This window comes from Nuphar pumila, chromosome 9 (genome assembly GCF_984573655.1).
Source record: "Nuphar pumila chromosome 9, dmNupPumi1.hap1.1, whole genome shotgun sequence".
Lineage (NCBI taxonomy): Eukaryota > Viridiplantae > Streptophyta > Magnoliopsida > Nymphaeales > Nymphaeaceae > Nuphar > Nuphar pumila.
Genome location: NC_143257.1, coordinates 96,662,625 through 96,734,713, shown reverse-complemented (window position 1 = coordinate 96,734,713; position 72,089 = coordinate 96,662,625). Strand labels below are relative to the sequence as shown.

Here is a 72,089-nt window from a genome sequence, read left to right as displayed (position 1 = left end):
TTAATTTTACTATTTTGTAGATGGTTTTGTTAGTCTCATTAATATTTATCTAGAGAACTATAGGTTTTGATTTTATACATGAAGTCCAATTATTATTTCATGCTTGAGTTTTTGTCAATAAATTTTGAAAATTTCGTTGTGAATGCCTCTATTTGTCTATCATCTCCTTTCAAAAAATTGGATTGATTTAATCTATGTAACTTTATTTTAAAAATCAAATATCAAATCAAATTTTTAACCCTGTGGAAATTTTGGATCCCTCTGTAGCAGACTTGTTGATCTTGGATCTCCCTCATGGAAGATTCAAATCATGATCTGTAAAATACAGTGGATCCATGGATAAATCTAGTATTTTACTATATTTTATGAGATTTTTCTAATAAGGGTTATTATCTCTCAAAATTCAGGATTTATAGACTACTATATTATGCTTGTTACAAGTTGTTGGAAGCCTAGATCGATCTAAATTGACTATGCCTTTCCAACCCGTAAGTTGGATGCTCTGATTGTTAACATAGGAATTGTTCCTCATAATACCATCTATCATTTCCCAGAATTTCAGGATTTTAGGACTTACATTTCTTTTTTTCTAGATTTTAGAAGTTCACCTGTCAATTTTCTGTTATTAGAATTTCATCAAAATTAGGGGTCTGATAATCCAATGTGTCCTCTGCAACCATAGGTCCAATGCCAAAATTATAAAATGAGAATCTAATTCTCAGTTTGTCTACAATATTTTCCTAAAATTTTAGAGCTTTTGGTTGTTGTTTGTCATTTTTCCTATAATTTTTATGAAAACCTGTCAGTTTGCCTTCAATCTCAAACTCACTGAATTTCGATCTAGATTGTTGGAGTTGTAATTCTCCAACCATAGGTTGAATCCTAAATCTGTAAAAGTCAAAAATTCTTGCCTAACTGTCCTATGTCACCCCATAAAATTTGGTTAATTTATACGGTAGGTTAGTACCCTAAATCATATTGTCATTAGGATAGGTCTAGCCTAAAAGGAAAAATCATGCAGTTTTTAGGATTTTTATTAATTTTCATATTAGAAAAATACCAAAAAATTGATTTTTGTATTCCATTCTGTTCTTAGGGTTAACATAGGTGTCCATGCCGAATTTGGTGTAATTTGGAATTCATTTACCTTGTGTGTTAGTTAAACTGCTAAAAGAAAAGCGAAACTCAAGCGAAATTTAGTGTTTTGTGATATTTTTGCATTTTTAGAGTTTTAGCATGCATATAATCATGTCATATCGTATTATGTTTAATTTTAATGTCATTTTCATGAAAGTGCACTAGGATCGAGGCAATGAGCACTAGAGGGGGGGTGAATAGTGCTTTTAAAAATTTGTCTGCGGAATATTTAATGATTTTACAAATCTCAAAGCAAACACACAAAGAACACAAGATTTTATCCTGGTTCGGTCTAACCCGACCTACATTCAGTCCCCAAGCAAAACCCGCTTGAGATTTTCACTATCAACCTTGTAAACTACAAGATCACACAGACCATAACCGGTCCCACTTTCAGTAACAACCCTACTGAAAGCAAACAACTCCTTTATACCAAGGAGTCCTTCTTTTTACAAAAAATAAGTAACAACTTACAAAACAACCTATGAGCCTTCCTTTTGAATGCAAATGAGATGTTATTGGCTTTTGAGGTTGTTGAAATACTCTACTCACGAATTCACTATCTCTCAAAGTGATTTGAGTGAAAAACTGAAGTGAAAATATCACGTGAGTGAGAAAACAAATACTTGAATGAATAGGAGTGAAAAGCAATAAGTAAATGATTCAAATCTATTGAATTCTTGTTGTTTTTTAGTGTACAATGCACTCATATTTATAGTTAAAGTTTTTCATACGTTGAGGATATGAAAGGGTATCAAAACTGTCCATTTCGAACGATCAAAACGTTTGAAAAATGAAAAGACACGCCTTTTTGAAGTTTCAGGAAAATGGCAAAATTAGTCGACTGAAACATCAGTTAGTCGACTAATAGTTAGTTATTAGTAGACTGGCCGTTATCGTCGGTCGACTGATCTGTTAATCGAGCCGTTTGAAAATCTGAACTTTTGAAACTTAGTCGACTTGAGAAAAGTTAGTCGATTGATAATATCATCAGTAGACTGAAAAACCTTTTAGTCGACTGCTGCTAAAATCTTCTGAAAAACAAACATTCTATTCGGTCGACTGATAAAAAGCATTAGTCGACTGCTGCTAAATTTTCAGAAAACACATGTTTTGTTCAGTCGACTGATAAAACCATTAGTCGACTGCTGCTAATTTTCCAGAAAACAGACATTCTGTCCAGTCGACTGATAAAACCTTCGGTCGACTAATTTGACAAAAATGACTTTTTAGAAAATATTGCGCGAAAGGATTAGTCGACTGGTAAGTCTATTGGTCGACTAATAAACATGAAAATTTAAGAAAAGAGTTTTCTAAAAAGATTTTCATGAGGGTTCTTTTTAGAAAAGTTTTTCTAAAGACTTTTAAGGTGAAATGCAACCTAAATATGCACTCTAAGTAAGGCTCTTACAAGAATCTAAGACTTTTAATGAAATAAACATTTGCACACTAGTCTTCAAAGATTCTTCATCGAATTCTTCAATTTCTTCATAGCCTTAGCTGAAATGCAGTTGATTCCACTTGCTCATCATCAAAACCTTGTACTTGAAGTATCATGTATGGCTTCATTGTTGTAACATTTCATTCATTTGAATTTCAAAAATCTTATTTTTACAAAAATTATTTCTGAAAACCCTAATTTCAAGGCCATAGTCTTGCTATCAAGGGCATTTTGGTCATTTTCACCCTAATTTCAAATTTTCAAACTTTATTTTCTGATTTTCAATTCATTTTCATCATATATTTCTTATGTTTATATCAGGGAGGTATGAATCAGGGTTTATATTTGGGTAAAATCCGATAATTTTCTGATATTGTCAGATAAATCCAGAAAAACTTATATTTCTATGCTAACCACATTTTCTAGTTTTGCATGGATATTCAGGAAGAAGATTTTATTTATTTTTCTTTTATTTCAATTCAATATAAAAAGCAAATGTAAATTTGGAATAAGAGTTGCATTTCTGCATAGAATAGGATTGTGTTGCATATAGTTTGCTTTCATAATTTTAATACATGATGTATGGCAATTCATGCATATTTTTTAAATCCACTATGGTTGACATGAATGAAACGTACACAAGCTTTTATGGAGTTAACAAACTCTGTGAAATTTGTATTTATGGTCATAGTCAGAATATGAACGAGACTCAGATTTGTCATCTTCGTATTAGCCACATTCAGCCTACACTTTTAGGCTAACTTCAAAATGCACTGCATTTCTCAAAAATATTTTTCTCAATTTCCTCAAAAAATATGCTTTGAAATTACATTCATTCATATCTACATCATGAAAGCATTTCAAAGAGCCAAATCCTCTTTATTTCAACAAAGAAATTGATTTTCTCAAAAGAAATATTCAGATTTTCCAAAAATTGATTTTTCTCAAAAAACTTTGAATTACCTCTGAAACTTGTTTTCTCAGAATTCCTAAATCCTCTTTCATGGACTTATTTTAATAAATAAATCAATTTTCTCAGAAGCAATATTCAGATTTTCCAGAAATCGATTTTCTCAAGGTTTTCACTGTCCTGAGAGTCAATTTCCCATTCAAAATGAGATTTTCAAAGAATTTTATGATTTTCCATGGAATATATTTTCCCAATATTTCTCAAATATCCGAAACAAACATCATCTTTTCAAAATGTGCATTTTCCCATAATTTCATGGCACATGCTTGATTCTTTGTGCATTTAGGAAATAGCGCATGATTTAGACAATTGAGCCTAGCTGAACACACTTTTGATCCTTGGTTCAATTACCCCGGATAAAGGCGCCAGGAACGGTTGAACTTCGTACCGATAGGCAAGTCCCATTCTACAGAACTTTCCCGCAAATTGCAAAAATGAAAGCGAGTAATTTTCAAAAACCATTTTCAAAACTTTGGTCGAGTTTGACTCGCAGAATCATTTCTCTCTCTCGCAGAGGGAGGGAAAATTTTTGCGATGATAATAGGACCAAGATTCGAACCGGCCTGGCGATTCAAGAAACATAGGGTTTGATTTTGGGCTAAAGAAAAATAAAAATCGACCTTAGCAATTTATGAAATATTTACAAGATAAACTAGACATGCATACAAGGACTCTGCTTTTTACGGATCGAAAAAGAGATCTTTGGTTGGGGAGATATGCCTCCGACAAGATAACCCTGGATTTACACAACGTTTTCCCGGTTCAGAAACAGACTTCTGTTTGGATTTTTGAAAATAGGTTTATAGATCTTTAAAAAAACTGATTTTTTTATTGGAAACCATAGATAGATGCATGATTCTACCATAAAAGTTTGGGATTTAAATAACAAATATAAATAGGTGAAACAATATCATTATCAGACGGCCAGAATTGAATATCTCAGAAATAAAACCCTAATCATGATATATTCTGATTTATGCATGTAAAAATCATAAAAATATGAGATCAAGGGCTCTTGATCATGTTTGAACATGTATATGATGAAAATAACATAAACACAGCATGATAAAATAAATAAAAGATCACTGGAGCATGGATCGAATTTGATGTAGCCATTAAATGAGGGATTTGACCTATAGAAAGGTCGAATCTCAATATTTTTTTGAGCATTTAACAAAATAAATAAAATCTAAGCATTTTTAATGGATCAAAAATGTGTAAAATACATTAGAGAATCAGTAGATCATATTCTTCAATCAAAAACATGATTCTTGAATGGAAAGAAAGCAAAAGATCAACAAGAGAAGGGCGACAATAGTGGTTTTAGTGGAAAAACTAATAAAAAAGGAAAAAGGAGCTTACCTTGGGGGTACTGCAATGGAAGTTGTTGGACTTGAGAAGGAAGAAGGAGATGAGAGAAGGTGAGAGAGAGATCCCTTGGTCAAAATCTAGGGTGTACTATTTATAGAGTTTCAAGTTGGCTAATTAGAGAGTTTTGATTTTTGGCAGAATTCTAAAAAAAATCAAACTCTAAAAGGGGGGGGGGGCGATTTTGCTTAATTGATCTTGACTTTTTAAAACTTTGATTTAATCAAAACACTAACTAATTAAGCCTAATTAAACCTAATTGACTCCTAAATGCATTGGAAAACTCCAAAATGTGGCATCACCTAATGTGGGCCCACATTTGGTTTTTAAAACTTTAAATAAAGGTTTAAAACAAGGTTAAAATATCAAAATAAAGATGGAGTTTTAAAATTGATTGAACTTCGACTTTTCAAACTTCTAACTTAAGTAAAATACTAACTAAACCTAAACTAACCTAAACACCTTCAAATGTGGCACCACCTATTGTGGGCCCCATTTGATTTTTCAAAAACGATTTTAAAACCTGAAAATAAAAAGGTTAAAAATAATTTTTCTAAAAGCCTTAAAAAGACACCTACATTTATAATTTTTTTTGTATTTTTGAAATAAGTAAGACATGAAATAAAATGAAATTTAATAAAGATGGAAAAAATAGGGTTTGGCACCCCCTGCAGGGTGGGCCCCACTTGAAAAATTTGATAAAAATTGGAAATTGATTTAAAAAGTGAGTTCAAAACGAATCCATATCATTTTTCTAAGGAAAATACTTTGAAATAAAGAAATATAAAGCACTAAGGATTGGCCAAATGGCAAATATCGATTTAAAACCCAGGTTTTTTAAATTAATTTCGAAAGAAAGGCATTAAAATCAAGTATGGATTTGATATTTTGGAAAACGAGAGTGTTGGATCTCGAAAATGACATACTTATTTGATTTTTTCTAATTTTATTTAAGTAAGATAATTTGGTTTGACTATTCAACAATCAACTCTAGCATATTCTAAAGTATGTAAAACTCTTCTAGAGGTGTGGGACTATGATCGTTGCAAAAAAAAATTCTTTTTCCTTTTTTAGGGAGAAAAGAGAAAAACTCTCGCAAGGTCTCACTTGACCTTTTGAAAACAGATTTTGAAATAACTCGCCTCCATTTTTTTAGAAATTGTGGGAAAATGAGGAGACAAGATTCGCTCGTTGGTACAAGGTTCAACCATTTCTGATGCCTTTACTAGGGGTAATCGAACCAAGGATCGAATTTATGCCTTTGTTTTACTCAAATTTATCTAAGAAATTATTCTAAGTCCTAAATGCATATAGAATCATGCTTGTGCTATGATTTTGAACTTAAAAACGTGCATGCGTTTGAGAAAGTTATTTTGATTTGAAAAATACTTAGAAATATTTCAAGAAATGAATTCCCAAGTGATTTTCTGAAACTTAATTTGAAAGATTATTTGAAGATAGGTTTGAAACAGACTTGAAATGAGTTCAGAAATCATTTAGATCTTGAAATCGATTTGATTTTTAAAATGAAATTTTGAACTTTTGAAATTTAAACTTGAAAGAGTTAAAATTACAAATGAAATTGGAAGTTCAAAATTGAATTTTGAAATTGAGAATTCAAAAGATTGAAATTGAGAATAAATTAAAAGTGAAATTGGAAATCGAAAATAGAATTGAAAAAGAATGAGATTGAAAATGAAAATTTGAATTTAAAGTTTGAAATTGAAATTAAGATTTTGAAATTGAGAGTGAGTTTGTAAGTTGAAATCAAATTTGGATTTAAAAGCTGAAATGGAAATTTAATTTGACACAGAAATTTGAAACAGAATTTATGAAATCGAAAAATGGAATTGAGATTTAAAGTTTAGAATGAAGAATTGAGTTTAAAAGTGGAAATCCAAATTGGAATCTTGAAATGAAATTATTTTGAATTTTGAGAATTGAAAATCAAAATTGAATTTGATATTTATTTTGAAACTTGAGTTTATTTCAAAAATTGAAATTGAAATTTAAGATTTAGATTGAAATTTGAATTAAAATTTGAAAATCGAATTTTGGAATTGGAATGGAAAATTGAAATTTAAAGTTAAAGTTATTTTTGAAAAGGAGGATTTTAGAAAGTCCAAAAATTCGGAAATACTTTGAATAAGTTTGAAAATATTTTGAAAATGAATTGGAATAAAGTTGAAATTATCTTGAAAATGTTTTGAACTAAAATTGAAAATGTTTGAAAGTGGTTTGAAATAAACTTGAAAATGTTTTGATAATAACTCGAAAAAGAATTTCGAAAATCACTTGGAAAATATTTGGAAAATGAAAAATACTTTGAAATTTTCAATTTTTTAGAAAAAGAGAAAAGAAATGATGTAATTTTTATCTTAAATGATGAATGCATTAAAAGAATTTGTTGGAATTTAAAAGCAAATTCTATTCTTTAATAGAATTAAAACAAGATTAAATTTTAATATATTCATGACCATGGTTACACACATATTCTAATTTAATCTTTATTTAAATTCTAATAAAGAATGAAATAAATTTTTTTCCTTTATAGAATTAAAATAAAATTATGTTTTCATAGATTTATGACTATGGCCACAAATATACTTCAATTTAATATTTATTTTAGATTCTAATAAAGGAAAAAAATGCATTTTTCTTGAAATATGATGATTTTTGAAAAAGATTTAAGAGTGTAAGTCAATTTTTGTATTTTAATAAAGAATAATAAGTATAAGTATTATTCATATCCTGACTATGGTCGTAAATACGAACTCTACTTAGTTTTATTTACCCTATATTAAATGGTGCATGTTTCATTCATGTTTTTCATCATGAATTTCTTAAAAAGAAAAGAAAAATGAATGAAATCCATCGATTTATAGAATTTAATCTAAATGCCTATTCATTCTAAACTAAGCATAAAATAAAATTCTCATTAATGTATTATTACAACACTTGAATGAATTTACATCAATTGAAAATAAAGAAAAGGAAAATTCTGCAAAATGAGAAAGCATGTTAGAAATAAATGTAGGCATTTATGGATTTTCTTCAATTATTGAAAATTTGAGAAAAATCCATAATTTAGCCTTTTTTATGCCCAAAAAAATCCATAAACATATTAGAAATTAATTAAGTTTTATTTGAAGGTTCCTAATAATTATAAAAGTATCCTAGGATTGAAAAATGCATAACATGTTTGGAGAAAAACCCGAATTTGGGTTTTTTTATCCAAGTAAAACAAGATATTTCAAAATTGAGATATGTAAATTGACCTTGTTAGAGTATTTTAAATAAATGGAAGTTTAAAACAACTTCGATTGAGCTAAAAATTAATTTCATGGATTTCTAACTTTTCAAGGAAGTATATCCATTTTACAAATCTCGAAAATCATTTTTAAAACTTGAGATATAATTAAAACATTGAGAAATAAATTCTGAAATCAGGAAATAGAGTTTTGACACACAAGTTTCAGTAATTTTTGAATTTCAGGGGCTAAACTGATTCAATTTCTCTCAAATTAGTGGAAAACGTTGCTTAGTTCAACCATGAAACAATTTCAATTTACATATTTAGAAAATGTTCTCCCATTGGGGAGATCCCATTTGATCAAGTTGGTCAAAAATCTATAAAAGCCTGTGAAAGAAAAATCAACAGGTTTATAATTTTTTATCCAAATGACAAATAAAAACTTAATGAAAAAATCTAAAAATTAGCATGCATAAACTAGACATTTTAAGGAGAATTTTTTTTTTTACAAATCTAAAAAATGATCTCTCATTAGGGAGATATGAATGCAACAAGTTGATTTTAAGTCTGACTAATGCCTAAATTTTAAAATAGATAGTGTCTTGACTTAAAATGTAAAAGAAATAGAAATACTTCATAGAAATGGATGAAACTTTATATGACAAAACTAGACATGCAGATGAAGAAGATATATTTTACAGATCTCAAAAAAGATCTCCCATTAGGGAGATATGACTGACAAAATGGATATATCTGAACCATTAAAATGACATAGAGTAATAGGGTCATGGTTTTTTATCAAACTTAGATATTAAAGGACCATAGAAATTAATGAAAATTTACATGAAAAAACTAAATTTAATTTTGGAGATTTTGTTTTTTACAGATTTGAAAGATCATCTCTGGTTAGGGAGAAATCACTCCAACAAGTTGATCTAATTTTAGGGAAAATTCGGATGACTCAAAATAGTGGGGTCTGAATTCTAATTTTTTTGAGGGATCAAACCAACTCAGATTGATCTGTTTTTTTGTGTGAATTCCAAAAATATACTAATAAATATGTGGTAAAAAAATTAGACCAAAATAAGACCTAATTATATGTGAAATGATGAAGGCAAAAATGGACCAGAATTGAAAATATCATCTCAACACAATTGAATGTAATAAAATCTCATAAATGAACTGATCCAATGATCAATCTTGAGATCTATCATTCTAGATCATAGATGATAATGAAAATGATATAAAAACATAAATGAAAACATCTAAAATAAAATCAAAAGCATTGGAGCATAAATTGAAATTGGCTTAGCCTCTTGGATATGAGATTTGATCTATTAAAGATCAAATCTCATAATTCTAATGGCTTTTGCAAAATGAAAGAAATGTAAATTAAATTAAACTAAAAAGAAAAAGAGGATTACCTTACACCAAAGAAGAATGAAGAAGATGAGGATGCTCCAATAATGGTGCCAACTCCAAGGAGGAAGGAAGGGAAGAGAGAAGAGGAGAAAGAGAGAATTCTTTTTTATTCTCTCAAATTCTCCAATCTTCAAGTTATGGAAAAGTGAGACCCCAAGGGGTCTATTTATAGTTGAGATTGAGAATAGCTTAAGAAAAAATGATAGATATAGGACTAAAAAAAATCAAATGGTGGTGCCAAGCCCATGTGGGCATTTCCTTTTTTTTTAAATGGATGAAATGGCCATTTCACAAAATCTTTGACACATGGCACCCTTTCTTGCACATGGGTGCCCATGTGACAAAGGGGGTTCACATGGGGTTGGCGCCAACCCCATGTGGGTCTTTTTCCATCTTTGTAAATGGGCAAAATAGCCCTTTGTGAAAAAGGTTGATATGTGTCACCCTCTTGCAAGAGGGTGCCCATGTGAGTTGATCATGCATACATTTTAGGGTTTAATTCATATTAAACTATGCATGATTTCATAGAAAAATACATTAAAATCCTGAGTTTGTTGTTAGTTTCAAGAAAATGTGCAAAAAGAAGAAAAAATGGAAAATGCTTTAAAAATGAGTTTAATTTTCAATATTAGTTCAAAGTTTATCACTTGCAAGTAGTTTAAGTTAGTAAAATAAAGTTTTTCTTTTAGAAATAGTTATGATTTCAATTTGCTAAATAAATTAGGTATTAGAAAAGAAAATATTTTTTAGGCGCCTTGTTTTGAAATTGGTTAAAATAACAAGAAATTTTCATAATTTTTTCAAAAATACCCTTAAATGAGCTTTAAAAGCTCGCATAAGGGAGAAAACAAGCATCTCCTCTCTGCGCCTAAGCCCTCTTTTCCTTCCCTCTCTTTTTTCATCCAGAGATCTCTTTTCTTTTTCTTCCCTCTCTTTTCTTCTCTTTCCTCTTTCCCTTTCTTTCTCTTCGTGGAGCACGATTCAGCAGTGGTGCAAGAGCTGGAAATCGCCCTCTTCTTCTCAACCCTTCCAAAACCTACGGTGAGTTCTCCTTTCTCTCCTTTTTCCTTCTTCTCCTTCTCTCTTCCCAATCTTCTTCTCTTCATTTCCCTTTTCCCTTTCATTTCTCGTAGCATAGTTGAATTAGATTGTTTTGAAATAATAAAAAAAATGTACATTTTTCCTATGTTCTGATTTGTGTGTTTTGTTCTTTTGGAACTGTATTTTAATTTATGTGCATCTCATCTTCCTCAGTAGTTTCTTCTTGTTCTCTATTTTAATTTTTATTTCATGCTATTTTCTTGTTTCTTAATCAGCATCACGATCCACAACATCATCTTTAATCTGCATAGGTGTTAGCATCGTCTTCAATCTGCAACATCCACAGCATCATTCACTATTGAATTCATCGGGTGTTGATCTGAATTCAGATCACACTAAGAGCTGTAGTTTTTTTTAGCTCAGATTTGCATTGGATATCAATCCAAGTTGATTTGTAGTGAAGAGTTGATCCAATTAAGGGAATATAGTGAAAGATATCTTTGTTCACGGTAAATTTGTTCAAGATATCGGAGTCACAGTGAATTCACAGTGATACTGTGCAATTTGGTTTTAAATCAATTTGATTTGTGTCTTTGCATCGATTTCACAGCAGCAAAATCAATTCTGAGTTAGCAATTATGCATTATTATTACTTTGAAATCATCATTTGCGTAGATATTGGGAATTACATGCTAATTGAAGTTGATTCGTCATTTTCTGTTTTCATCTTTTGTTTTACATAATCTTTTTAGTTGGATTATGTTACAGCAACAGTGTGTCCTGTTTTCATAGAATATCACAATAGACAACAGATTTTCACTATGAATCTGAATCAATTCATGGTGAAATCAATGCAATCTGATGTCTTTTATTGCTACAGAAAAGTTGTTGTGAAATGATGTGAGTGTGAAAGTGAGTGTTGTGAATGTGAGTTGAGAAGTAGAGTGTGTATGTGAGTGCGTGTTAGCATATGTCTGTGAGTGTGTGTTAGCATATGTGTGTGAGTGTATGTTGAGTGAATAGCAATAGTGTTGTTTACAGAATTGTGTTGTGAGTGTGTGTTATCATATATCTGTGAGTGTGTGTTAGCATATATGTGTGAGTGTGTGTTAAGTGAATACAGCAGATTGTGTTGTGCACATTAGTTAGTTAAAATCTTAATTCTGTACGGTTACATGCATTCATTAAATGTGTGGGTGTGTTTAGTCTTTTGCTTTATATTTGTATACTTTAGCATTGTCATGTATGTATGTTTAGCTTTTTAGCATTTGGTTGTGTTTGTATTAGCATGTAGCTTTAAGTAGTCATTTAGTGCATAGTAGTATAGTTTTATTATCGTCTCTTGTGTTGCTTGTGTACTTTTGAATTGTGTAGGAAAGCGTGGAGAAAGCAAGCAAGCGATATCTTGTGCGTGCGTCCGACACACAACATGAGACACAAGCGTAGAAGATAACTTTTGCTTTTCTTTTAGAATTAGGAATTTAATTCAATTTTTGGGTTTGTAATAAAACTATTTTAAACTCTCTGCGTAGGGTATTCATTTGATGTAATAGTTAAGTAGTTTTATTTTCTTGTACTTTTTTCATTTTGGCAGTAAAGCATAGTTTAGTTGCGTGTTTGAATACAAGTATCCCCTGTTTCCTGAGATCGACCCAAACTCCACCACTCGTGCGAGCCAGTTTTATTTTTGGTGTATGGCTTTCATGTACTTTTACATAAAAAATCTTTTTGAAAAAAAATATTTCATAAAATAAAAAGGACATCAAATTTTTGGCGTCATTGTCGGGAAACAGCGAAATACAAGTATTCACTTTATTGCTTTGTGTTTGTTCTCGTATTTTAGGTTGTTAGTTTAATTCAGTTCTTTAATTATGATTGTTTAGTTGATTAATTAGGATTGTTTAGTTTGCTTTTTGTACTTAGGATTAGAATCACGTGTTTGCACAACATAGAGAACAATTTACTTTTCCTGCACAGCCATCCATTAGAATTCCCTTAGAAGTGACTGTGTACGATTGGTACCGTGCACATAGATTTTATTTTCGCAAATTCCCTGTTGAGTGCAACTGTGTGGTGCTTGTTTATTTCTCATTTTTAGTATTTGTTTAGTCGCTTTGTGGTTTGCATGGTCTGGCCGCTAGCGCGTTTGTTAGGTAGAAAAACCCAAAAGTTAAGATGTGTGCTACACCAGTCTACTTTGAGGTGTATGCACGGACAACGATCACTCGACCTCGAGCTAGTTAAGTCTATTAAGGATCCTGAGTCTCTCGTTAGGAGAGCCCCTCGGCCCATCACCATGGCCAAAAATTAGTCGTTGTTTCGTACCCTTAGGGAGTACTTCATGCCCAACATATACACTCTTGCCTCCTGCATTACGAGACTTAATGTAAGAGCAAATCAATTTGAAATAAAGGACAGTATCATTCAAATGCTACCATCCTTTCATGGCCTTAGTAATGAAGACCCATATAGTCATCTTGACGATTTTCTAGAGATTTGCTCGACAGTGCGGATCAACAACTTTGGAGATTATGCATTGAGGTTTACGTTGTTTTCACTCTCCCTCAAAGATAAAGCCCAGCACTGGCTAAAGGCTCTCAATACGGTTCTGATTACCACTTGGGAAGGAATGCAGCGCGAGTTGCTTAAAAAGTACTTCCCAATTGGTAAGGCGAATCAGTTTCGTAAAGCTATAACTAGTTTCTCGCAGATTGAGAGAGAACAATTCTATGAGACTTGAGAGCGGATGAAAGATCTTCTCCGCAAGTGTCCCCACCACCAGGTGCCTCGCTGGCAACTGGTGCAATATTTTTATGACGGTCTTACTGAGAATAACTGTCAAATGATTGATGTTGCCTGGGGGCACTTTTATGATAAAAAGTAAAGATGAAGCATGGACTCTCTTTGAGACCTTGAGCAAAAATTCTATACACCATGTTGCACAATTTGATAGGGCCACACCTATGCAGGATGGCGCAAAGAAAGCAGGTATTTTCTAGATAGGGATGCACTTTGAGTTGAGTAACAAGATTGATCAGTTGTCCCAGAAATTGGATCAGTTTTTGTCAAGTCCCTCTCTTGCCATGTTAATGTGTGCGTTGTGTGCTAGCCTTGCACACCATGTGGTCGAATGCTCAATCGAGTCGGAGTACCCTGAGTTTGTCCAAGAGCAAGCTAAGATGACGCAAAATTTTGCTAGGCTCGCACCCAATCCCTATTTCAACACATATAACCTGGGCTGGCAAAATCACCCCAACTTTGCGTGGAAAAATCCACAAGATTCACCCCATCAGCCCTCCCAGACACAACATAGATAGAGTAACTTTCTACAAGGTTACTCACGTCCCACATTTCTACAGGTTCATCCCTAGTTTAACTTGCCTTCTCCTCAGGAGCCCACTTCGAGGACATCGTTTCAGGAGAAGATGTTAGAGGCCTTTTCTGACATTAAGGTCACTCTTTGTTCCCACACGCAGTCAATAGCAAAGCTAGAGACTCAAATGAGACAATTAACAGATACCTTGAGCAGGCACAGCAAAGGGAGCCTTCTTAGTCAGTCTGTAGTCAACCCGAAGGGTAAGGAACCCATGTATTTTGGTCTGCACCTCACGGATTCTCACCAAGAGCAGGCCAACTCTGTTATATCCCATTAGAGTGGAAAGGCATACCACCCCACACAGGAGTCAACTTCTGAGCCCACTTTCATACCTATTGACCAGTCGACCCTTTCCACCAGACCTGAGGAAATTAGGCAGGGTCCACGGTCCGTGACCACTCCATCGTATATCCCTAGAGCCCCTTTTCCTCAGGCCCTCACCAACCCCCACGATCTTAGCAAGCAGGGGATGCGTATACGTGAGATGCTTGGCCTATTCAAGCAAGTTCATATAAATATCCCCCTGCTCGAGGCTATCCAGAAAGTGCTTGCCTATGCAAAGTTCCTCAAAGAACTTTATATGCAGAAGAGAAAAGTGAGGTTGTTGCCCAAGACGATCCTCTTGACTGCATAGGTGAGCTCCGTGTTTCGGCACCAAGCGCCACCTTATCTCAAGGATCCTGTGTCACCAATTATCTTTGTCATTTTTTAATTTTATAGATGGGCAAAGTATGATTTATTTGAAAATGTTGACACATGGCATCACCTTGTGGGTGATGTTCATGTGGGTTTTTAAAGGCAAGAGGGTTTTAAAGTTTTGCAAAAAACAATTTTTATTTTGAATCTCAAAATACCAAGTGACTCCCCTCTTTGAAGGTAATATTTTTTATTTTTGAAAATCAAGAAAAAGGAAAATAAAATATGAGAATAAAAAAGGGGAATTTAGAAATAATTGGATTTCAAAAATCCAATCATGATTTACGAAATTCAAATTGAGCTATTGAATTTTGAGAGATTTTACAAAAATACTATTTTTGGATTTTGAAATTCCGAAGATTATTTTGAAATTGGGGATAAAAATTGGATTTTGATCTTAAATTTGAAATCCCCAAATTGATTTTGAATAAAAATTGGATTTTAAAACTGGATCTGGATCCATTTTGACATTTCAAAATCCAAACTAAATTTTGAACTGGATCCAAGGTATTTTTCAAAGGATTTTTGCAAAATGATGGATTTTGAATTTGAAATTCAAGAATTGATTTTGAAATTAGGATAAAAAAATCAAATTTTGAAAAGGATCTGGATCTGAGGTTTTGAAAAAGATTGGATCTGGATATCGATTTGAAGGAAAATTGGGAATTGAACCCTGAATATGCATTGCTGAAGAATTAAAAATAGAAAAAGCCCCAAATTGGGATTTTGGATTTGGATCCGGGATCCAACTCAGAGGATAAAAATGGATCTTGAATCTAGATTAGAAATCAAGAAGTGAAATTGCATCTAAGATGTTAGGTGAATCTGAGTTAAGAAATTTGATTGAATTGAACTTCTTAACGGATCAAAAGGTGGATCCATACTGAAATGGATCTGAAATGGTTTGATTGGATCCTGAATATCTCATGAGATATTCCAGGTTTAAAGAATAAAATTGGACTCTGGATATGGATTTTTGAATGAATCGGATGAAAAATCTAGGTCTGAGAAGAAATTAGATACCAGATCCAGCATTGGATCCACTATCTGAATTGAAATGGATCGGATCTCGAATATTGATAAGATATTAGATAAAATAATTGATTAGAGTCTGAATTAGGACTTGTTTCAGTTTGGAAAATGTCAGAAATAGTGTCTTAAAGAAATTTGCATTTTTTTTGTTTTCGCCCTAGGGGTCGAAACACGGTACATAATTGGTCTGAACTAATTTGAGCTAGATTGGAGCAGAATGAACTGAATCAGAAGCCAGTTATACTCAAGTAAACTCATTTTTGAGTCAAATCACTAGCTCAACCAGCTAGAGTCAGCTCGATCTGGACTGTATCGAGCTCAAATGAGCTAAAAATGAGCTGAAACGAAGGTCTGAGTGTGAAAAAGTGACTTTGAACTGAAACTGAGCTACTCAAACTCCTAGTGAACTTAGATCAGACTCACTAGGATGGGATCTACTAGATTTGACTGACACAAGGATAGTTTGGTTAAGATTTGGGCTAAAATGAGCTTATTTTGCCTGAAACGAGCTAAATTAGCTAAAATGGCAAGATTCGCTCATCGTGAGTTCAGAGGAGCTAGAAATGACAGTCATTCTAACTTTTTTGAACTCGAGATGAGTTTGGTTAAACCTAATTGATGAGAAGTCTAAGGGTGGTCTAGGGGTAAAATGGTAATTTTATTGGCTGAAAGGGGGTAAACTGGTCTCTAAAGTGGGATAAACCTAGGGGTGAGACTCGATGTCGCCCTGCAGGGGACTGGCATCTGTGAAATGAAGATGTTTGGAATGGACTTGGAAAATTTGGGGTGTTTACAGGGATTTCCTACCTTCTTAATCCTTTTAATTATTATTTTTAAAAATGAGCTTAAAATTAAAAATCTTAATTATCACCCTTTTTATTTTTATTTGATTTTTTGGTATGAATTTAAAACTAGAAGATATTTTAATTCATATGGACACCTGGATCCAAATGGGGGTCTGCATAGGACATCCCCTATGAGGTCCAATCCATACCCATTGGATCCAATTAATGTTTTAAATTGGATCCAAACCAAACTGTACCCCAGATCCATCTTGGATCCAAATGACGATTTTAGATCCAGAACCGAAGTTTAAAATCGAAACCACACCAAACTCATATAATCTTTATAATTTATCTTTTTCAATTATTTTTGAAATATTATTCATGACTTGAGACAAAGGTTCATAATTGATCGAAATTAAGAATATCAAGAATATCAAGAATCCACAATTATAGTCATAAATGTATCAATAATTCATTCTTTGTTCATTTTAATTATAAAAAATTTATTGGGTTTTACATCTTACCCCCCTTAAGAAGAATTTCATCCTTGAAATACGATATAAGCGAGACTCAAAGCAAATGGGGATATCTCTCCCGCATACTAGCTTCAAGCTTCCAAGTGCACTCCTCGATACCATAATGTTGTCATTGTACTTTCACTAGGGGAATATTCTTTATCCTCAATACCTGCTCTTTTCGATCAACGATCGCTATGAGACTCTCTTCCACGGTCAAATATTCTCTAATGCTCACATCCTCATATTGGATCATGAGTGAGGGATCTGGAATATACTTCCTCAGCATAAACACATGAAAAACATTATGTATCTGTGAGTACCGAAGAGGTAATGCTACACGATAAGTGGCTTTGCCTATCTGCTCTAGAATCTCAAAACGGTCTGACGTATCTAAGACTCAACTTTCCTTCTTCCTGAACCAAAACACACTTTTAATAGGATATACCCTAACAAACACAAAATCTCTCATTGCAAAAGTGAGCTCACTGCATCGTCTATTTGCATAACTCTTCTATCGACTCTAGGCCGCACAAAGTCTGTTGTGAATCTTCTGAACATGCTCAGTGTAATGTTGCAAAATGACAGTTGATTCCACTGCACACTCACCGACCTCATCCCAATAAACTAGGGATCGATAAGGTCGACCATAAAGAATCTCCTATGCAGCGATTTCAATACTAACATGATAACTATTATTATATGCAAACTTGGCTAGTGCTAGATGTGTGTCCCAATCGCCCTTCCAATCGAGAAAACATGCTCGCAACATATCTTCAAGGGTCTGAATCTTGTGCTCCGACTGTCTGTCTGTCTAGGAATGAAAAGTTGTACTGAACTTTAGCTTCATACCCAGAGATGTCTGCAACTGTCCCAAAAAATAAGAAGTAAAATGAGGGTCTTAGTCAGATATAATCAATAAAAGAATATCATGCAAACAAATTATCTCCCGAATATACAACTCTGCTAGACTGTCTAATGGTTGGCTGGTCCAGATTGGTAAAAAGTATACCGATTTGGTGAGTTTGTCGACAATCACCCAAATTGCATCATGTTGGCATCGAGTCCTGGGCAAACCTACAACAAAGTCTATCGTGATCTCCTCCCATTTTCACTGCGGGATCTCCAACAACTATATCGTACCACCTGGTCTTTGATGTTTGATCTTGACCTGCTGGCAAGTCAAACATCTCAAGACAAACCTTGCAAAAAGAAACAACAATAAGGTTATGTAAATCCATAATATATATATATATATATATATAATGTTATTCGGAAAGTATTAAAACTACAAACCTCGTAATCTCCTACTTTATTTCATTCCACCAATACCTCATTCGCAAGTCCTTAAACATTTTAGTACTACCTGGATGTATGGTGTACTTGGCTCTATGAGCCTCCAACAACAACTCTTCCTTTAATTTGGGATCGTTGGGAACCCAAATATGCTCACCCATCTATATACTCTCATCTTCCTTCTGTCTAAAGGATGAATGCTCTAACTGAGCAAGAGCGTGCAATCTCTCAAACTAGGGGTCTTCCTTTTGGGCTTCAATGATTCGAGCGATAAGATCAGGCTGGACAGTTGCATTAGACAACTGAATTACTCTTGCATCAACTGCAAAGTACTTTGAAGTCATGAAATCTTTCAACAATTTCCATCATGTTCCCAACAAGCTAGCTGAAAAGCCTCATGTCTTTCTACTAAGTGTGTCTGCTACCACGTTGGCCTTCCCTAGATGGTAAGAAATATCGAAATTATAGTTCTTGATGAACTCCAACCATCTTCATTGCCTCATGTTGAGTTCCTTCTACGAGAACAAGTATTTCAGACTCTTATGATCTGAGAATACCTTGAACTTCTCTCCATACAGATAGTGGCGCCATATCTTCAACGCAAAGACAACTACTGCCAACTCTAAATCATGATTGGGGTAATCCCTCTCATGAATCTTAAGCTGACGAGATACATAAGTAAGAATCTTATCATGCTGCATAAGAACACATCCTAAATCAATGCCTAAGGCATCAGTGTAAACCACAAAACCTCCACTGCCAAACGGTAGAGCCAAAATTGGGGCTGACGTGAGCTTCCTCTTTAGGATCTGAAAACTCTCCTCACACTTGGTGTTCCACTCAAACTTAGCTCCCTTCCTCAGAAGTTTCATCGTCAGTATAGCTATTTGTGAGAAGTCTTGGATAAAACATCGGTAATAGCCTGCTAATCCAAAAAAACTCTGGATATCACAAACGTTCTTCGGCTGCTCCCACTCTAAGACTGTATTCACCTTCAAAATCGTCCAAAACTATTTAGCAAAAATAAAACTTATGAGTACGTTACGTCAAAACAACAGTTTAAAAAAAGGATTCAATTACCTTAGCAAGGTTTACGACAACTCCATCTTTCGAGATCACATGACCCAAGAACATAACCTCTGTGACCCAAAACTCACACTTAGAGAACTTCACATACAGCTGGTGTTCCGTGAGTGTACTGAGTACGATCCGCAAGTGATCCTGATGTTGTTCTCTACTCTCTGAATATACCAAAATATCGTCTATGAAGACAATAATAAAAGAATCAAGGTAAGGACAAAACACTCAATTCATCAAATCCATGAATACGGCTGGGGCATTCGTAAGCCCAAATGGCATCACTATAAACTCATAGTGTTCATATCTCGTCTGAAAAGCGATCTTCTGGATGTCATCGTCCTTCACACGAAGCTGATGGTAGCCAGAACGAAGATCAATCTTCGAAAAGATCCTTACTCTTCTCAACTGGTCGAACAAATCCTCGATCCTGAGAAATGGGTTCTTATTCTTAATGGTAGCTTGGTTAAGCAAGCGGTAGTCTATGCACAACCTCATCGAACCATTTTTCTTCTTAACGAATAAAACTGGTGCTCCCCAAGGCAAAACACTCAGCCTAACAAATCCATAATCCACCAACTCTTGCAACTACATCTTGAGTTCTTTAAGCTTCACTGACATCATACGATAAGGTGCTTTGGAAATCGGTGTTGTCCCGGGCAACAAGTTGATACCGAACTCTGCCTCTTTGATTGGCAGAAGTCCCGGTAGATCTTCAGAAAAAATGTCTAAAAACTCCTTGACTACCTTATGGTCTTCTATAAACGGAACGCCAGACTCTGTCCCAACGACACTAACTAAAAAGGTGGTTTGTCTTCTATCTAAACATCTCTGAGCCTTCACTGCAGAGATGATACGACTACACAAGGTAGGTTGGTATATCCTGAACACAATCTCTAAGACATTGGGTCTCAAAATCACACAACTTTTCCTTCTCGACACAGAATACTAGCATAATGCTTAAATAACTAGTCCATACTCAATATGACATCGTAATATTTTATATCAAGTAGGACTTGGTCGGCAGGTAAGACCTGCCCCCGCAACTCTATACTAACATTTCGAATATAAGAAATATATAAAGAATTGTTTTCAACCAGGGTATGAACATCGAGAGCAAAAACAAGTGATTCTACTGGGAATCCCAACTGATTAGCATAATCTACTGAAACAAAAGAGTGAGTAGACCCACTATCGAACAGGACTAAAGCGGCTTGTCTGGCCACAAGAATCATACCTTGGACCAGATCATTCAGTTGTATCTGATATGTCATGGTTATGTACATGCATCCTGGCACCGAGTTCTGCTGATGTTGCGGCGACTATGGCTGAGGTTGTCCTCCCATGCTGCTATCATCCTTCATTAACTTGCCTCTTGAAGCAATCTCGAGCAAAGTGACCTCTCATGCCATAGTAGTATAAGATGGTGGTCTCGCTAAGGCACGCCAGTCCACTGTGCACCCTACTGCACTTCCAACACCTTTGCCTGAATCTTTGTTGTGTCTGCTGCTGCTGACCTCTCTCTGTTTGTTGCTTCTGCCTCTTGGCAAGAGGAACGAACTGCTTCCCGCCTACGGAATACTGCCTATGATGATCATTGATCCTTGCGGGTTGTTGCTGCTTAGATAGTTCCTTTTCTCCTTTCTTCCACTGTGATGACAAGGTTGTGGCAGCCTTAATCACATCGGCGAAAGTCACGGGCATGTTGGTCATGACCCGGTACCTAAGTCATTCCTTTAATCCTCTAACGAACTTTGTCGCCCTACCCTCATCATCCATAAAATGTGGGGGGTAGTACCTCTCTAGACTCCTAAATTTGGCAGTATAGTCTATCAAACTCATATTGTTCTGCTCGAGCTCAAAAAATTCTTGTTGTTTCCTAATCCTGGCGTGCTGAGGGAAGTAGGTCTCAAAAAATACTCCCTGAAAGGTCTCCCACAAGATATCGGTCATCCCTGCAAAATACATGGTGTGAGCAGTGTCTCACCACTTTCTGGCATCGCCCTTCAAGCGGTAGGTACCAAAATTAGTCTGTCTGTCGTCAGGGATAAGCAAAACTCGAAAAGCTCACTCGATCTCTTCGTGTTAGTTCTCTGTAGCTTTAGGATTGACTTTTTCCATGAGCATAGGTGGTTCTAACTTAAGGAACTTATTATTGGTCATCGGCCTTAAGTTCGGATTCTGATGAACAACCTGTATAGAAGGAATGAGACGGTTCTGGTTCTGCGCTAGTGCTTGAATGGCCTGACTGATATTCTAAAGGGTGTCCATGACGAAGCCCATCTGTATCTACCACTCATCACTGAAGTTGGTCTCATTGAAACATTTTCGCTGGAAGTGTTCCCACGATGAGCCATCTATAATAATTCAACTACCACTTAGCTACAATGTATAATGTTAAATTTAAACATTATTTCTTTTTATATTATTTTCATAATATTCTCAAATGTAACTATTTCTTTATGCAAACACAGTCTTAATAAAATATACATACAACGAGATGCTAGATTGCTAAGCGGTTGTGAACTAATGATTTTTTATCCCAATCTTTGATACCAACTGTAACAGCCTGACAGATTTCAACCCAAAAATACAAGGATTTTTTTTCAAAGTTAACATCTTGTTGATTATCTTTTTCTTTTTCAAAATATAATAATACAACAATCTCACCAATGAACACGTTCTAACCATACCATGTACTAGACGACTCGCCTGAGCGCAAGCATGAGCGTGTCTTAGCCTCCTAGTACCAAATCCAATATGAAACCACCGTCAACAAATTTGATTGAATCATTATATAAAAGAAATTATTAATATAAGTCTTTCATCATCGACATTGCCTCAACTGAAATAAGCTCTCAGGAGTTAGCATGTGGATGCATCGGCATTTAATAGCTCCTAGGAAACAAAGTTCGAAAATAAAGGGTCCAAATGACAAAATTCTTAATTTATTATTCATGTGAGCAAACACAGTAGGAATATTGATTTTTTAAAATCAATTTAATAAACTGGATTTTGGTTAAATCTTCTGAATATATTATATTTTAAAATATTTTATTTTGAAAATATGAGACTTTGAAAAGTCTCAATAAAATTCACACAACTAATGCAAGATACGATACATAAAGCTTGCATAAAGTGCATCAATAACTAAAGAACAATAATAACTATAAAAAAGGTAGACATACGATTTCACAAGATATTCATGCATTCATGATTCAAGAAAGCAAAACATACACTAGTATGATATAACAATTTCAAACATCTATAACGTTATTCCAAATCAAATTAAGACATCTATTGAAATACATGAATCCCCATGAACATAAATAAAAGTACAATAAAGTAAAGTGAGTAAGTATTTTATGTTCTACTTGACTACCAAGGCCTACCTGGGTATGATCTAGGACCAACCCGAAACAGACTAGACTACCCGGGTATTTATTATGCTATGTATTTTAATTTTTCTGAGTAGCTATTGAGTCGTATCCCCCAAGAGCATATTCAGACTGTGGGAGGTAGCGGTGTGCTCTGATAAAAATCTACCTGAGAGAGTAGAATTCACCACAATGATGATCATGATCACTCACTTCTGTAGAAGTACTCTATGAACATACCTGCCTAGGATATAAGAAGCAATCCTGGTCTCCCCTAAATTTCCTTGGCTGGAGAACCGTCGAGGCATTATCCCTTGCAGCATAAAAATAATAGGGCCTAGAGAGTTCATACCACCTACCCTCTCTAAGGTAGACCAAACGAGTCTTTCTGGTTCAACATACCTTAGTAAAGGCATACCCAAAACTGTATCATAGGGTTATCTTTATCAATTAGGCTATAGGTAAATGCAACAACCATTTAGGCTAGTGCATTGCCATTTCACATTTCCGTCTTTTGGAACCATAATTTATTAATTTATCAAGCACACCAAGTGCTCATACAACCTTGTGAAATTTCTATCATCCTACATGCATTCTCATAACAAGAAATCATATCAACATGCTATTTAACAATTTATTCATATAGTATCACAATATTTTTAATATTAAAAAATAAGCATGCAATAATATCATAGATATGCATCATTCTGAAACTGCACATATGACCAATATACAATAAAATCAACATGTTTATATTCATCTTCCACATGCTTTGCACTTACAAACATGCTCATAATAAATTTATCATAAAAGAAATGACATAATTAAACTGTCATAATTGAATTGATTCGCAAACCTCAATTATAATGTGTGTAGGAGCCTTTTCCTCAGAAACATGACATCATACACCATAACCATAGCAATCAAACTTACCTTTATCTCGATCATAAACATTTATATCAGATCTAATATGATTCAAAAACTGAATTTATGAATAGTTTAGGAAAAATATCAAAACATAATTAAAGCTATAAACTCACCTCACCAAGAAAATTGATCAGACTCTAATTAATATCTTGACTTTTCAGTATTTAAATCATGTCAGACCTAATTAAAATATACATGATAACATATAAATTAAACAACTCATGACAACTAACCCATAATAAAAAACACATAAATCATTTTTCCCGATCCAGGCCCCTATATGCCCAAACCGAAAAGGCTTATATATTTCTAATTACATTCAGTTGTAGTCAGGCTTAAACAAGGTGAATACACATAACTTAATTCATATATTAACCAAGATAAATATGCTGAATATAATTATATAACTAAAGGTACTCTCTTTTGGAATCAATAAAAAAAGTTAATTTATAAGATAATCAAAATTTAGTTATGTCTTACACATACAACTTACATAAAGCTTCATTCAGATCTTTACAAATGTTTAACACTTTATTTATGATTCAATAGGGTTTATAAACACTGATTATATGTCATATATGTCAGAAATATAATAAAACCATAAGATCCAAACATGTTACTACTTAAACACAAGTATAAGTCATTAGAAAAATTCAGATCCCTGATAACTCGTTTTTTTAAAACTGCCAAGAATAACATAGTGCATATGAGATTGTGATATTTTTACTGTGGTTACTTATGTCTATCAAGAACATAACCCAATAGACAGACATCAAAAATATGAAATACATAAATAATTAAAAATCTTTTATAGAACCCTGTTTTGACATAGTTTCAATCTAAAATCTGTAAACTACAAGATTTTCATCAGATTAATGTATTTCTTAGAATTTATATAAAATATTTTTGACCAAACCCTTTTTACATGGTTTGCTATTATATGTTAATATTCACCCAAAATTTTTATAAAATATTTGGAATCATTTTTCTTGGCCATTTATATCTTTTATCAAAGATAGGTCAAAACAATCATATGATCTTTCCCAATACGAATCGAAAATAGGTAAAACGGGATTCTAAATTCAAGATCAAGATGTGCAGATCATCATAGTGATTTTATTTAGGTTTTTCATACTGATATTTAAAGAGATGTTGATTTATTTCCAAAACTGGTCGGGAATAACATATCAATCATCACAGATTTAAGTTTCTCAAAAAATATTTTTGTAAAAACTTTTTTTGAGACCATAAAACCTTTGAAATTTCATTTTTTTAGATTTAATCAGATTTAATATGGATTAACACATGAATAACACCATCAATAATCAAGTTATGACTGAATCTAATACGAACCAATGAAGAAACCCTATTTAGGCATGTTTCTCAAAATTGTTTTTATGAAAAACTCAAGATTTATCTTCTTCGAATCCAAATAATGATTTTTTCAATAAGAAAAACATGTATAATATATCAAAACATATAAATATTCTACTAAAAATAAAACTAACTCAGATATGCATGCTTAATGCACGTAAATAGCATCTACTACGTAAATCTTACATGAAAAATGGATAGATCTTGAAAATGAGGAAATCGAGTAGTCTGATCTCTCCACCACCACAAACACCAAAGTATGTGCAGGTTTAATGTCTGCACAACCTACTCCAGACCTCCTAGATGTTTTAGGAGAATAGAGAAAGCACAAAAGCAAAAAGAAAGAAAGAAAGAAGAGAGAGAGAGAAATAGGGAAGCAATAAGAGGATTTTCTAAAAAAATAAGGGGCATGTAAAGGGGTATATATAACCCTCTCCACAAAACCCTAACCGAATGAGAAAGAACTCTCTCTCTCCAAAATCATGTGGAGGGGGAGAGGAGTCATTTCGAAAAAAAAATCTAACTTCTAGACTCCAATTTTCTACTTATTTGATTTTTTCTAATTTTATTTAATAATGATAATTTGGTTTGACTATTCAACAATCAACTCTAGCATATGCTAAATTATGTAGAACTCTTCTAGAGGTGTGAGATGTCCCACCCTCTTAATCCCTTTAATTATTATTTTTAAAAATGAGTTTAAAAATAAAAATCTTAATTATCACCCTTTTTATATTTATTTGATTTATTGGTATGAATTTAAAACTAGAAGATATTTTAATTCATATGGACTCTTGGATCCAAATGGAAGTCCACATAGGCCATTCCCTATGAGGTCCAATCCATAACCATTGGATCCAATTAATGTTTTAAATTGGATCCAAACCAAACTGCACCCCAGATCCATCTTAGATCCAAATGGCAATTTTTTTATCCAGAATCAAAGTTTAAGATCCAAACCATACCAAGCTTATATAATCTTCACAATTTATCTTTTTTGAGACAAGGTTCATAATTGATGTAAATCAAGAAAATCTAGAAAATCTAGAAAATCAAGAATATAAAGAATTCAAAATTATAGTCATAAATGCATCAATAATTTATCATTTATTTATTTTAGTTATCTCAAGTTTTACACACTTCATGTTCTCCAACTCCCCAAACATTTAACTTCAAACATACATTCAAATAGAAACATACACTTCAAAAAATAAACTCATTTCTCCAACCTCCTCAAATATTCAGCCTCTCCAACACTCTCAAACATTCAACTTCAAACATACATTAAAAAATAAATATACACTTCAAAAAACAAACACATTTAAAAAAATAAACATACATAATCTCCAAAGTCCACCCCTACATCCTCTCTAAACTTGCAACAAACACACTTTAAAAACCAAACATACATCATCTCCAACACCCTCTCCCATATCCCCTCAAAATATGCAACAAACACACTTAAACGATAATCTGATAATTCAAAAAAAAATATTAATTATGACAATATTAATGATGATGATAGCAGTATGATAATTCAATTTGATAACTTACAGATATTTTAATCACATTATGATTGAAGGCTTGATAATGTTTTCGCCTTTTACAACATTTTCATGATAATTTGAAAAAACATAAAGATAACATTAACAAAATATCTTATCACATTCAAGAAGACTTCAATTATATATATATATATATATATATATATAAAAATATATATATATATATATAAATATATATATATATATAATTAGTTTTATTATGGTAAAAATTAATATAGGCTAAACATCTTTAAACATACATCTATTTAAATATACACTTCAAAAATCCTCAAAAATACATCTATTTAAATATAAACATATACTTTAAACATCTTTTCTAAAAAAAATAAACTTAAGAAATAAGAAATTTACCTTCATATGATACTTTTGCAGGTACGAAGATGATCCACTATTTTATATAAAGGACTCACCGTCAATTTCTGTACATCTATTTTATAGTACAAGCAACAAATTAAGAAACTATTAGATCAAACATATTTAACATTATACTATACAAAAAAAAAACTTAAAAAATAAGAAACCTACCCTCATATGATAATTGTGGAAATACAAAGATATACCAAGCTTGATAGTTACTGAAGTCTTTCATTGTTTTATTTGCTTCTAATGCACAAAAGTGAGTCTGGTTGTGGTGATGATATTTGGTTTCAATTACAACCTTTATCTTTCACAAAATTATGTATTGTAATATTTATGAAAATAAAAAAGTAATTGAAAAGTAAATAAAAAAAACATAAGAAATACAAGACATACATGCTTTCATACTATTTACAAAATAAATAAATAAACAAATAAATCCTAAGCCCTAACAAACATCATTCATAATTTTATATATATGCTAATCAATTCATGGATCCTAAAATTGTGAGTTTTTAATTAAAATAAAGTATATAAAATCATGTTTAATGTTCATTAAAAAGAAAAAACACATAAATAAACATTCATTTCATTTAAAAAACAAAAAAGAGAGGTCAATGCTGAATAATTAAAGCATTGGGTCGAGATCCTTGAGAAAAAAGTGGCAAACATTGAAATACAGGCTGAAAAAAGTATTATGATAAATATGTAAACCCTAAGCACTGTTTGGTAGTTAGTAATGACAGTGATACTCTCATCCCAGCACAATTAATGTTGTTAGCATGGTTGTGAGAGATAGGCAATTAGTGCTAACCAAAGTATTATGATAAATATGCAAACCCTAATGACTATTTGATCTCTCTCTTCTGAGCTCAGGCTGAGCCAAGGACCAAGCCTGGGCTCGGTCCGTTATACTCAGAGGTACAAAACATAGTAATCTCGACTTGGCTTGGGCTTGGCCTCATTAAGCTCGGCTCGGGCTGAGTTCACTTGGGCGAGCCGTTCTTGAAAATGCCAAGCTCGAATCGAGCTCAGCTAACTCATGCCTTACATGGACCACCCCTGAAAGCTACCTACACAGCCATGTGTCAGTGGTAATCAATCAGTGCCTTTATTTAGCACCCTCACAACCACCCCGATAGGCACACGGGTGACCCCCGCGGTGGTAGGCAGGGGTGGCAATCGGGTCGGGTTGACGGGTCAGCATACCTCAACACGAACCCGACCCATTTATTAAACAGATAACCTGACATGACACGGTTAACCCGTTTAATAAACGGGTCGGGTCGGGTAAACGGGTTGGGGGTTAGTAGGAGGATTGGCGGGTTGGGGGGTTAGCAGGAGGGTTGGCGGGTCGTGTTCGGGTAAACGGTTGGCGGGTCGGGTTCGGGTAAACGGTTGGCGGGTCGGGTTCGGGTAAACGGGTTGACTCGTCTGCCTGACCCGTTTATTAAACGGGTCAACCGGGTTGGCATACCCCTAACATGAACCGACCCGTTTAATAAACGGGTTAGGCGGGTCGATCCGTTTATGACACGAACCCGTTTAAGCCAAACTCGGACCCGGCTAAGAAGCGGGTTGGCGGGTCGTGTCAGATTTTGCCACCCCTAGTGGTAGGATTTACTTTGGAAAAAGAATGACCAAAATGAATAAAAAATAAAAAAACATAAAAAAGTAAACTGGGTGTTTTCCGGCTATTTAATGCTCAGAAAAACCATAAAAAATGTCATTCATATGGGCAACACCTCCAACCATTTACTAGCTATTGGTTAGTTGAAAATTGATTAAAACCATGAAAAAGGTTAATACTATTACCATTTTTCAGTGATGTCTCGCTGGAAAGCGGTTAGGATGTGCCATCCAGTGAGGAGGGTACCTCCCGACCATCATCCAACCATATGTTGGTCGGAAGGTGGTCAGTCAATTTGTTTAAGAAATGAAGGCAAGGAAGAAGAGCGCAAGTGGTTTAATATTTATACAGATTTTTATAAACTCAATCTTTTTAATTCTGAAACATTATAGTGTTTGGATGAAAATATTATTCAGCTTTTATTTTTATTTTTTACTGTGGCTGGTATCTGAAATTCATGTTATTTTGCTTTGGCTGCCAATAAAATTCTATGGCATGACCAAGCCATTCACGAACAAAATTTACTGGGTTATAACATAATAAACTACCTGAAACTACAATTAGTAATATTATAGGGCTCAAGCAAAGTTTGATGTTCTAAGCAACCTGCAAAATTTGTTTTGCTTGAATTGGACATAATCATTTCAGAATTTTGATACAAATGAAATAAAAAGCTAAGCAACAAAATAAATGGTAAAAACGAATAAAAAATAAAATTTATAAGCTAATTTGTGAGATGGCAACTGACATCTCTTTCAAACAGTTCAACAAACAGGTGGGGCACAACTTTCCATTCTTCATGTGTTTCACAATGTAGAATCATGATAGGGATGGCAGTGGGAGGGGCGGGGGACAAGGTCTCCACCCCCCACATGTTTCAAAATCCTACTCTCTATCCTTGCACGGGTTTTGATTTTAACCTCCATCCCCGCCTCCATCTCCATTCCATGTCTTCCATTCCCGGTTCAAACAAGTCAAGGCAGGGCGGAGCTCCGTTTTCCCTCGATCCACTGCCATTCTTTAAGAAGGATGGGGAACGGGTCGGGGCAGGGTGAGGCTCCATTTTCTCTATCCACTATCATTCCTATAGAAGGATGAGGGATGGGGTAGAGCCGGACAAGGCAGGGATTTGAGACTAGGCGGGGCGAGGGAAAGCGTAAGTTCATCCCCGCCTCCATCCCCACACGGGTTTTGATTTTAACCTCCCTCCTCGCCACCATCCTCGTTTCATGTCCACCGTCCCCAATGCAAACCAGGTAAGGCGGGGTAGGGCCTCGTTTCCCCTAGGTCCACTGCTATGACATAAGGAGAGAGAGAGAGAGGTGGAGTAAGGTCGTAAGGGTGAGAGGAGTGCGTATTTTCATATATTTTATTTTTGATTTTTTTTTCAGTTTTTGTAAATCCAGGTATCCCTTCGGTTTAAATATTTTACGTTTTTTCTTGAATAATCCAATTTATAAATATCCAGTTTTTTTATCCAAACATTGATTTATTTATTTTATTATATCTTATTTATTCAGTCTTAATTTTAGATATTAGAATTAGACAATGCCGCAAAAGGGATAGACATAGGATAGATCCTAGAATTAAGTGGAAGGCACTGAAAGGAGCTAAACAAGGAATGTTTGTAGAGCAGGTAGTTAAGGAAGTTGATTGGTACCTCGAAGAGGATTCAGAATCAATGTGGAATAAGATAGCGGGTGGCATGAAAAAGGTGGCTAAGGAGGTATTGGGTGAGTCTAAAGGCGGTGCACCGCTAGGTAAGGATACATCATGGTGGAACGAGAATGCCAAATTAGCTATTAAGGTTAAAATACAGTGTTATAGAAATCTAAGTAAGAGTCGTGATAATAAGAATTTGGAGAAGTATATGATAGCAAAGAAGGAAGCTAAAAAAGTAGTTCAAAACGCGAGAGATAAGGTATATAAGGGAGTTTATGACAAGTTGGATACCAAAGAGGGCGAGAAGGATATTTATAGGTTTGTAAAGATGAGAGATAGGAAATCGATGGATCTGAGTATGGTTAGATGTATCAAAGATGAAACACAAAGGGTTTTAGTCAAAGATGAGGAGATTAAGGAGTGATAGAAAGATTATTTTGATAAGCTATTTAATGAAAGTCATGCTCAGGATCTTGGAGACTTGTCCATTCCTTTTCATGAGATGAAGCGTGACTTCATGCACAAGATTCAAAAGAAAGAAATTGCAGAGGCTTTGAAGAAAATAAAATCAAGAAGGGCAGTTGGCCCAGATGGTATACCTATCGAGGCTTGAAAATGCTTGGGAGAGAAAGGTTGAGAATGGTTGACAAATCTTTTTAACTAGATTTGGCGGACAAATAAGATGCCCAATGAGTGGAGGAAAAGTACGTTGGTGCATCTATATAAGAATAAGGGTGATATACAAGATTGCACAAACTATCGTGGTATAAAACTCATGAGTCATATTATGAAACTTTGGGAAAAGGTGATTGAGTCTAGGTTGAGGAAAGTTGTCATGATATCGGAGAATCAATTTTGTTTTATGCCTCGAATATCAACTATGGAAGCTATACATCTTCTTAGACAACTTATTGAGAGAAATAGAGAAAGGAACAAAGATTTGCATATGGTTTTTATTGATTTGGAGAAGGCATACGATAGAGTACCTATGGACATTCTCTGATGGACAATGATGAAGAAAAGTGTTTCTCTAAAGTACATTAGTATAATTAAGGATATGTATGAAGGAGTAGTAACCAATGTCCGCACTTGTGGAGGGGTGACAACCAATTTTCCTATAACAGTTGGGTTACATCAAGGATCTGCTTTAAGCCCTGTCCTATTTGCCATAGTGATGGATGGGCTTACGAGATCAATTCAAGAAAATGTGTCGTGGTGTATGTTGTTTGCTGATGATATTGTTTTGATTGATGAGTCTAGAGCTGAGGTTAATGCCAAGTTAGAATTATGGAGCCAGATATTGGAAGCAAGAGGTTTTAAGTTGAGTAAGAGTAAGACAGAATATATGGAATGTCCGTTTAGTAAGCAACAAAGTAGTGATGAGAGTATAGTGAAGCTTGGTGAACAAGAAATACCGGTGGATGATTGTTTCAAATATTTGGGATCTATCATTCAAAAGTACAAAGAAATTGATGGAGATGCAAATCATAGGATAAATGTTGGGTGGATGAAATGAAAAAGTGCAACTGGAGTGTTGTGCGATCGTAGAATGCCATTGCGGTTGAAGGAAAAGTTTTATAGGATGACTATTAGGCCCGCTTTACTATATGGTATGAAATGTTGGGCTGCCAAGAGACATCATATTAAAAAAATGAGTATAGTTGATATGCGTATGCTCAGATGGATGTATGAAAATACAATAAAATATAAGATTCAGAATGAGGAGATACGTAAGAAGGTAGACGTTGCACCTATTGAAAATAAGATGAGAGAGAATCGTTTATGCTGGTTTGGATAAATTCGACGAAGGCCTAATGGTGCTCAAGTTAGAAGGATGAAAAAATGGAAAAATATATTAGTTAAAAGAGGTCGGAGTAGGCCTAGGAAGACTTGATGGAGATGATAGGAAATAATATGAATGCTTTGAACCTCATGTGGAAGACCCAAAATGATTTTCTTTGTTGGTTCATATCGCCAACAAGTAAGTTGTTCTTGTTGTTGTTATTTATTCAAATAATTAATGCTAACCTAACAATCCCTAAAGCAAAAGCAACCTTCCAAGTTTTCCAGAGGCTTCTCGTAACCGTGAATAAGTTACACAAAAACGTGCCATAGACGAGGTGGATAAAGAATTGGGCGGGAAACATCAGAATGGAAGGACCGTGGGCCGTGAAGTAATCATAGTATCCTCTTCCCCTTCCCCCTCCCCCATTTCGCTATCCTCGCCGTAGATAGAAAAGCACCATGGGAGCGCTAGCCTTGGACTGCCTGAACAACCCCCTCGGAGCCGTACGCTCGACCTTCGAAGAAGCCGTCGCCGGCGGTCAGGATCCGGCGAGCTTCGGCCGGAGCGATTGGGGGGTCGCGGATCTCTTCCACCGCTTCCTCTTCGAACAGGATGGCTTATCTAAGGTTCCCTCTGGGACAACCCTACTACCTTTTAAACCCTTTCTTTTCTTTGCTTTTCTTGTTTTCTTCCCTCAAGTCTGTTGGCTGTATGAAATGCTGCTTTGCCCACATTCAATCTGAAGGGATAGGTTCTCTCCGATCAAATCTAAGTCCCAAATATTTGATTTTTTTTTGAAGAAAAAATATCCATTAATTTGTTGCCGTTCACTTCTCACGCTGATCTCCGAACACACACACGCGCACACACACACACACACACACATATATATATATATATATATATATATATATATATATATATATATATATATATATATATATATATAGAGAGAGAGAGAGAGAGAGAGAGAGAGAGAGAGAGGTGGTAAATGTATGTGCTAAATGGGGTTTTTTGCTCTTCCTGTGTTTTTTTTCCAGTTTAGACCCCATAAATGTATTGGGCATGGTCGATTTATGAGGTTTATATGAAAAAAATGATCTTTGGAGCCTTGAAAATTTACAAAGATTTTGGACGGTTGATTTTTTGAACCTTATAAAAATCCACCCATGTGTCCTAATCCAACACTTCAAGAGCTGATTCCTATAAAATCAATTGCATAGATCATATCTGTAAGGTCAGAATTTAAAAATAAAATGAAAAACCCTGAAAAACTCATTTAACACGCATCATTTAGGATATTTCATTTAACACCTACCCATTATTCTCTCTCTCTCTCTATATATATATATAAATAAATAAATAAATAAATAATATATATATATATATATATATATAGAGAGAGAGAGAGAGAGAGAGAGAGAGAGAGAGAGAGAGGTGCTAAATGATAGGTGCTAAATGGTTTTTTTTTGCTCCTCTAGTATTTTTTTTGCAGTTCCTACCCCATAAATATGTTGGGCATAGTCGATTTAGGAGGAATCTGAAAAGACGTCCTCATTTACGACTGAGCCTGGATCTCAGGATCCACGTGTGTATACTTAATGTAAAGCAAGAACAACAGACGCTATTGGGTTTTCTTCAGCAGCCATCAGAGCCTCTCTCTCCTCTCTCATCGTTTTCTGACATGGTATCAGAGTCGTTATCCTATCTAAGGTCTTCTTCCAAGGTATTCCTCTTTTCCTTTCTCTTGAATCTCTCAACCAACATATTCTGCAAAATATCCCTTTCCAGTCAACGTATTCCTCCTTTTCTTTTCTGCATATTCACTTCCTTTTCTGCATATTTTTCCTATTTCTAAAATCTGCATCTTTATTTCTCCAATCTGCATGTGATTCCTTTGCAACATCTTCTAGTTTAATTTCCAGCAGATTTCTTTCATGAGTTTGCCTCTGTATCTCCTTCTCTAAATCATCTATCCTTGATTCAACAACAACAAAGGCTCTTCTTTAAATTTCAGTTAGGTCTACTTTAATGCCCACTTCTTTCTCTCACCAGGAAAAAAATATCCTTCTCAGCCTGAAGTTTCTTCAAGAGTGCCTGGTGTCAATCTATTTCGTTAATCTCTTTCTATTTCTAAAGTCCGAATCTGTATCTATTCTTTACTCGTTATCCTACTTAGTCTTTTCACATCTAATCTCATACGGTTTGACGTGATTTCATTTTCATTTCACATCACGTCCATATTGTTACTCATTTTCTTCTGAAAAGTAAGGTTAGATTTAGATCTGAGTAAAATATCAGATCCCTCCTTTTCTTTTTATTCCTCCTTGCATAAAAAAAACACGTTACATTCAAATAACGTGTTTCTGTTTTGCATTTCATTGACTGATCAATTTATTACGTAACCTCAGTTTCTGTCTCAGGTTGGTCTGAAAAAAAAAAAGGCAACCGAGTTCTCTGAAACTGTCTTGGTTCTGACTTTTATTTCTAAATTTTATTTGTTGCTCTTTTACTTCTTTTGTTCGTTGTTTCTCATTCTGTCTTGCTTTCGCCTTCAATTGCATATGGATTATTTTTCTGCTTCTCAATCTAACCTTTCTTCCAACTTTCTTAGCCAACTTGTATCTGAAAAACTGAACAACTCCAATTTTCTCACCTGGAAAAGACAAATCATCCCACTCATAAGAAGTCAAGATCTTTCTGGACATCTACATGACTCTGTTTCTGTTCCTCCAGAGTTCATATCACAAGATGGCAAGACTGGGGAGGGTGACACTTCCATTACTTTTGTCAGAAATCCAGAATATATATCCTGGATGAAGCGAGATCAGGCTTTGGTTGCCTACATCACTTCCACCCTGTCAGAGGAGGTGCTTGTGGCAATCCCAGATTGTAATGAAAAGAGGCGGAAGCACCAATAGAGCAAAAAACACTCTTTTAAGAGTGACCTCAAGATCCAAGAACACAAACACTAAAAGTGCACACACAAAACTCTCAAAAGTAGAAAATGACTTAAAGTCATAAGTTGGATTTATTGAAGAAAGGAAGAGAAGGGTGAAAACCCATTGCTTACAAGAGGAGAATATCTCCTCTATTTATAGAGGAGGGAGTGTAAAGGAAGGGACCACAAGGGGCTCCCATGTAGTCGTTGGGAGCCCCAACGGTCATAAATCTGACTGTTGGGGCCCCAACGACTACATGTGTGGGGCCCTTGTGGTCTTACAAAAAAGAGAAAATAAAAAAGAAAAAGGAAAAAGGAAAAAGAAAAAGGAGAAAAAAGAAAAATATAAAAATAAAAAGGTTACATTGTGGTTTTACCAAAATACCCCTATCGGGTATTTCAAGAAAAGGGAAACTGTATATATATATATATGTATATATATATACTTATATATATACGAATGTATATATATATATAAGTATATGTATATATATACATATTTTAACACGCCCCCCTCAAACTTTACGGGGAGAAGACCGAAAGTTTGCTAAGAAGAAACATAAATCGTGGAGTTGGGGGCGCCTTGGTGAAGAAGTCAGCTAGTTGATATTCTGAAGTAACATATGGTAATGAGATAGTCCTTATGAGATATTCGTCTCGAACATAATGACAATCCATTTCGATATGCTTGGTCCGCTCATAAAAAGTGTGATTGCTGGCAATGTATATCGCACTTTTGTTATCACAGCAAAGCTTGGTGGGAGGGGAAATGGGGACGCCCATGTCACCAAGGAGACTCCTGAGCCACACGATTTCCATAGTTGTCATTGCCATGACCCGATATTCAGTTTCAGTGGATGACAGTGAGACCTTCTGCTGCTTCTTGCATCTCCACGAAATGAGAGATTCACCTAAAAAAATACAAAGACCCGTAATTGAGATATGATCATTGAGATTTCCTTCCCAGTCAGCATCAGTAAAAGCAGTTAAGTCAAGAGATGAGGAAGAGGATAAAAAGAGTCCCTTGGAGATGGTATTTTTGATGTATCGCACAATTCTCATTACGGCCGCCATATGAACCGAAGTAGGTGCATGTTGAAACTGGCTTGCTACATGAACCGCATGAGCTATATCTAGACATGTGATGGATAGATAGGTGAGGGATCCGATTAATTGACGGTAGGGGGTTGGATCCTCAAGAAGAACACCATCTTCAAGTCTCAGTTTCGCATTGATAACTTCGGGAGTCTCAACTTTCTTTTCATCAGATATTCCTGATTTGGTACAAATTTCTGCAGCTAATTTCATTTGAGATAGGATGTATCCTCGCGCAGAATAAGCCACTTCAATTCCTAAAAAATATCTCAAATATCCAAGATCAGACATATCAAAAGTTTCTTTTAACATAGACTTTACATTATTTACTCCCTTTTTGTCATTCCCAGTGATGATCATATCATCAACATACAGCAGAAGCATAATAATGGAGTCACCTGTCCTTTTAACAAAAAGAGCAGTGTCAGTATAGCAAGAAGAAAATCCTAAATTGATTAATGCATTACTAAACCTGTCATACCAAGCTTTAGGACCTTGCTTAAGTCCATATAAGGCCTTTTTTAATTTCAAAATTTTTCCATTTAAATTCATACCTGGAGGCGGTTCCATATAAACTTCTTCATTTAAATTACCATTCAAAAAGACATTTTTGACATCAAGTTGAAAGATTGGCCATTTTTTAACAGAGGCTATAGCAATAAGAGCTCGAACACTAGTCATTCGAGCAACTGGGGCAAAAGTTTCATTATAATCTACCCCATACTCTTGGGCATATCCTTTGGCTACCAACCTAGCCTTATATCTTTCCAATGAACCATCACTCTTAGTTTTTATTTTAAAAACCCATCTACATCCAATGAGTTTCTTGCCATTGGGAGGATCAATGATTTCCCAAGTTTGCGCCTTTTTAAGAGCATTAAATTCTAGTTCCATAGCTTCATTCCAATGAGCATATTGTTTAGCATCATTGTAATGAGATGGTTCATGAAAGGAGTGAAGAGCAAGTAGGCATGCTCGAAAGTTAGGAGAAAAAGAATCATAAGAAACAAATCTATTGGGTATTTTGGAAATACGATTTGATTTTCTTTGAGAGGTCTCTTCGGTTGACTCACTTCGAGAGAATTTTTCAAGGGCACAAGGAGGATTTCTTTCATTCCTTCTAGAGTAGACTTGTATTTGTCTTGAAACATTTTCTTCTAAGTTTTGATCAAATGATCTTCACTAAGAGGTTCACTAGGATCAATATGATCATCTATGATGTTTTCTTGAGGCAACAAGTCAAATAAAAAGGAATAATCAATATTTTCATTTGGTTGGTGCGAAAAACCATTTTCTTCTTCTAGGAATGTGACATCTTTTGAGATATAAAGTTTGTTCTTGAGCATGTCAAAACATCGATAACCTTTTTGTTTTTCGCCATATCCCAAGAAAATACATTCAATAGCCCTAGGAGAAAGTTTATCATTTTTGTGAGTTAGAACAAAGCATTTACATCAAAAAATTCTTAGTCTTTTATAATCGGGAGACATTGTAAAGTTTTTCAAATGGAGAAAGATTTTTCAAAGAGGATGAAGGGGTTCTATTGATAAGATATGTTGAGGTTAGAACCGCTTCGGCCCAAAAGGATTTTGGGATATTTTTTGAAATTAATAACGTTCTTGTAGTTTCTATTATGTGTCTATGCTTTCTTTCCGCAAGACCATTTTGTTGCGGAGTGTTGGGACAAGAACGTTGATGACAAATTCCATTTTCTTTTAAATAGCTTTGAAAATCATTGGACATATATTCGCCTCCCGAATCAGACCTAAGAATAGATAGATTTCCCAAAAATTGATTTTTAACCATTGCATGAAATTCTTTAAAGAAGGAGAAAACTTCGGATTTGCGACTTAGGAAGTAAATCTACGTAAATCGAGTGAAGTCATCAATAAAGACCACATAATACGAAAATCCTCCTTTAGATAAAATAGGGGAAGGTCCCCACACATCGGAATGAACAAGTTCAAATGGCCGAGTGATAAAGTAACTTCTTTGAGGAAATGGAGTAGCTTTAGATTTCCCAAAAATGCAATCTTTACAAGTCATGTGATTGTCTTTACAAGTATTGTTCAAAAACGGAAAAAGAGACATTTTTACAAAATTTGGATGACCAAGTCTCTCATGCCAAATTCCAATACTTTTGTCTTTTACAAGATTGCAAGATGACTTAGATGGAAGAGTCAAAAAGTCCATAAAATAGAGATAACCCCTTTTATGGCCTTGCCCAATCAACTTCCCTGACTGGAGATCCTGCACAGTGCAAATCTTTAGGTGAGAAAGAGACTTGGCATCCATGATCGGTGATTTGAGAAACGGAAAAAAGATTTAAATTAATTTTTGGAACGATTCTTACTTTAGGAACAAAAAAGTTTTGAGAATTTTTAAAATCAAGTGTTCCAATACTTTCAATTTTCAATGATGTTCCATCGACCGTTGAAACATAAGAGGATATGGGTTCGGAAAAAACATTTGAAAGAGAGTTTTTATGAGATGTCATATGAAAAGAAGCATCAGAGTCTAGTATCCACATACCTGGAGGTGATGAAGAATAGGCGATGGCGGCTCCGGATGTTGAAGAAGAAGTCTTGAGAAGATGTTGGAGAACTTCAGAGATATGATTAAGAGTCTCTTTGATATCTCCCTCTTTGACACTTTCTTCTTCCTTTGGAGAATTTTCTCTAACCGCGGCTACTTTTCCCTTAAGTTTGGGACAAACCGGTCTAATGTGTCCCGGTTCATTACAATAATGGCATATTATTCCCTTTCTAGGCCCATTGCTATTTTTGTTAAAGTGAGGAGGTCTATAGGCTTTAACATTTGATCCGGGCCTAGTAACGGCCAAAACTTCATCACTCTTAACGCTTAAGCCAAGTCGATTTTCCTCTTGGCATATTTCGGCAAGGGCGTCTTCAATAGGTAGGGCTTTGCTTCTATGGATAAGAGATGCCCTAACTTGTTCAAATTCCGGGCGAAGACCATGAAGAAATTGAAAAAAAGTGCTCCTTTTCAATTTGTTCCTTTCTTAACTCAATATCTTCCGGAGCCACCCATTTAGGCTCAAGAAGAGCAAGTTCATCCCAAAGAGGGGTTAGAGAGCTAAAATAGTCCCGGACACTCATATCCATTTGTTTGGTGAAACGGATTTTTTCTTGACAAAAAAATTGTCGAGCAAGATCCTTTTGGGTATACCTTTAAGGAAAAACCATGCCTCATTGGCCCTTCTAAATTTGGCAATATTAGCACAATTTTTAAGGTCTACATTGTTCATAAACCATGTCAAAATTTTGGCATGATTACTTTCCCAATCCTCAACTTTGGATTGATGGTCATTGATAGCTTTGATGCGCTCATCGCCATCTAAAGCTTTTTCAACCTCATTTTCGATTTTAGTGAGAACAAGAGAGGGTTCAGGAGTAGTTCCCATAACAAAACCCCAAAGTTTCTTACCTCTTAGATGATTTTCCATAGCGGAGGCCCACATGAGATAGTTGGACCCATTTAGCTTAAAAGAAAGCTCTATTTTAGAATCACGTTCCATCGGCACCAAATATCCTTCCTTTCTTCTTAAAATTTGAGAGGCACACGTTCCAAGATAACAAAGAGAAGCCCAATCACCAACCGAGCTTTGATACCATGTAATGAAAAGAGGCGGAAGCACCAATAGAGCAAAAAGCACTCTTTTAAGAGTGACCTCAAGAGCCAAGAACACAAACACTAAAAGTGCACACACAAAACTCTCAAAAGTAGAAAATGACTTAAAGTCATAAGTTGGATTTATTGAAGAAAGGAAGAGAAGGGTGAAAACCCATTGCTTACAAGAGGAGAATACCTCCTCTATTTATAGAGGAGGGAGTGTAAAGGAAGGGACCACAAGGGGCTCCCATGTAGTCGTTGGGAGCCCCAACGGTCATAAATCTGACTGTTGGGGCCCCAACGACTACATGTGTGGGGCCCTTGTGGTCTTACAAAAAGGAGAAAATAAAAAAGAAAAAAGGAAAAAGAAAAAAGAGAAAAAAGAAAAATATAAAAATAAAAAGGTTACATTGTGGTTTTACCAAAATACCCTTATCGAGTATTTCAAGAAAAGGGAAACTGTATATATATACATATATGTAAATATATACTTATATATATATGAATGTATATATATATATATATATATATATATACATACATATTTTAACACAGATGACTGCACAACTATGCAGTTATGGCATCGTCTTGTTTAGACGTATTCTCAAGTTTTTCAGGCTAGAGTTTTAATTTCTAATGCTGAGAAAGGACTCCATGACTGTCATGGAGTATTTAAACAAAATGAAAACTATCATAGATCAGTTGGCTATTGTGGGTTGCACGATCAGTGACAAAGATATGGTGCAACGAACTTTGAGCGGGCTGGGACCCGATTATCATATGATGGTTACTTCCTTGCTGTGTTTGCCAGACTTACCTACATTTGAAGATCTTCGTGCTAAGCTCTTACGGTATGAGATGACTTTGAAAGGATTCTCTTAAGGTAATCACAACCCTATTGGAGTACACAATGTTTTTGCCACAGGAGTTAACTATGGTCGAGGACGTAGCATGTATGAATCTCGAGAAAGGGGAGGTCAAGAGAGGAATGGACAAGGAGCTCGTGAAATATTACCTACTCCCCGTATGCCTCCTAATCTGCAAAGGCAAAGAACCATATCTACTTGCTTTCTCTGCAACAAAAGAGACACATAAAGGCAAATTGCTGGTTTAACCCGCAAAATAGAGGAAAGCAATTGGAGACAAGGAAGAGAACAAATACATTGAAGAATAGTGGAGAAGTCAAAGAACTGTTATTATCTGCCATGGCTGAATTAAATATCAAACAAAATGATTAAGGCACTTGGTATGTTGATTCTGGTGCAGCCACTCATGTCACTGGTGATGCTGGTAAGCTCCTAAATCTTGTTCCTTATGTTGGTAGAAACAGTATAATCACTGGAGATGGGTCTCACCACCATATTTCAAACATTGGAAAATCTGTAATTCCTATGTTCAGCTCTTCTCTTGCTCTTTCAAATGTCATTCATGCTCTTAATATCAAGAAAAATATTGTTTCTGTCTCTAAGCTTGTAGATGACATTAATGCTTCAGTTGAGTTTACTCTTTTTTTTTGTTTGTGCTAAGGACCTTCACACGAGGAAAACGTTCGCTGAAGGAAAACGTCAAGGAAATATGTATGTTTTTCAAGAGAATCCTTCCTCACGTGTTCAGCCTGTCGACTCTATTTTGAAGCTCACATCATTATCTTCAGTCCCTCCTGTCACTGTTCTTAATCTTTCTGAATGTATTGAGCCAAATCTTTGGCATGGTCGTTTGAGTCATTGTAGTAGTCGTTTTATTGATAAGCTTGTTTCAAGTAGTCTTATTCCCAAATCAAGTCTGAATTTAAGTGTCAATAACAAAAAATGTTTTAGTTGTCTTCAGTGTAAGAGTCATGTTCTTCTATTTCATTCTATTAATAAAAGAGCTTCAAGACCATTTGAAATTATATGTTCTGATGTTTGGGGTTCGGTTCCAGTTCCTTTAATGTCTGACATTAGATATTATCTCATTTTTGTTGATAACTACTCTCGATATATATGGATCTTCTTTATGAAAAGTAAATCTGAAACCTTCAAGTTAATTTAGAATTTTCATTCCTTTGTTCAAAATCAATTCTCTGAGAATATCATTTGTTTCTAATGTGATGGAGGGGGTGAATTCTCTTCAAATGACTTTATTAGTTTTCTCTAGACAAATGGGATAAGTAGGCAGGTGTCTTGCCCTCATACACCTCAACAGAATGAGATTGCTGAACAAAAGCATACCATATTGTCGAGAGTGCACTGAGCATGATGCATGATAGTAATCTTCTAGGTACCTTCTGGACAGAGGCTTTTCATACAACAGTCTATGTCATAAACGATTGCCCATGAACATCTTGGAAAACAAATCACCCTATTCTCTTTGCATGGTGTGCATCCAAACTATCATGATTTGCGTGTATTTGGGTGTGTCTGTTATGTTCATGTTGACAGTTCAATGTGACACAAGTTTTAGGATAAGGCCTTAAAGTGCAGATTTGTTTGGTATGCTGATGATTACAAATGCTACAGATGCTATGATCCCGTGAGCAAGCACATCAAAATATCCAGAAATGTTGTCTTTGACGAATCAAATTTTGGTCATAATGCTAACACTTCTCCAGAAATTGAAGTTTATCATCCTTGGTTGAACTCAAATCTCTTTTCTAGTATTGATGATGTTTGTTCTTCTGAATGTAGTCAAAGAGATGAGGAAAACGTATCTACTGCTGCGCAAAGAACTCAGGAAAGCGTGATTTCTAAACCACTATCGGCCCCTGAAAGGTATAAAGGCATTGTTTACTCTAGACGTGAGAAGGAGATACCTCTCAACTCTAATCAAGAGCGGAATTTTCCTTCTGTTTCCATTCAATCACCTGTTCACAGATCTACCCGATCTCGACATCCAATCGATAGGTGGGTTAGTTATGAGAACTTCACGATGGATTTTCAACTCTTCTTAGCCTCTTTGGGCAAGGAAGATCAACCCACAACATTTTATCAAGCAATAAATTCTAAGAGATGGATTGAAGCCATGAACGAAGAAATGGAGGCTCTTCATGAATGTGACACTTGGGATATAGTTCACAGACCGCACAATCGAAATGTGGTTGGGTCAAAGTGGGTTTATAAGATAAAGTATAAGCCAGATGATACTATCGAGCGATACAAGGTTAGGCTGGTTGCCAAAGGCTTTACACAGGAGCAAGGACAAGACTATGATGAGACATTCAGTCCAGTTGTGAAAATGGGCACTATCCACATCATACTATCATTGACTCTTAAACATCAGTGGACTCTCAGCCAACTGGATGTGAAAAATGCGTTTCTATATGGAACTCTAAAGGAGGAAGTATACATGGAGCAACCCACTGGGTATGCAAAAGGAAACTCTAAAGAATATGTGTCAGGTTAAAGAGAGCTATATATGGTCTGAATCTGACATCTCGATCTTGGTTTGATAGTTTTTTGCTTGAAGTTGAAAAATATGGCTTTAGTCGGTCTCTTCTTGACCATTTTCTTTTCATATTCAAATGCAAAGATATAGTTACCTTGTTATTGATATATGTTGATGACATTATCATTACAGGCAACTCTAATGAACATATTGAACATGTTAAATAACTTCTAAACCATAGATTCAAGATAAAGGATCTTGGTAAGTTGCGATACTTTCTTGGAGTAGAAGTTGACAGGACTCCCGAAGGCATGACACTTACTCAACATAAGTATACCGTTGATGTTCTTAGCAAGGCAGGTATGACAGATTGCAAGCCTCTAAGCACACCCAATGTACTTCATCAGAAATTCATTTCCTAAGATGGAGATTTGTATGAGGACCCTACAAGATATCGCAGGATAGTAGGAAACACCTGTTGACAGAAGTAGGAGAATTGATTTCTAAAAGCGTTCTCTTGTGTGACAATCAAAGTGCTATCAACATGTTATTCAATCCTATCTACCACAGTTGTGCTAAGAATATTGAAATTGATCAACATTTTGTAAGACAGAAGGTCGAAGAAAAGGAAATTGAACCAGAATACGTTCGGATTGCTGATCAAGTTGCAGACTTGTTTACAAAAAGGACTTATCAATGACAGATTTTGGATGTTAAAAGGCAAGTTCATGGTTCAAAACCACCATGTACAACTTGAGGGAGGGTGAAAAGACGTCCTCATTTACGATTGGGCCTGGATCTCAGGATCCAAACCCAATTTGTTTTCTTTATTTAAACACATGCTCATTAATGGCATGTTGTAATTTTAGTATATTATGTAATGGGTATTTTTGTACCCTAATTTCTGTACGTGTGTATACTTAATGTAAAGCAAGAACAACAAACCCTATTGGGTTTTCTTCAGCAGTCATCAGAGCCTCTCTCTCCTCTTTCGTCGTTTTCTGACAGAATCCACACCTTGATCATGTGTTTTCGATGAAAAAAATGATATTTGGAGCCCCCAAAATTTACAAAGATTTTGGAATTGGAATCGAGCACTTCAAGAGCTGATCCCTATAAAATCAATTTCATATATCATATCTGTAGGGTCAGAATTTAAAAATAAAATGAAAAAACCTGAAAAACTCATTTAGCACCCTTCATTTAGTATACGTGCTAAATGAAATATGCTAAATGAAACGTGCTAAATGATTTTTTCAGGTCCTTTTGTTTTATTTTTAAATTCTGACCGTACAGATGTGATCTATGTACTTGATTTTATAGGGATCAGCTCTTGAAGTGCTTGATCCGACACATGGGCGGGTTTCTATAATGTTTGAAAAATCAACGGTCCAAAATCTTTGTAAATTTTGAGGCTCCAAATATTATTTTTTTCATCGAAAACACATGATCAAGGTGTGGATTCCTCATAAATCGACCATGCCCAACATATTTATAGGGTCGGAACTGCGAAAAAAACACCAGAAGAGCAGAAAAACCCATTTAAAACGTTTCATTTAGCATATTTCATTTAGCACATACCCATTTCTCTATATATGTTGATGCGTAGCTGCTTAATCAATAGGTGCTTGAACACCTACTTGACGTTGGTGAGCATCCATCACGTGCACGATGGACGCTCAGCCTTTTTTTATGCAAAAACATGCAAAAATGGGTGAAAAAAGGTATTAATGACACTTTTACAGTGCTGCTAAAGGTCTCCGTTCTGCTGGGACCTTTAGCGGCTTATAAAAACGCCGCTAAAAACTTTCAAAATGCTGTGCATGTCCCTGTGGACCATTTAGCAGCGTTTTTGTGTGCCACTAAAGGTCACAGCGGAACTGGGACCTTTAGCTGCACTTCAAAAGCGCCCCTAAAGCCTCATTTGGCACAAAAAGTCAGTTTTATATATATATATATATATATATATATATATATATATATATATATATATATATATATATATATATATGGAAGTCTGTTTTTTATGAAATAATGCCACTTTTTGCCTAAATCTGGTGTCTCTTTAATTGTTTGATCATCTCCGTCTTTGTTACTGTTCATGTGGATAAGCAATTTGTGAAAATCATCTTCTTTTTCGCCCTCTTCTCTTACCCTCCACTAATCGGCAAGGTGTTAAGTATGTTTGAGATCTATCAAAACAGAAGGTTTATATGTCCATGTAAGGCTATATTGTTTTAATCTTCAGGGAGTATGGTTTAGAAATACTTTATATTTTAGCAGGCGCCTGCCCCTTTTGCTGAGGGTGAGGATCTTTATGCAAAATTCCCTTAAAACCTTGGATTTAACTAAGATGGGTTTAATCTGCATGAGTTATGCTATAATTAAGATGCTTTGTCCTTAAATCAGGGCTATCAGACTGGTGGTTTCTCTCAACAATGAACATGATGGTTAGCTGCATGGTTCTTCAACTTCCATTTGGCCTTCAACTTGAATTTGTTGTAAATCTTTTAAGCTTGTTTCATTTGCAACTTCCTTCTAAATGAAACTATTTTTTGTTATTACATTATTTTTAGGACCTTGTTGTTAGGGGCATAGATGGATATGAATTTGGAGGCTACATAATGTAATATGTAATAAATTATGCTGCCAGTTTTTATGACATTTTTAAATAGCTCAAGCATTTCGGCCTAGTGCAAGGGATGGTCGATGTTTTTGACATGTGCCATCTTTCATTATATCCGGTCTGTAAAATCTACTTGTCAAATTTAGTTGAGAAGGTGTTTTTTCTATCAAATGTATATTATTGAATACATTCTATTGGTTGTGCATCTAATTCTAAACAACCATTTGCTTTCCCAAACTGGTACACAGATTTTTTATCTTGTTATAATCAGAATTGACACTAATTTAATGATAGTCTTGAAATGTGTCTAATGGGGACACATTTTTTCAGGTTCCACTCCTTCATCCGGATAACTTACATTTGGTACAGCCTAATTCTCTAGTTCGATTCAGGGGCATGGTGCAAGACATGTTTGACAATGAATTCTACGTTGGGGCCTTCAAGGTTATCCATTTATCGGTTTCTAAGTTTGATATACTTAAGCTGTTACCTGCTTGTCAAACAATAAAATGGTGGATATATACAGGATCGTTCAACATGGAGGACAAACAAGTTCATGGATGTTGCATCATTTTCAATGGATTCAGCATCAGAGATGCAAATCTGGGACCGGCGTCTACTTTACTGCATCCCTGTAAGTGTTTCTGAAAATGATTTTACACATCCGTGTTTGATAGATAGTTTATGTGTAATCTCCTACCAATGACGTGGACCATTCGGGGAAAATGGTATTATGAGATTTTGTTAAATGATTTGGTCTTGGAGACCAAACATCTGGCTGCCATTTTCTTTTCCCAAAAGTAACATTTCAGTGTATGGTTCTTATCTTTTCCCAAAAGCCTTTACTTCAATGGATCGGGCTGGTGCTTCATTTATTTTAAAATAGTGTTCTTTCCTGATGATCTTTCCTATGGCTTGGCTGGAAGAAGAAAGCATCCCCATCTAGATTCTTTGCTTCTAAGAAACTCATCTTGGGGAAGTGCCAATAAGGGTTGTTCACTACTTGGTGTGAACTTTGGAAAGAAGAAATTGTGGAAATTTTGAAGGCTCCTTCATCATCTAATTCCCAATATGTGGTCCTTTCTTAGAATAACATAGTTGGATTAACATTAAATGGACACAGTCAGACATTCTTGGATTTCTTCTTGCTAGGTGGTGATAGATTTTTCCTATCATTCTTAAGCTTGTTCCTATAGTTTGTATTTTATCATTAAACTTAATACCTTTGCTTGTCAGTGGTAATCTGTTTTTCTTTTTGCTTAAAGGAAAAAAATTTATCCTTTTTATGTAAAAAGAAAAAAAAAGCCAGGGAAGTTATGGATCTCATGACCAAGACATGGAAAACTTTCCTTGGTGTTTGTTTGATTCAGTTGATTATTATTGATCTACCTAACTAAGGTTTTAACTTGCTGAACACAGTCAGGTTTACTTTTTGCTGCAGAGATCTCCATTCAGTACTATAATTACTACGTTGCATATGCATTCATGAGTTCATGTTGTATGGTTGAGTATTCACTGTTGCAGTTGTATAAACAATTGAAATGTATTTATATGGCCCTCTATATTTTCCCCATATCTAGAGTCCTCCCCGTGTCTGATAGTTTAAGGCAGCTGATGCTTCTTATCCTGCTCTGAAGCAAGGTTTGATATCCTGCTTTTGTTATATAAGATTGAATTCAGAAGTCATCCTTCTGGAATTTCTCCAATTCACTGGATTAGAAGAATGGAGACAATGCATATGTAATTGGTGGTCGGTGTTTGTACAAATTATCTATTGTATTTTTCTCTTTTAATGTCAAGAGAGAAGAAGAAGCTGGAGGTTGACATTCATAAACTAAGATGACTCATCTTTGGGTTCTCAGCTTTCATTGTGGTTTCTTGTCAGATTCCAGGAGAGAATGCATGGGTTCGAGAGTCGTCCTTGAGAGCTGGCCCTCTGAGGTCCTGTACCAATGATTCATCCATGCAAAGAGAGAAGCGCCAGAGAGAGCCCTCTGCAATGGATATTAATTTCACTGTATGTCTCACTCAAGATACGATATGGCTATTATTGCTCTATTATTTCTTCATCTTTTCAAGCCTCTCTTGTCTCTTCTTATGTCCTGGTGCTTGCTAGCTCCCGTGGGAGGTTTCCTCCAGTTTAGATGTTCTGTTTGTCTAGAGCTTGATAGTGCATCCCTTTATTTAATTGTTACAATGTCTTTTTGTGCAGACATCACATCCTGAAACGTCAGATCTTTCAAAGTGTGCCAAGAAGCTGGTAGGTTTCTGATTTTGCCACCAGTTGAGTCTACTTTTTCTATATCTTGCTTCTGAAATAATGGCAATATTCAGATGAAATTACAATGTATAATAGTAGAATTTTTCTCGCATATGATGTTCTGAGAAAACTTTTGTTAATTTTAGCTGTTCACAAAATGGTGCTTGACTTTGCTACTCGTGTTGGTTTTCTAACTCTTGGTATCTGCAAAAATAGTTGCACTAGCCAGTATAGGTCCTTTTTGGCCTTAGTAACACCTACTACTCAGGAAAAATGACCAAGAACAGTTGGTCCTAGGTAAATGGCTTCATTGTTTATCTGCCTTCACTGACTGTGCTTTCACTATTATTTTTTTTGAACTTGTGAAAGCATCACGTGTAGTTTGCAGAAGTAAAAGACTTGTTTTTTTTTGTTTCATTTGTTTATTCATTTATTTATTGCACTATAGCACCAACTCATTTTTTAGTTACATTAAATTTCTGAGAAATTGGGCTACCTTTTTAGTGCGAGGCTGGGAGTTGCAGTCAGCAACAGCACAAGGTTGAAGATATTGCTGATGGAAATGCTTCTATTGGGAGTGTGGAGCTTAATTTTGACACAGATTTTATCCCCTGTTTAGTCAAGGTAAACAATGTGCAAGTTGTCTCTCTTCGCTGATCTTCAAGTTGAACAATTATCATACATTATATTTCATGAATATCACAGACTGTGGCTTGCTGATGATTATATATGAATCACAGATATATGATGTGCCGGATGCTGACTTGAAGCTCAATGATGTGTACGAGTTCATTGGAATTTTCACTTTCAATCCAGAACTTGTGTCTTATACAAATTGTGATGATGACTTTGCTGATGGTTTCTGCAAAAGTGTTTCAACTCAACTACCACCTAGCAAGGTCTCTCTCTCTCTCTCTATACGCGCGCACACACACACACACATTCATACATGCACGTGCATATACACACTTTTTATTTGGATAAATGTTAGAATATTGATGCACAGATATTACTTTCAGGTACCCCGACTCCATTGCATAATATCCAGGAAGCTTAAAGTTCAGGACTTCCTTTCTGCTCCTATCGAAAATGTACTAGTCATAACCAAATTTCTATTCATATATCTGGAACTATAATGCTGTATTAGTATCATGTTATAGAATTTTAATTAGATTTCCTACTCTGTCCACTTTCTATTTGATTTCATTGTGATTCTGGTAATTTGCATTTTCAAGCTTAACTTGTTTATTGTCTGTTGTGCACTGCTAGTTGAGAGATAAGTAATTGTTTGCAATGCATTTCTTTCAGCCCTCACATTTCATAAGAGGCATTCGGGAATCTCTGCTTGGAAATTTTACGTCCATTCTTGGTGGCGACAGGCTTGCAGCGAGTTTTTTGCTACTGCACCTTCTGTCACAGGTAGTTGGGAGAAGTATGAATAATATGTTAATAATATGTTAATTGGGTATCTAGAGTATCTAATGAAAACAAAAAAGAAAGAAGGATGAAACATGATGAATGTATCCTTTAGCAATACAGTAGTCCTAATAATGCAGGATATTCTTTTATCATAATGAATGAACAAATGTTCTACCCTAATTTTTTATAATATTTTGATTCTTTTTCTTCCATCTTTAATACCGAATGCATTTCATTATACTTTGAATTTGTCTTTTGTAGATCCTGCAAAATGTTCTATCTATGAACTTGATTTATGAGAACTGTCTTAACTGTTCCCTTGAAACAATTGACATGGAATAATACTCTTCACATGTTTTTGTCATGCAGATATGCTATATTCTATGAAACTGACTTTTGTTATTGAGATTGAGTAGTTATTTTTAGTGATTTTCTTGACCTAGAAAATGCTTATCTGTGATTTTGCTAGTTGTCTTTGGTGTTCATTATCTCATTTTATTATTAATGTGTAAATATTTTACACCCAAATACAGGTTCATGCTAGAGTCGAGTCTGTTGCAGTGGGAAAGCTGTCTCTCAATCTGACTGGTTTTACAAAAGAGAGTGCTGTCATCTTTGGAACTAACCTCAAGCATGCAATTCAGAATCTAGTGCCTTTTTCTCAGATTGTACGACTCACAGTAGACTATCTCAACACTGCCTCTCTTGCCCCTAAGAAAGATTACAGCAAAAATAGGTGAGCATCATCATCTCTCTCTCTCTCTCTCTCACACACACACACACACACACACACTAAATAACTCTATGAGTCCGTAATGCAGTCACTTGAGTGGCATGTGAGGAAACATAAAGGCAAAAAAGCTATCTTCCTCTAGAAGTATTGAATCTACAAGAAAAATAGGGAAAGCCCCCCAAAAATGCATGCTTTATAAATAAAGTAATCAAATTTGAACTACATTCATATTTGTTGCTAAACTTCCAGTTCCATTAAGAAATTAATTGATGCAGAGCATCCAGAGATTCAGAGTTCAGAAGCGGAGTTGGATCCTAATCCAACTCTCCAGACCCGATCCGGGCATCGCTATCCAAGGCGATCCACACGGTTGCAGGATGTTCCTTGTCCTAGTGGATCTTCCATTTAGTCGATGCTCGACACGCTCCTTCTTTTGTTGTTTCGATTCCATTACGTCTTCGTGGAATCATAATTTTTTTGGATATTGTATCGACAATATTTATTTTATGTAATTTTATTTTTATTTTTTTTAGGAACCGGATTATACGGATCCGAATAGTTTTGGTACCATGTAGGATTGTTTTGTGGTACTAGAGGGTGTATGGGGAACGTGGGTAGTTTTTATTTTTCTCATTTATATTTTCTAATGTCTTTTTGGTGCAGGATCCAATTCGCTGCACGATCCAAATCTGAATCTCGATCCATCTCAGTGGAGCCCTAGTTGGCACCACTTTGGGGTGAACCAATTTGGGCCTGGTTCAAATTCAGTTTATCATTGGTGTTTTTTTTTGTTGTTGTTTCTATCAAAGTATATTGCTTGTGAGTTGTAATAGGTTATGTATTGTTTTTCTAGTGAATGAATAAAAGTCTTTTATGCTACGGAGTGATTCTATTGTTCACAAATATCCAGTTTTATTGGTTAATACATAACTCACATTTTTCTGTCAAAACCCGGATTCCCGAATCCCGAGTTGTCTGGAACGACTATGAAGAATCACCTGTATCGGCTTCAATACTATTCAGATTCTTTCGTTCTTTAGCTTTCCGGAAAGCTAAAACATTTTCCTACAACTTTGTAGTTGAGGCTATTTCGTGAATATGCCGTCTGAGTCCCTGAAAAGTGTTGTCAAAGTCTTGGACTGACAGGAATCTACTGTCTCTTGTTTGGTTTAAAACACTCCTAGTGGTGTTCGATATTTTTTTGTTATCTAGAGATTCTCTGCATGAAAATTCATTTTTTTTTATTTTGTGGAAAGCTAGAACCTAGATCTACAATGTTCATGTTTTGAGTTTTAATTGATTTTTCATTTAAGTGCCTCAAAAATATTAATCTTTTCTGTTGTTGAATAGTAGAAAATTTAGTTCTGTTATTAATAACTCACACCATTTTCCAGATATCAAAAATTCGTAGAGCCTTATAGAAAACTCAGAAAATTCCAAATTTTAGTTTGTTGGAAAGGTCTGCATCTGACCTTTGACTTCTCAGTTGGGAGTTTTCGCGAACTCCATTGTTTGCAGGGTTGAAAACCCTGCCGAACATACTCTCCGCAGAATTCGGAAGTCTGTCATAACCTTGTTCGTCAATCCCCGTTTCGAGTCCGTAGAACGGACACCGCTGACCCGAATCCAGTGTTTTCAGATTTGTTGGAAAGCTGTGCGAGTCGCACACAACTTTTATTTGGACTGCCTCTGTCGAAACAGAGTGCATGGGTCTCGAAAATCCATTTTCCCGAGTCCTATTCGGACTCATCTTCGTAAAAGCTTCCACGCGTGACGAGATCCATTTGGATCTTGGATCGTGGATCGGTGCGTACCGAGTTCACATCGAGTTATTGCATCATTTTGGTATCAGAGCGAGGGTTGTCGGATTTTTCAATTCGACACGATTTCCGGTGTTGTGGGAGTCTAAATTTTTTCTTTTTAGGTACCTGGAAACACCCAAAATTTTTCTCGTTCACTTTTAGACACCCCCTGCCATAAATGCCAAACCTGTAGGTGAGTGTAGGAGTCTAACCCTAGGTCTGTCCCCTTTTAGGTGTCATTTCACCCCATTCTGTTAGTAAAATTCTCATTTTACCCCTTGGTCACCTTAGATCCTTGTTAGTTAGAGTCGATCATGCTCATTTTTAAGCTCAGAACAGTTAGAATGTCAGTCATTTCTAGCTCACCTGAGCTCACGATGAGCAAATTATGTTCATTTTTGACCATTCCTGCCAAAATGGGTTCATTTTCTAAGAAATGAGCTCTCGTTTCTAACCTGAATCCCAGTCAATTATTTTCGGGTCAGTCAAACCCAGTCGATCCTATTCCCTTGAGTCTAACCTGAGCTCACCAGGAGTTCATGTAGCGCAGTTCCAGTTCAAATCCATTTTCCACAATCTAGGAGTCTATTTTAGCTCATTTCAGTTGAAATTGAGCTAAGTCCAATCAGTTGAGCTAGTGTTTAAGCTTCAATTTTAATTCATCTCAGTATTATTGATATTTGTTATAGGTAAAACCCAGTTCTTGTTCGTAACTCACTTCACTCCAGTGGTCATTTCTCGCAATTTCTCTAAGAAATGATATCATTTCTCGATCGTTCAATCTTGGAGTTTAGTTGAGCTAGTGTCTTGTCAGTTCATTTGAGTTCTGAAGCCCTAGAACTCAGTTCATTCCAGTTCAAACCAGTTAAAACCCCACTTTTCAGTGTCACTCTTGGCCTTTCGGGGACAAAAACCATTTCTTGAATCATTATGTTCATTTTTATCAATTTTATCAGTTTTCAAACTGGTACAACTGTCGATCGGGGTCCAATACCTGAAATCCTTTATCTAGGGTTTGCATTTCACATGACATTCCATGTCATATCTCATCATTTCTTATTATTTCTCATCATTTCATATCATTTTATTGTATTTCATATCATTTTCGAGATCCAGCACTCTGGTTTTTCTAAACATCTAATCTAGATTCGATTTTTAAAACCTTTCTTTCGAAAGCAATTTCAAAAACCTGAGTTTTTAAATTGACATTTGCCATTTGGCTAACACCCAGAGCTTTATTTCAAAAACATTTCTTCAGAAAAACAATCTGGATTCATTCCAAACTAATTTTCAATCTATTTTAAACCTTAGATGAGACTCATCTAGGTGGTGTCACTTCTGAATCAATGATTTCTTTCAAAATTTGCACAATTCTAATTATTTCAGAATTCTAGTTGAACTAGGACTCTGTCATTTTACATTTTTGAGCTCTTTCAATCTTCCATTTATTGATTCTGAGTTAGAAGTGGGTCCATACCTTGTTTACTCTCCTTATTTGGTCTTTTTCTCAGAGTCCCAGTCGAATTAGGATTCTGCCCCAGAGTCCTAATCGAATCAGGACTCTATCCTGATTTCATTTTCACTTGTTTTCAAAAGTCCTTTTTAAAATCTCGTCATTTGCTTTTCAGAAAACTAAAAACTCTCAGAGTTCTAGTCGAATTAGGATTCTTTCCCAGAGTCTTAGTCAGATCAGGACTCTGAACTTGACTTCAGTTTCTATCTTATTTTCACCTGTTTTCTAAAATCCTCTCATTTGTTTTCTAGAAAACCTTAAATTTTAAGAGTTTTAGTCGAATTAGAACTTTGTCCCAAAGTCAAAATTGGATAAGGACTCTAATTCTGATTCCAATTTTCATCTTGTTTTCACCTGTTTTCGTGAAAAAATCTCAAAATCTTCTTGTCTGATTTTCAGAAAAATCAAAATTTTTAGAGTTTTAGTCGAATTAGGACTCTGTCTTAGAGTCCTGATTGGATCAGGATTCTGTTCTGATTTCTGTTTTAACTCTCATTTTCTCTTGTTTTTAAAACCTTTTCGCCTGTCTTAAAAAAAAAAATTCACTTTAGTAGAGTTTTAGTCAACTTAGGACTATATTTCAAGAGTTTCAGTTGAACTAGGACTCCGACCCTAACTTCGTTTTTCAGCTCATTTTATCAAATTCTGAGAAAACCTTTTAAAACTCCTTTATTTATCTTTCAAAATTGCCAAAATTCTAGAGTTTTAGTTGAATTAGGACTCTGTCCCCAGAGTTTCGGTCGGGTCAAAACTTTATTCTGATTTCACTGCTTGTTGCTATTTTCACTTGTTTTCGAAAATCCTTTCATCTGTTTTTCAAAAGAAGCAAAATTCTAGAGTTTCAGTCGAATTAGGACTCTCTCCCAGAGTCCCAGTCGGTTCAAAACTCTAACATGATTTCATCTGTTACCTTTATTTTACTTGTTTTTCGAAAACAAACTCAAAACTTTAGAGTTTCAGTTGAACTAGGACTCTGTCTTAGAGTTTCAATTGGATTAGGACTCTAAAATTGATTTCAAATTTCATCCTATTTTCACATGTTTTCTAAAAACTCTCTCAATTATTGTCAGAAAACCAAAAAATCTTGAGTTTCAGTCCGATCAAGATTCTGTCCCAGAGTCCTAATCCGGTTAGGACTCCATTCAGATTTCTGTTTCTACTTCCATTTTCATTCTCTTTACTTGTTTTTCAAAAATTAGTCCATTTCACAGAGTTTCAGTTGATTCATGACTCTATTTTAGAGTTTCGGTTAAGTTAGGAATCTAACTCTGACTGCTTTTTCTGACTTATTTTCACTTATTTTGAGAAAATCTTTCAAAAACCTCTTCGTTTGGCTTTCAAAAACCTAAATTTTAGAGTTTTTGTCGGTTTAAGTCTCTAGTCTAGAGTTTCAGTTCGCTTAGGACTCTATTTTTAAAACTTCTGATTTTCATTCGGTGATTTTTACTCAGTTTTGAAACCATTTTCAGTCTTTATTTTAACATTTTCAAAACCTTGACGTGGGGCCCACTCAGTTGATGCCATATCTGGAAGAGTTCTGATCCAGTCAGAACACTATTTGGTTCAAAAACTTTCAATTTCAATTCCAAATCCTAAACCTCTTTTTGAAAACTTTCATTTTCAAGTTTTAAAAATCGCTTTTGAAAAATCAAGTGGGGCCCACTCTCGGTGGCGTCACATTTGAAAGAGTTAGGGTTAGTCAGTGTTTTAATTAGGTTAGGAGTTAGAAGAGTCAAAATTGATTTTAAAATCTCATTTTTACTTTTCATTTTAACCTTGGTTTTTAATGTTTGTAAATTAGAGTTTTAAAAAAAACCAAGTGTCGGCCCACAGCGGGTGGCGCCCACATTTGGACTCATTTTAATAGAATGAAGACTTTTAAGTTAGTTAGGGCCTAATTAGGAAGGTTGAATAGTCAAACCTAATCTAGAAAAGCTGCCCCCCCCCCTAATTAAGTTAATTAAGAAAATTTTAAAACAATTAGGACTCTCCCTAATTAATGCTTGAAAACCTATATATAGGGACCCTATGGGGGGTCAAGAGGGCTTTTCTCACCTCTTTCTCTCTCCCCAAATTTGTGGCCTCCTCCTCTCAAGCTCTCCTCCATTGCAGCAGCCTCCAAGGTAACAGTTCTTCTAGCTTTCTTTGCTATTTTATTAGTTTCTCTTATTTTTTTAAGATTTTTAGCCATTGCCACCCCTATGCATGAGTTTCTTCCTTATTTTTTTTCATTTAGGGAGCCCTAAAAATATTCAATATGATGATCTACATATCATCCATGGCCGATTGCATGTTTCTAATCTATTGAAATTATTGGTTATGAGTTTATTATATCAAACGCCCGAAAAAGATCGAGATTCGACCATTCGATAGTCGAATCCCTCTTTTTGCGGCTAAATCAAATTTCAACCATGCTTTCCCTGATTTTTTTGTTTATTTTATCACGTTAATGCTTATTTTACATGTTCAAGCATCAAAATATGATTCATTGCATATTTTATATTTTTTTATGGTTCTTGCATGTTTAAATTAGGTTTGTTCATGTGTTTTTCAGATAATACATGTTTTTGATTTCGGGCACGCGGGAACCACGTTATCTCATGCTCGATTTCCTGTCAAAAAAAATATGATTTTTTTAGGGTTAAACCGTAAACATGTCAGTGATTTCCTATAAAAAAAATCGGATTATTTTGGGTTCTGTAACCTTGTCAAAAAATAGAAAACTGAACCTTACTTTTTAAACTGTGAAATTGCTATGTGGATTCAGGAACGATTTGCCGAGGCGATATCTCCCTCATCGGAGATCCGATTGAAGATCTGTAAGTTGCAGTGCCTTCATTATTCTGTCTAGTATTTTCTGTAAAATTTTTGGATTTTTATGCATCTGTTTAGTATTTTTCCTCTCTCAGAAAGTATAATCAGTTTTATAGAGCTCGTTATGCATAGTCTAAACCCTAGATCGATTTGTATCAATCGTATCTCCCTCATCAGAGATCCGATCGATGATCCGTAAAAGGAAAAACCTTCTTTGGTGTGTCTACATTCATCTGCTAAATTTTTATAATTTTTTAACATGATTTGCTATATTTCTCTGTATTCGAAATCGGATGTATTTATTTCAACTCGTTATATATTCATTGGAATCAAGCGTATATTGTCGGAGCGATATCTCTCTAACCGGAGATAATTTTTTCGATTTGTAGAAAGAAAAATATTTATTTTTTTGTCTAGTATCTCTCTGTAAAATTTTATGAATTTCTATGGTGATTTGATACCTGATTCGGGTCTGACACTGTGACGGGTATGTGCCCGCGGGCAAAATCACGTATTTTAGGGTTTTATTCAATTTTTATATTAAAATAATGTCAAAAATATGTTTTTTTGAATGCAGTTTAATTTTAGGGTTATCAAAACTATCCATGTCGATTTTTACAGATTTTTGAGTTCATTTGATATATTATTTGATTAAATCATCAAAACAGGGTGCCCGTGGAGTTCCGGTTCGAGTAAAACACTAGCGAAAATCACTATTTTTGTGATATTTTGATTTTTTTTTTATAAAAAGTTTCATGTTTTTTAATGTTTGATCTTGTTTATAATCATGCTAGGGTACTTCATTCTCGATTAGGCTTTTATTTTATTATATTTGAGCCCTAAATCCAAAGTTTTACAAAAATCTTTTTGAAAACTCTGATTTCAAGGCCATAGTCTTGTTTTCAGGGGTATTTTTGCTATTTTTCTCAAAATTCCGAATTTCAAAGTTGTTTATTTTTATTATTTATTCAATTTTATGTTTATCTTAGGGAAACATGGGAAAAAGCTTATATCTGGATAAATTCCTCAATTTTAGATATTGTTGGATAAATCCAGAAAAGCCGACATTTTTCTACTTACAAGTTTGCTAATTTTGCAAGGACATCCAAATTTGTATTTTTTCTTTATTTTATTTCTTTTAATTATGCAAATTGTAAAATGTAAATATTGGAATAAGAGTTTATTTTTCTGCTTAGCGAGGCTACATTGCATATAGTTTACTTTTCAGCTATTAACTGCTATGCTTGTCATGCATTTATGCATATTCAAATCCACCATGGCCTACACGAATGACACATGCACTAGCTTCTAAGGAGTTGATAAAATCGGTGGGTTTCGTATTTATGGCAATAGTCAGAATACGAACGAAACCCAGATTTATCATCTTCTTCTAAGCCACAATCGGCCTACACTCTTAGGCTATCTTAAAAAACCATTGCATATTTCAAAGTTTTCTAAACATTTTTCTCTTGTCCCTTTTTTCCATTTTAGTTTTAGTTGCTAAATTTTAGTTCGTGCAATATCCTTTTCTTTCCATTTTAGTTTTAGTTGCTTAATTTTAGTTCTTTCATTGTCTTTTGCGCAACTTTCCCATACCTTGGGGAGTCGTGGCGTTGCGTACGTCTTCGAGTGTAAGTCACGAAGGAATCAGGCCTCGGAGAGTTGGCGGGATCCGTTGTGCGAGCTGCGAAAGAATAAAATGTGAGAATCATACTTACATTCTTAAAACTTAGAAAGAAGGGGGTTGAGACCCCAAATAGGGTAGGGTTGCATCCCTGCCCGCAAACAACGGAGAAAGAAGGGAAGGGGTAGGGGCAGGGGCGCAACCCCTATCCGCCGATCAACAAAGAGAGAAGGGGCATGAGCACAACCCTTGCCCGTAGATCTGATAAAAAGGGGAAGGGGCAGGGGCACATCCCCTGCCCGCCGATAAAACAGAAAAGGAGAGGGAGAGGCAAGGGTGCAACCCTTGCCCCACCTGCCTGACAGAAGGCGAGAGGGGGCAGGGGCGCAACCCTTGCCCTCGCCTGATAGACAGAGACAAAGGGGCAAGGGGCATAACCCCTGTCCGTTGTCTAGACGGAAGGAGACGAAGGGGCAGGGGCGCAACCCCTGCCCATTGGCCCGACCGAAGTAGAGGGAAGGGACGCAACCCCTTCCCCAACATTTGAGAGCCGCCCCTTTCCTAATGTCGGAGAGTAGAGGGAAGGGGCACCACCCCTTCCTTGACACTGGGGAGCAAGGAGGGGGGCACCCCTCCCTGAAAAAAAAAAAGAAATAGGGAGGGGCGATGCCCCTCTCGCTGCAACCAAGAGACAGGGAGGGGCAACGCCCCTCCCCTACCGAAATGCAAGAAAGAGCAGGGAGGGGGTTGGGCCGCTCCCCTATGAAACGAAAGAGGGAGATTAAGGAGCAGGGAGGGGGCATCACCCCTCTCCTGTTAAACCAGACAGGGGGTGAGAGAGTAGGGAGGGAGGTGTCGCCCCTCCCTACAAACCAAAGTAACAACGGGCGGGGAGGGGGCGACGCCCCTCCCTAGCGATTCCAAGGAGAAGAGAAGAACGCGGCACTGGGAGGTTACCTGAGAGAGGAGGTTGCCGGCGGTGGTTAGCTTGTACGAGGGTGGGCTCCAGCGAGTCAACAGAGGGGAGTGGATCGGGTTGGGGTGAAGCCGATCGATTAAGGCAGTAGGTGGGTCGGTGGTGGCACCCTGGAACAGGGAGGAGAGGGGCCGATGAGAGGTCGCCGACGATGGTGGCCACTCCGGCGAGTGAAGGTCGAGAGAGGGGAGTGGCCGGTGCGGGTTCGACTGCGAGAGTCGAGCGAGGGAGAGGTGAGAGAGACAAAGTGCAGGGATAGAAGAGGGAGGTCACAGGGAGTTCGGCGAAGGTCTCCGACGAGGGCTTCGGGGTGAGAGGCACGACGCGGGGGAGAGAGAACACAGAGAGAGTGTCGGGGGGGGGGGTAAGTGGGGTACCTGGGTATGGATCAGGGTCGGATTCGGATCCGACCCGGGTCCAATTTTTTTCGTAAAAACATGGGTTTTACAAAAAATCTTGATGCCGAAAACCGGCTGAAGATGAATAGGCTTCTTCCCTCTTTCCAAATCACAGTTTCAACCTCCTCATCTGTGTGAGCATGACTTTGATACCATGTTTGCAACAGTAGAGGAGAAGAAATAGACATTGAGGAAGAAGACCACTCAAAAGAGTTTCATTTATTACTCCCTTAGTCACTACACAAAGATAAATCTAGACCAAACAAGCTCTATAACTTTGACCACTGAATCTTTGAATGCTGAAGTACAAAAATGCCCTTACATAAGAGAAGTATACCTAAGTGGGTATTACCCACACACTAATGATACATAATATTACATTCCTCAACAATAGCTGTTTATAGATTCTAAACAATTTTCCAGTGACCTTAATGGAATGCCTGTTTGAAGTTGATCCACATTCATTGTCTTGATCAAGGAGTACTAGGGCCATTACATCATCAAGCCAACTAAATTTAGTTCTCTGGTAATCACATGCATCATACTTGAAATATGCTGAAGACTTTATGTGGTGGCAAAAGCAGAAGAGCAAAAGGATCCTTATCTATTAATCATTATTGCCTTCTTGTCTATTTGCTCTAATGTTTTCAACTTCTTGTTTCATATTCTTTCTTTTTCACCATTCAGTTACATTGTTTATGTGCCTCAGGCTCGAGGCTGGAGCTCTGCAGCTAGCTCAGGGAACCCATTTGACAATTGATGAAACTGAATTGCTGCCAGGCTCCCTTGATGCTGTTGGAGTGGGAAATGCCAATTTGCTAAAGGATTTGCTTGAGTTGCAGAAGGTAGCTTTATGCACTACCATTTCTGATGTTTATTTGTCCTCTTTTTGCAGCCATATACATAAACAGTGTGTTTATGCTTCTACTAAATTATTTTAAATCAATCCTACAATGTGAAAATGGGGAAATGGTTTCTTTTAATTTATCAGTCATTTCATTATAAACAAGACTAGCAAATGTGATGTGACCAAGGAAGTTGCTTGCTTTATCGTTTTCTTTGTGTTGAAAATTTCTCACTAGTTTGTTTTTGGTTTCCAGAAACTGTTATTTAACCTTTGTTTTTTGGATGAGTTGGAATTTGTAATTTTCCATAGATCTTTCTATATGTGATGCACACAATTTCAAAATGAGAAAAAATAAGCTAGTCAGACAACTTTCTGTGGTCCTTCAAACAAGCAATTAGCTACCAGCATTAACATGGTCAGACACTGGCAGGTTTGAGGTACCATCTCAAACTCACTCCTGGTTTTCTATCTCACCATGGCGAGAAGCCCTTGAATCAAGTTCCACCAGGCCTTCTAAATACAGGCAGTGGCCTGTTGGATTATTGTTTGGGCCTCTCCCATTTTTTCCTGCCATTTGTGCATTGTCATGGCCAGGAAACTGGTAGGGCTGATGCAATATGTCCCAGACCACTTTTAACTCAGGTAGTTGACCAAATCACAATTATTTTATCTTTTGTGATGGGTCAAACAGCTATGTGAAAATAGCTTCTCTAGTTTGTCAAAGCAAGGGGATATTATTATGGTCATTGCTTTGTATAGAAGGACATGTTTCTGAGAGCAGTCTCATAAGTTTTTCTGATGATACTGGTGATATCACATGCAGGGTTGATATACGAGACTAGCAGCTTGCTGTTCAGATCTGCTCGGCTCGGTTCATGAATTGGGCTCAGAGAGCCGAGCTATGAGCGAGCTTGTTTAGGTATCCAAGCTCGGTATGAACAAGGGAATCTTGGCTGGTTTATATATATATATATATATATATATATATATATATATATATATAGAGAGAGAGAGAGAGAGAGAGAGAGAGAGAGAGAGAGAGAGAGAGAGAGATGAACATATTAGGCCCACTTTTCTCCTTCTGCCCCGTTAGGCCCCATAGTTTGAAGTATTTTATGATAGATCTGAACCGTTAGTTGTGTTTTGCATGCTCGATTTAGTGGGAATCAATTCTTGGATCATGTTTTTTCGATGGAAAATGTATTTTTATGAGCTGAAAAAAATTGATGCCTTCATAGCCATTGATGTTGGATCACCGAAAAAACCTGTATACAGGTCAGATTCCTGTGATCCAAAAGCCGGTTCCCGCTAAACAAAACCCTATAGATCACACCTATGGTGTTAGATGTGAGAAAAAAATACAAAAAAACTACAATTTTGAAGGGGCAGAATGAAAAAGTGGGTAGAACCAGCGGATTACTCATATATATATAAATAAAGCACACTACATATGTTTTATACATGCATTTTATGTATTAGATATATTCTATATCACAGGGATTCAGCCAGACAGGTACCGCACCCGCGTCGACGCGATGCAGGTGCGGGAGCGGGTGCGGTCAACCCGACCCTGGGTGGGGTCAACGCACCCAGGGTCATTTTGATCCATTTTTTTGATTTTTTTTTAAAATTTTGCCCTATGAAATGGTATAAGGGTGATTCTTTGGACAAATCAGAGGTGCCGGAAAAGTGCAAAGGGTGTTTTGGAAGCGGTGTTGTTTTAGAATTGATACCTGGGGATTTGAAGGCAATAGGAAAAGGTTGCAGAGTCCTTGTTGCAGTAGCTCCTGCTGCAACTGCACCACCGGGGACATTGTATAAATCACTCGACCTGCCCTCACTGTTATAAAAGGTGGGGCTGTTGTCACAACGGGAGAAGGGAGGCATCCTAAAGGGGAACGCGTCGGTGCGAGACAACTTTTGAGGCGCCGGAATAATACCTTCCCTCTCTTCACCACCAACTCCTCTCTCCCCGTCCTCAAAACCACCACCATCAACACCAACACGAACATTTCTCTTGTCTACCATCTCAAGAACACCACCACCCACCTCCATTAAAACCACCAAAAAGAAGAAGAAAAATACTACTTTTTTCTTAAGGAAACTACACAAAAAAACCTTGCTTTTTCTTTTTATCAAAAGTCAGCAAACCAGACCACAAACGGAAAACAGCTCCCCTCTGAAGCCACCAACCTAAAGGGAATCATTCACGGCCATGGCTGCTGCTGCTGCGCCTGCAAAGCTCCCTGCTGTGCCTGCACTACTACTGCCCCGGTCTCTGATGCGCAACCAATCACCCCCTTTCATCCTTCGCTGCTTCCCATGCTTCCAACATTCGGCCTTTGGGACAAATTAGTAAAGCTAACGCTGCTGCCCCTTATTACTTCAAATCACATCACACCCTACACGTTAAATCTAAAAATGTAAAGGAAGAAAAGATGGCTGGAGGAGGTACGGTCACGGAAACAGAGGTCAAAACTAATAAGATATTGACTGGTGATTTTAAAGCCCGAGTAATTACATCCTGACCAAGGAGATACAATGATATTCTACTTAAATTAAACTAATGGGTCTTGTTTTGATCTTCTTTATAATCATTACAATAAAAAAAATGACGTGAGCACTTGACCATTGATGGTGTGGTGAAATGAGGTTTGTGGGTTAGAGGGGAAAGGGCATGCAGCTAAGGGCAAGGCCTTGCCCGGCCAGTTAATTATTTTGCTAGAAAGTGACGTGAGCGTAGCTGGTGGTGGTATTGATTAGGCCTTGCCTGGAACAGAACGTCCTTGCCCCGGACCCGCGTCGGGGGAACCCGGACCCCTTATATATATATATATATATATATATATATATATATATATATATATATATATATATATATATATATATATATATATATATATATATATATATATTTCCGCACCCCCACACCCGGGTTTTTTGGAAGTGCCGAATCCCAGCACCTGCACCCACACCCATGCGACCTAGGATATATTCTACATATATAATGTATTATATATATTATCAAATTTTCATAAAGTACTTAAAACACATTTTTTTTGATAAAATGAGCCAGCTCATGATTCGCTCATAAAGAGCTCGGGCATGGATTGGCTCATGAGCTCATCATGAGCCGAGCCTGGACAGAGGTTTACCCTTAACAAGCTTGAGTCCAAGCAGCCCAAGCTTGGCTCATTCAGCTCGTTTACCAGCCTGATTCACATGTCTGAATTTTTCTGAGATTTTAGAGCATATTCTTCTACTTGTAATTTTTTCATTGCACAGGCTGACATAATTGATATGGAATAGGAAATGAAAAATTTGGACTTAGTAATTCATTTTTCTCACTACATGACGTGGTAACATGGTGTGCAGGTGGAGTATGATTTTGAATATTATAAGCTATATATGGAAGCAGATGTTCAAGTATTGGTCATCTCTGCTGGGAAGTCAAACATTGCACCAGCTGATGTGGTACTGCCATTTCATCCTACAGAAGTTGCTTCTGGTTCTAGTGTAACTTCAACAGAATTACAAGCATGGAGATGGTACTTGACCACCCTGAGATCACTCCCATATACAACTGACCCTGCTATGCAGAAGGTATGCCACATTTAGGATTGTACTCTTTTTTTCTTGTGAAGGTAATTGTCAAACAAGCAGTGGTTCTTCAATGAGGTGACTTTGTGATACTTTTTTTAAACTGAAAAAATGTACTTTTTTATATCTGGAGCCTTAATATTGCATGTGGAGTTGCTTCAGTCTCTTTAAGATATGCATATTTGTGAAGTATATGATTTGATCATCCTTGCCTTCTAAAGAACTTTTCAAGAAGCTCAAGTAGAAAACTGGACTTGCATAACTTTCTGGGAAAGCTAAAGAAACTTTAGTTAGTTAACATGAACAATAAACTGATTGTTTTGGATCACTAATCATCTCCAGCTCTTTAAGATGAGTTGATGACTAGATTGTCACAAATCCCTCTGAATCATCTAGTTTTCTTCTCACACTAAAAGGCTTCTCAAAAAAATTAAGGTATTAAGCTCTTGGCATAAACACCAGAGGACCTTCTCAACTTATGAGCTTTGCATTGTACACACAGTATGATTCACATCTTAGTTTCATTTTGCAATTACCTATTTACTTTGTTTCACATGCATTTGTAAAGCTTTCATCTTTGGCTTCACTTATTTTGTCATTCAGTCTCTTATGATCCTTTATACCCTTTCAATCTTTGTAAAATAATAGATCCTGCATATTTTCACAGTATGTTTCAGAAAAGCAGTCTTGCAAACCTAGAGCACATCTTCCTGCAATTTTGGCCTTCTGTAAGTTTTTTCTTTTGCAATAATGAAGGCCAGGCGGGAGTGTGCATGAGGACAAGCATGATCATGTTATCAGGTTTGATCTAAATGTGCCGGTCAAGGTTGGGCTTACCATACCTTAAGGGGGCATTTGAAATGCTTGACAAAACCTGCCTGGAGACACTGCAGTCCCCGCGAGCTGTTTGTCATGCATTTGCAAAGGCCGTTTCTGGGGACAAAATGGCCCCTGCTGGGGCTCTTTTGTCACAAAACAATGGGATGCCAGAGTTTGACCTTTTTTTTTTGGGTGGTGGTGTTTGACTGGCATCCCGGAGGCCTGCATCTGGGGCTGAAAACACACCCTAAGGTAGCATTTGTGTCATGGGAAGCGGGCTTCTTGGACACCCATGTCCAGGGTGCAAGAGTCGGACCTCTTGTATCCCATATTTCTGGCACAAAATGCATGGAGTGGGATGTGTTGGTCCTCGCCCCATGCATCCATATTTGCAAGGCACAGGGAGCGGGATGTACTTGTCCCAAAGGGGGAGTGTATCCATGCATTCAAACGCCTCTAAAGGTAGGTTGCCATTAATGAGTGAACCATAGTTCATGGTGAAACCTACTTTCAAGGCACTGTGTTGGTGATTTGCTTCATGCCCATCCTATACCTGAATCTGCCATTCTCCTTTCATATATTTGTCCAAATCCTTAAAATGTTAACTCAAGTAAAGACAAAGGTGTCTATCATGGAATCGGGGCAACTCTGGTGTACTTGCATATGATAATAAACTGATTGGTTTACAGAATCTCCACGATGATCCTCTGACACTATCTGCTGCTTAATGTTCTTGTGTTTCTTTCAGACAATTGAAGATGACATGGTGGCTGCCAGACAAGCAGATAGGATGTTGGGGCCTGATGATTTCAGCAGGTTTGCAGATTATTCTGTTTCTTCCTGCTGGTTGTAGAATTTTTCAAAACGAACTTGCATTTTGAATTTTAAACTGTTGGACCATTATGATCCAGTCATCCAAAGTTAAGGGTTCGTTTGAATGCTGAGGAGCTCATGGGGAGCCTGAGCTACATAAGCGAAGCTTAAGCTGGTTCATTTGCAAACAAGGACATTTTTTCAAAGCTGAAAAAATAGAATTTGACTTTAAACCTATGAACTGGCTCATTTACAAAATAAATGCATTGTTTCAAAGATACAAGTAGTAGGATTCGGACTCTAAGCTTATTGCTTGCAAGCCAAACACTTCGACTTCTGCGTTCTAATAGAAAATATATGTAAAATATATTTTTCACTGATGAATGAGCCTATATGAGCTGAGCCCAGCCAAACCCATCACATCTTTGCGTTTGGTTTGCCGAGCCTATTTTATAAGTTTAAAAAGCTCTTTATCAGCTGAAGTCTCGTTTTCCAGTCCTAAATGGGGTCTATGCCAACTCAAAGTGATTCAAATGCTGAATCTCAGATGAGGAGCTAAGATTCGTTTTCTAATGTAGATGCATGGATCTCTAGGCTGACCTAGGTACCCGGGTCAGAGATGCATGAACCTCAGATCTTCGAGTCTCAAATCTAATCCCTTGGATTTGAGAAATGAGGCATTGGAACACACCATAAGAATTTCTTGTCTCATCTCCAGGCACTATTTTGCTGGGAAGTGGGGTCATTGTTTCTTGCTAAGCATTCCTTTTCCTATTTTTATTTTTTTACATCCAAATATTTCTGGCTTTTGCAGGTGGTTGACAATGGCTCGCTTGATATCCATAAGCTATGGAGAACAGAATTTATCTCTAGAGCATTGGCAGATTGTAAGGGAGATGGAGAGACTAAGAAAAGCAAGGCATCAGCAGAGGTGAAGAATCGTACTGAAGTTTGGTGTTGTAAATACAGACCACAACCAGTTGAGCGTCACTTTGTGCCATGGCGATAGTGGTTGATTAAATATAAAACTACGGCTGTTCTAAATTACTAAAAGATTTGACACCGGTTAAAGTCTTCTTTTTTCTTCTTTTGAAGGCAAGACCATTTTAGTTTTTATGTTGTGGAAGGTATCCATTCTTGTGAAATCTCTCTCTCTCTCAGTGTCCACTGTTGTCCAACTCATTTCCGTCGCTGCGGCGGGAAGAAAATCGCTAATGATCCTTTTAACTCCCAGTATATATATAAAATCCATGCTAATGACCGCAAATTTTATAAAATCTATGAAAGTGCATCGTTATACGCTCATTTGATGTTATGGGTGCCCATATATATATATATACACACGTGCTGCTGAAGGCACCAAACTATTGAGTTGAAAATCATATATTCAGTCTTTATAAACTCAATCCAACCATATGGATGTGTTCAGAGTGGATTGTTTTCTAAGTATCAAACCAAACCTTGGATCATGCTATTTCGGTCTAAAAATATGATTTTCATGAAATTTTAATGCATTGTGAGTAGTTGATTTTTGAAGCTCATAAAAATCCTGCTTGCATGTCACAATTACATGATTCAAAGTTGATTTTTTATTAAACTTTGTAGAAGGTCCAATCTAAAAAAATAAAAAATATGAAAAGCAAGTGATTTGTAATCAATAGTAATGTGCCTTGAATGCTCTCTCTCTCTTTGATTGTGGCTGTCTTACTCCTATGTTTCTCTCTCATCCAATATTTTGTTGGATGTATTTTGGTAATGTTGAAGGGTGAATGTTCTCTCTCTCTCTCTATATATATATATATATATATATAGAGAGAGAGAGAGAGAGAGAGAGAGTAGGGCGTAACAGTGGATGTTTGCCCCGTGCGTGTGATTAGTGGCAGGCACATGTTTTACGGTTTAAATACTTTTAGCAACAGTTCCTTACTGTTGCTAAAAGCGCATTTTCTGCCTAGGGCTTTAGCGCAGTTGTGACCACTGCTAAAGCTCAGAAATCACGAAAGAAAAAAAAAAAACAAATCGGACATGCGTTTGATGATTGTGCGTTCACCCCAATCGTGTGTACCTATATAAAAAAGTGGTAGCTGCGCAACCCTTAGGTGCACAGCTACAGTGGAACGACGATGTGCCATGATGGACAGCTAGCGCCCAAAAAATGCATAAAAAAGGGCAAAAATGTGAATTTGCACATTTTTGCTTTTTAGCGACAGTTTTCGATCACTGCTTAACACCCACGTAAGGACACAAACATCATTACTAAAATTGTATTTAGCGGTGGTCGAAAACTGTGCTAAAGGGGAAAAAATGCATAAATTCATGTTTTTGCCCCTTTTTCAACTGTGGCCATCCATCACACCCTGTGATGGATGGCCACACATATCCTGTCTGTAGCTGTGCACCTAAGGATTGCACAACTCTCTCTCTCTCTCTCTCTCTCTCTATATATATATATATATATATATATATATAGTTGTTACAAGAAATTCTATATACAATCGACCAAGGATCTTATAGTAGCAAGCTGTTTTAACTCAATCTGATGTTATAGATGTGTTCAACATGGATGATTGGATAGGGGTTGGCCCTTGGATCATGTTTTTTGATGAAAAAAGTTTAAATGGACAAATTTTGATGTTTATAGTCATTGATTTTTTGCATTACCAGAAAAATTTGCTGAAAAGTTGGATTCTGTTGATGTTGATCCCGACTAATGTGTCATGTAGATCACATTTATAGGGTTATATTAATGAAAAAAATAAAATAAGGTTTTCTATGTGTATAGGATGTATATTTGCTATTGTTTATACTATGTACAATCTAATTACCAATGTCTGGCAGGAGGAGTTAGTGCACCTCACCTTGTGGTGGTGGAACGTTGCAAGTTTGAATCCTAATGGTATATGATTGTATCACTGGTAGGGTTTGTTGCCTAACCCTAGCTTTCTTTCTAAAAAAAAGTACAGTTGGAAATCATAGATGTAAATTGTATCTTCTCTTTATATATATATATATATATATATATATATAATCATTTATATCAATTACAATCGAAAGTAAGGTACATGAAAAACTAATGAGGCTTCTGACCGTTGGATTCAAACTTACATGAAGAGTAGTTAGTTATGGGTGCCGATTTAATCGACAACAATTTTACTTCGCGGTCAATTGGACCTCACAGAAAAAAGGCACCAACGTTGAAAAAGAAAAGAAAAAGTACTTTTCTGAAAAGTTGCAAGGTTTTCCTTCATACTATGAAGCCCATTCTGTTCTTTCCCTCTGCCTCGTCTCTCTCCTGCTGAACCCATCTTCACCTTTCTCTCTCTCTCTTTCCCCCCTGTTAAACCAAAACTCCTGTCTATCGGTGTTCATAAGCAAAAATTGCATAAAGAGAATTCAGAGTTGGAAAAGGCAAGAGAGAGGTGGGGTTTTTTCTCTATTTTTCTTCTTTAATGCATTTCCCCCTTTTGTTTTCCTCATAGGGTCCATTTTTAGTGTTGACGTGAGGATCATTTATTTTTTCCTTTTCCCTAATCTTGGGGCTTGTGGGTTTGGCTTGTTGGAAAAGGTGGTTGAGAGAGCAAAAGTAAAAAACAAGGTAAGAAACTGGTTTGTGTTTTTTTTAATAAATGCCTCTCTCTCTCTCTCATTTTTAGGTTAGTGTTTCCTCTTCTTCTCTATTAGGTTAGGTTTTCTCTTCTTTGTCAAGGACGGTTGTGCTGGATTATGTCATTTATCCCCTAAGGGCATTCACTAAGGATAAGATTCGTTTGGAGAAGAGATGCCATAAGTCCCATGAAAAAGGTTTGACTCTCCCCCATGTAATCTAAGTTTCTCTTGTATGAGACATTGATCCCTCCTCTCTTTTTCCTCTGGCTATGCTCTTGTTATCCTCTCTGTTGCAGAATTTAGATGGGGTTTGTCAGGTTCTTCATCAAGCTGATCTTTATCCCAATCAATTAGGTTTGACCCCACCTATCAAACTAAATTCGCTAAGATTAATGGAGTAGTTAGAAGCTTAGTGAACATGTTATCTCAATTCAAAAGCTTTCTAAGTTCCATTTATTGGCCTAAGTAGATTTGCTCAAACTTCCAATTTGGGGAGACAAATTTACTTCTTAAACCTTAAAAGAACAAGGCCGCACCCACTGTCTGAACGAGAATCTTACTGAACCATTAAACTTTTTGTTGGAAATGTTTCCTTTCTTCTCTCTAAATTAGGCTATTTCTTGATTTTTGGAAGATTCATATCAAGATATTCAACTTATTTCTACTTAGCTACACTTGAGTGATCCAATATATTCTCTCTACAATTAAGATCAGGGATCAACTTTAACATGAGGTTGATTGAAACTTCTTGCTTCATTTATAGTAATAAAAGTTATGATGATGTAGGATGTAGGATATAGGATATTACCAGGGGTGTCAAAGGGTTGGGTTTGGTTCGAACCCGGGTAGAATCAGACTTGGACCAGATTTTTGGGTATGTTATCAGGTCCGGACTCAGGTCTAATCGTGTCTAATATAAGAGAAACCATACCTAGATCCGATATAAACTACATGAACTAGACCCGGACCATACCCAATAAAATAATATTTTTATCATTTTTACATTGAAAAAATGTGAGTCTTCATTGGAACTCGGGTTGGATCTGGGTCTGGTATAAAATTTCACAAACTATACCCGGGTCAGTGTATTAATCGGACCTTAGGGTCTGAACCCTAGTCTTAATAAGGTCTTCTTATTTGTCACCATACCTGGACCCTATAGGGTTTGGTCTGGGTTGAGTATGGTAAACCAGACCCTTTTTCACTCCTAGATATTACTGTTATTCTTTTCAACTATATTTCATTTAACTTATTTTTCTCTTTTCCTTTTGGCAGCACTATATCTGACAAGGGTGTCGATTATTGCTGGGCAATATTTGGTAAGGAAGCTTATCGCTGTTCTTGGGTTTTATTCTCTTCAATCATTTTTTTGCAACAACGGGTATGGTGGAAGACTGATCTACCAACTATTTATTAGATTCCTTATGGTACAACTAGGAAAAACCACTGATTTTTCATATTAACACGTTTTTTTTTTATTTTTTAGGAATTGTTGATATTGACAAGAGAATTATGACGGTCGAGAACCATGAATACATGGGATTTCTGAGCTATTGTAGTAGTCCGTAGGAGCAGCAGCAACTTCATCTCCATGAATGCCATAGAGATTATATTGTCATTAACGCAGGACTTGTTCAATACATGATTGACCCACTTGCCATCTCATAAGAAGCCATTAGCAGTATGGTGTTTTATTCTTTATGGGGTTTGTATGTATCAGTGTCCAACTGATCTTCCCCATTTTGTACTGCTTGCAGGAATTGATCAATATTTGACCGATCTTAGAATAAGGTCCTTGAACTGAGCAAAGTTTTGTAATTAAGATCTGCAGTTATTTTTCTTTATTACAAGCTCTGTTTTTCATACTGTTGAAATGTGATACGAAACAATTCTTAAGTTTGTGAGAAAAATTATTTGCGATGAGGCTCTCAACTTCTTTAGATAACCTCTTGTATATGGCAAATGCATAGTAAAATTCAATTGTGGTTCTAGAAATCCACATATATAGCATCTATTGTATGTGAAAAAAAGCTTTGGAGTATCTCATCAACATGGTTACCTTATTCATAATGGGTATTATTGGAGTGCGCCAATTGGGAGATGTTGCAATATAAAATGTGAAGCCTTCTAAGCACGCCTCTTAGTTTGTTAGACTTGAACCACTGCAAAGACTTGCAAGCAAGGTTTAAATATATTGGATACACTACAAACCATGATAGGTCCCAATCCACGTCTAAATTTTAAATTGCAAATCCAAGTCTGAGTCCATAATGAAGCTAATTTTGTAGATTGGACCATGTAGAAAGCAAAGCTAAAGGTTCTCGGACCATGCTCTACAGGGGCTATTCCCCAGTAGATGAGTAAGATAGGGATGGAATGCAACAGCTAGATGATAAGAAACACTATTATAATTGAAGATTCTCGGTTCATACCCTACTAAACCACCCTTAGGGATGCAAACAAGTTGTAGTCGGGACGAATCTTGGCAATGAGTCCAACCTAATTGGTATATCTAATCAGATTTGGAGTCGATGTTAATTTGATAATTTTTTTGCATAATATCAACCCGGCTTGTTTGCAACCTTATTTTCCTATAAAAATTGAAATAAAATAACATAAGAAAAATTTTATGGGCGTTAGATAAACTCTTCTAGTAATAGTTGCCAATCTTTTCCAAAGCTTCAAGAAACTTGCTAACAACTTAGCATCAGTTGGGCAGATAATACATTATTAAGTGGAAAAAATTTGAAAAACCTAAGAGTTAACACATTGAACAGATCAATTTTGAAGGCCTATGTCAACAGTGACAGTAGCAATAGATATCATCAACAACAAACTCAAACCTGATAAATCCAAGCAGATCTAGAAATTACAATATGATGGCAAATGTAAAATGAGCCAAATGCTTAAATCGAATATGACAATATGACTGCATTATTGAAAAATATAATAAATATTGTAGATACTCTATTTTGGATCAAGATATTTTTCATGTCAAAATCTCCCAAATTTTATCATCAAGGCTAACTTCAATATGGGTTTTTACCATCGAAATGACCTCTTTAAGGTTTTTTATTAAAAGAAAAGTTAAAGAGGAGTTTTTCAGTGTTTCAATGCATA

General features: G+C 36.0%; 1 protein-coding gene across 2 annotated transcripts; it reads left to right on the top strand.

The window, feature by feature from the left end:
• The first annotated feature begins 32,434 nt into the window (after window positions 1–32,434).
• ETG1 (E2F target protein 1 (ETG1)) lies at window positions 32,435–66,493 on the top strand. Of its 2 annotated transcripts, XM_090017699.1 has the most exons (15): window positions 32,436–32,713; window positions 46,076–46,189; window positions 46,272–46,379; window positions 47,631–47,762; window positions 47,958–48,005; window positions 48,510–48,629; window positions 48,746–48,904; window positions 49,025–49,096; window positions 49,314–49,424; window positions 49,958–50,160; window positions 59,994–60,129; window positions 63,507–63,734; window positions 64,409–64,459; window positions 65,299–65,366; window positions 66,178–66,493. In XM_090017699.1, the coding sequence occupies exons 1-15, from the start codon at window positions 32,546–32,548 to the stop codon at window positions 66,296–66,298; spliced, it is 1,839 nt and encodes a 612-aa protein (XP_089873825.1). In that variant the 5' UTR covers window positions 32,436–32,545; the 3' UTR covers window positions 66,299–66,493. The 2 variants fall into 2 exon arrangements, with proteins under 2 accessions (XP_089873826.1, XP_089873825.1); XM_090017700.1 differs by lacking the exon at window positions 64,409–64,459 and having other exon boundaries at window positions 32,435–32,713.
• The last annotated feature ends 5,596 nt before the right edge of the window (window positions 66,494–72,089 follow it).

Bases quoted from the DNA above. Each gene is read 5' to 3' on its own strand.
- ETG1 (XM_090017699.1), top strand. From the start codon at position 32,546: ATGGGAGCGCTAGCCTTGGACTGCCTGAACAACCCCCTCGGAGCCGTA. The intron at 49,097-49,313 runs GTACTAGTCATA...CATTTCTTTCAG, and splicing joins TTTCTGCTCCTATCGAAAAT to CCCTCACATTTCATAAGAGG. The intron at 50,161-59,993 runs GTGAGCATCATC...TATGTGCCTCAG, and splicing joins AAAGATTACAGCAAAAATAG to GCTCGAGGCTGGAGCTCTGC.